Here is a 72,089-nt window from a genome sequence, read left to right on the forward strand (position 1 = left end):
AAATTCTTTCAAGTGTTACACCTCCTATTTGCTATAATTTCAATAACGGTACACAAGTAGAGTACATCAAGACATAAACTATAAATGTATTTTATTTAACATGTACGATATATGGCGGAAATTGATATTTCAGTAAGTAAGCATAGATTTGAATAAGCGAATTTCAGAATATGCAAAATATAAATGAATGTATAAAATACGTTTAGCGATGTACTTGATTTAGCGGAAGTTTCTTTCCGCCAATGGAATACACAGCCATACATGTACGTTTACAGTAATTCATTGCATTGTTTTTTGTTGGGTTTTTTTTTACCTGGTGTGTGTGTATATACAATTTAGTTTTTCTATTCCTCTCTGGTCAGAATAAACTGATAAACACTGTGCGTAGAATCTTTCGTCACAAATGGGGAAAAAAGACTCTAATTATGTTAGCACGCTGTTTTTTCTGCTTTGCAAGAGGTTGAGATTTTTTAAATTTCTCATTAGTAAAGTTTTAGCCCATCAGAGAGCCCTCTGGTAGACTTTTAAGAATTCTTTTATTTAATTTACCTATCAATTACATTATATACAGTGATTAATTATCATAGATGAATAGCAGAGGGGAAAAAAACTTCTCTCAGTAGAGTAAAAATTTCCCTGCAAGATCAAACCATGCCAAGTACAAGAACACTTGACCAAGTGGTCAAGAATTTCACAAATCTGCTAAAGATACCCTTGCTCGTCACTACTTTTTACTCCGTTCGCCTCCTAGATGCCCAGAAGCAGAAAAAAAGTTTTAAAGCATTGATGCATTTTGATTTGAAAAAAATAATGCGTTTTCACTATATAATCAATAGATTCCCACCCATTATCAGGAACTCTAACCCAGGGGCGATTAATTTCACAATTTTGAAAGAGGCACCCTGCTTATCATAACCATGCAATTAGTTTGTCCACTGAATACCCAGTGGCAGAGAAGAAGGTTTTTTTTAAAGAATTTATACATTTTACTATATGATCAATTAAGCCTCACTCTAACAAGAACCCCTGACCCAGGGGCTAAAATTCACAATTTTGGAAAAGGCACCATTACTCATCATATCGATGTACTTAGTTCATCCGCTTAATACCCAGGAGCAGAGGAGAAGATTTTCAAAGAATTTATGCATTTTCACTACATAATCTTAAGAGCCCCGACCTAACACCAGAACCCCTGACCAAGAGGCCATGAAATTCAGTTTTGGAAGAGGCACCATTGCTCATCATAACTATGTACTTAGTTCATCCACTTAAGACCCAGGAGCAGAGGAGAAGATTTTCAAAGAATTAATGCATTTTACTAAATAATTAGAGCCCTGCCCTAACACCAGAACCCCTGACCCTGGGGCCATGAAATTCACAATTTTGGAAGAGGCACTCTTGCTCATCATAACTATGTACTTAGTTCATCGGCTAAATACCCAGGAGCAGAGAAGATTTTTAAAAGAATTAATGCATTTCACTATATGATCATTAGAGCCCCGCGCTAGCGCCAGAATACTTGACCCAGGGGCCATGAAATTCACAATTTTGAGAGAGGGCTTAATGCTTATTACAATCATGCCAACAGTTTGACTGCTTGATGTCCAGGAGTAAAGAAGAAGATTTTTAAAGATTACATTAATTTGGTGGTTTTAGCCCCACCTCTCAGACCCCAGGGAGTCAGGGTTCATGAAGTTCAAAATTTCTCTTTCCCTTCACCCTCAGATGCTATATGCCAAAATTGGTTGAAATTGGTTCAGAGGATTAAGTATGAACTATGGTGCAGGCGTTTATAAGTTTATTTGCAAAATTTATTAATTTATAAGTATAGATATAAAGTAGGTTTAAGTATGTTAAATATTATATTATTAATATGTACATGTACATCATTGTATGTTCATTGAAGAAGAAGCACGGTGCACAAGAAATGGAAACAGGTGACTTGAAAAACCGGTTCTAACTAGTTTACCGGCGTTTAGTGATTGATGAAAGAAGTGGCTATGGAGAAAATCTTCAGTGAATGTAATTATGATGAAATTATATGGTTTTCCTTGAAAGATAAATCATTACTTTAACCGTGTTACACTGTATTCTCAGTGTACACTTTTGAGTGATGGTCATTTAACGCTTTAAACAACCCTCATGGACAACCTCACTGCAAATATCACATGATAAAGCATCAAATTAAATAAGTTTTTACTTAAAATGAATAGAATCACCGTTCAGAATGTTACCTTAAAAACTTGGAATTCTCATAAATTGGAGTTCTGTACTCTTACAGATAAACAATGATGATTGTGTTGTGTGAATATATCAGTTGTATATCTATTTAGGAACATTTACTGTTAAATCCATGTTAATTTGAATTCAAAGGTGGTGCCATATTGGTTATCAAAACCTGATTAAACCACTGATATTCAGATCCTCCACAAATTATCTATATTCATTTCTTAATAACACTCTAGGACTTTTTGATAAGAGCAAAATATTTCTGTTTTTCTTTGCTGCATTTCCGCATTATATCATATTTTATGGCCTTCATGTCTTTCACTTTGTTATAATTAATCCTTGATAGACTTGCCTCGTCCAGCTGTCCTTATTATCTTGTCCTTTACCATCTTAATATCTCTGAAAACTTGATTAACTATTTTGATTTAGCTTATTTAATCGACTGGGCACATAAAAAGAAAAAAAAGCGGTGTGTTTTGCATAATAGCTTTCTGTACATGCCAACAAACTCCCCCATTAGTTCAGAAAGTTCTGCGGTTCCTGTATCGGATTGACGAAACAAAATTCAACAGTTACCAAATGAATGCGGCGAAAAGCCGGATGTATGGAAAGCGAAGTCCCCTTTAGTTTTAAAGTGGAATAAATCAATTGGGAATATATTACTCTTGGATCTTTCCTGAGCGAAGTCATTCAGCATCAAAGCTTTGCAACAGTAAAGTCCAAACAGTTAAATGCCATCACGTGATTAGTATGGCCAACCGTTAAAAATCTTATATAAATGTAGGGGGAAATTCAATTTTTTCAAAAGAAAAACAAAAATGGAGAACATGACTTCATTAAGTGTATCAAAATGTTTGAACAGTTGTCTAGATCTTCCTGGTTGTGTTATGGGTGAAATGTGCAAACATTATATAGAGAATGAGTACATTTTCCCAAATTTCGTGGAGTGGATTTACATTGGCCTTTATATAGTACTCTTTTGCAGTGGATTAGTTGGAAACACATTGGTCTGTTATGTTATTTACACTTGTCACCATATGCAAACGTTCGTTAATATTTTTATTTTTAACCTTGCCGTTGCGGACTTTCTGGTCATCCTCGTGTGTCTTCCGCCGACAATGATGTCAGATGTCACCGAAACTTGGTATCTTGGAGAAACTATGTGCAAGATCGTCCCGTTCTTACAGGTAAGTGTCTACAAAAACGCTCGAATTATGGCTACGTTTACTTTGTATGAGACAAAATGAAAAATAAAGAAAAATGGTCAAAAATTTGAGAAGATCACAGAAAAGAAATTGTTATTATAATAAGTAAATGTGCTCCCCAAAACAAATATCAAAGTCGGATCAAGTACTATTAAGGATTTAACTGGAAATAAAGTCAATACAAGACAAAATAGTGTAAGTCGTTTAAAAAAAATATATATATAGATATCTGATGATTGGTCAAATGAAGGATATTTTGGAGCTTATTACAAGTGAATTTAGCTATTTTATTTTAAATTCAGAAGGTACAAATGTAATTTATGTATAAAAGCACATTTATATGGATACTCTCTTTTACATCTTTGTCTAATATGCATGTTATTTACCACGGGGACTTAATTCAGAATGAGAACAAATAAAAGAACGGCATTATCCAATATTAACAAATAGAAATCTCGATTGCTGTTAATTAAGAGTGCCAATGTTTATCTAACCATGTTGCTGTCACAAGAGCATTACCTTTACATTATAAAAGTATCTTGTTTACTCTTTATATTGCGGGGTAAAATAGGGTAGTTCAGGATTTTCAGTAATCACCAGTGGAGCCACTAAGCAGATGTGCGCGTAAACTATCCTTTATGCTTTAACTTTTTCTATTGAGCATGAAATGGTTAACATGCCGTCAGATTAGTGCGAGAATCGTGCTCAACTAGTATAAACGTCAAAATATGAGAATTACGTAATACAAACATTTTGAAGTACGTTTATGAAAGGGTTGGACTTGAATCTTTTAATTTCCATCACCTGTAAACAGGAAGTGAGAGACAATATTGAGTTCTGGATTTCGATATAAGTATGACCAACGTAGTTTATTTAAGTGTAGAACCCAGATACCAAATATTTTGCCCTTATTTTGATAAACAAGATGGCCAATACATGTATTACATGAGTGATAAAATATACGAGAACAAAAATGCACAAAGTATCAGCAGAAACCTTTGGAATTATATAACTGTAATTTCGATAACTAATTCAGTCTGTAAGCCTGTACGCATATATAAAGTAAACAAAGATGTGTATGATTTATAAAATTGAACTTGTATATTAAAAAGTAATCCTGACCCCTATTTTAAACTTTTAAAACATAACAGCAAATGTACATATTCATGTAGCTTCCAATACTTGAAAATAACTAATAATAAATTTTCCAAGCGTATATAACTTGGATAATACAAATGACCTTCTTTATGAAAATAGGTAACGTATGATGTATTTTTAAGATGCGCAAATTTACGTCGTTAGGAGATATTGACTACGAGTAAAACACCAATAGAAATAAATTATTCCAACTTTTTCTGCTATCTTACATGTACATGTAAGACACAATTCATTTCCAGAGATCCTTCGTTTGTTGGCACAAAATGTTTTCTGATATGCTCTCAATTATTTGATGATCTACTTTGATACTACACCAGTTTCAGTGAGCTTTCTTGTTAATTTCACTTGTATTACTAGTACAATATTTTAACTATATCAGAGTACTTGTCTTCTTATATTATACTATGTAATATTGTATTCATACAAGTTTATCTAGTACCATGTGTCCTATCAAAGGAATTCTGGAAACAATGCATTTTTTCACTCACTGTAAACTTTATCAGGGAATGGTTAATTGACGAAGGGAATGAGCTGGAAAATCGTATTTCAACTTACAAACTTCTATGCAAGACACTAGTATAATTTCTTTCCTATAACTACAATGCACTAACACATGTAGTTCACCTCAGAGGTGTAGAATTGCTAAATAAATATATTTTGGGATTTCAGGGAAGCTTTTAACCATAGATATTTTATATGATAACTCTTTTTTTTAGCTAGATACCTGTTACTTTGTATTCTTTGTACAGGTGCAACCTGGACCTAGAAAAAAAAAACGCTTCTATAATAGATATTCTTAAATCTTATATCAAAGGTTGAGATTATAAATTTGACGTTAACACGTATGACGTGATATTTTAAACTACTTCTCAGTCTACATATCTTGTCACTCTTCATAGGTCTGGGATGTAAATATTCAGGTCTAGATCAAATGGTAAGATTTTTAAAATAAATAGGTAGTAAAAGCTTTGAATGATCAATATTAAAAAAAATTCTAAAGTGATATACATACCAGTCGTCACCTTAACTACTTACAATACAACCAGATTGTACATATACTTCATTATAATAATTTAGTTATTACGAGTGTTTTATTAATAACTGTATATACATGTAGCATGCAGATACCACGTAGGAATCGCGAACCAGTAAATTCCAGCTTTAGTTATCTATTTCTTGTTACGTATCAAACGGGAAGTCCGGAAGTATTATAAGTAATTGTGACCAGTCGTCACCTTAACTACTTAAAATACAACTAGATTGTACATATACTTCAATAAAATACATTTGTAACATAATTCATATTAATTACTATAGTATTACGTGTGTGTTATTAATAACTGTATATAGCATGCAATTGATTTGCAGGTACCACGTAAGAATCGTGAACCAGCTTTAGTTATCTATAATTTCTTGATACGCATCAAACGGGTGGTCCGAAAGTATTATATATAAGTAATTGTGTTAACAAACATTTGTTTATTGTTGGTAAATTTGTAAAGCATAAATTAATCTCAAACGAAAGAAGTCATATTCTTTGTAATTGAAATTCATTTAGTAAAACACAGGTGTATTCTTAACTATCAGAACAGTTGATAAGGCAATTATCTACAAAAGAACTGTTTTGATGATGTAAAGTAACACGTCTTTTCTTAAATTAAACTAGATTTTGATTTCAAAGGGAAAAAATAACAATGAAAAGAAACACTACATCTTGCGATTCTGGAAACTAAATCTTAATTCACGCCCTGAACTTTTAGTTCATCATTCTTATTACTGTTTGTATATAACGTTTAAATGCATCACGAAATTTAACCAGAAGTCTCTGATGAGACTGTAGCTCTACTGGTCTGTACGTATAACAAAGGAAAAGTAGCACATGGATTTGAAATTTTGCAACATGCAACAATAAATGGAATTAATATGTGTCTTAATGTAGTCTACTTCTTTGCCAGTTATATTGAAATCAAACGAAAACTGAAGGAAGAGTAGCATTTTGCAAGTATTTCACAGAAATTTCTATTTTTAGTAACCATGACAACACCATTCATCAAAATCAAAAACTGAAATACATATTATGTATCATAGTGTATTCTAATTGTGTGCGAAATTAGATTGAAATCAGACCAAAACTGTAGGAGGAATAACATTTTAAAGGAATTTCACAGAGATTTCTATTTTTAATAACCATGGCAACACTGTTCATTGAAATAAAAAACCGATGTACTAAATTATGTATCTTAGTATAGTCTTTTTATGTGCAAAGTTATATTGAAATCAGACCAAAACTGTAGGAGGAGTAGCGTTTTAAAGAATTTCACAGAAATTTCTATTTTTAGTAACCATGGCAACAACATTCATCAAAATCAAAAACCGATGCATTAAATTATGTATCTTAGTGTAGTCTACTTGTATGTCAAGTTATATTAAAATCAGACAAAACTGTAGGAGGAGTAGTGTTTTTAAGGAATTTCAAAGAGATATCTATTTTTAGTAACCATGGCAACACCGTTCATCGAAATCAAAAAACGATGCACTTAATTATGTATCTAAGTGAAGTCCACTTGTGTGCCAAGTTATATTGAAATCTAACCAAAACTGTAGGAGTAGTAGCGTTTTAAAGGAATTTCTTAGAAATTTCTATTTTTAGTAACCATGGCAACACCGTTCATCGAAATCAAAAACCGATGCACTAAATTATGTATCTTAGTGTAGTCTACTTGTGTGCCAAGTTATATTGAAATCAGACCAAAACTGCAAGAGGATTAGCGTTTTAAAGGAATTTCACAGAAATTTCTATTTCTAGTAACCATGGCAACAGCATTCATCGAAATCAAAAACCGATGCACTAAATTATGTATCTTAGTGTAGTCTACTTGTGTGCCAAGTTATATTGAAATAAGACCAAAACTGTAGGAGGAGTAGCGTTTTGAAAAATTGTTTACAGACAAACGGACGACGGACACCTTACTATCGCATAAGCTCTTCTGGTCTCTGACCAGTAGAGCTTAAAATGAGCAGAAATCATGCAGTAATTTTGGGTAAAAATACCAATACGAAATCATTTGTAAATGATGGAGAGGAAATACCTTGGTTTCTGGCGGCCGGACTTTCACAAAATGAAATTCTTATAATCTTTGGGGATTTCTGCAGTGTACACCAGCTTTGTCGTCAGTTGTTATCTTACACGACATACTTTTAATCATTAAACAATTCTCCTCACACACAACAGCCATTATAGAAAGAGGGCTTTGAAGACCAATTTTCGAAAATCTACCAGTAAATCTCAAAGTAAAAATATTTTAAAACCTATGTAATTTATTGATTAATATTACAATTTGCCGATATTAACCATACCAGTAAAATCTCGACTCATACCTTCATAATCGCATGTTTTTGTGTCCTTTGTTGTCAGAAGGCTTGAACAATAAGTTGGTTAGAAAGAGGAGCCAAATTTAAGATGGCGATAAGAGAGGGTGTTTGTTTCACTGTAGTGTCGTTTACAATTAAATTATTAAAAATTCATATGATTACACAACAATACTAATTAGTCATGTACTCATTGGCAATCGAAAATTGTTAATTAGTGAAAGATAATAGTATACATACCTACCTAGTTTGATCCAAAAGCATGGGCTTATCATTGTTTCATTTAAAATTGTCTTGAGTCTTCACAATCGGTGACTCCTTGTTCTATACAGATATTAGGTCTTGAGAGAGATTTTACTGTTAAGGAATGATTTAGAGAAATATTCGTATAATTATAAAATTTATGATTAATTTTGCAGCTTGGAGGAAGGATATATTGTGGAATATAGTCGATACTTCTCTTTGATATGGGTAAAAATGTGTCTTCACAGACCAGTGTCTTCAAAGCGACTTATTCTGTTTCTCCCACGCAGTATTTGAGGCTAAATTTTATCTGATTGTCCACAGAATAATTATACGGAATTTTCATTTTTTTTTTTGTATTTGCCACTTCAAAAACAAGTTTCTGCATTCTTTAATGTATGCGGCAGATTTATAAATTGATCCGATTTTTTTAAGATGAAAGGCAAGACCTGATGTTAACATTTTTGTTTTGATTTTACTGGGTGGAAGTAAATACGAAATTTAATTCAAGTTTTTTTTGTTTTTGTTTTGTTTTTTAAATCAAGGGCGTGATTTTTTGGTCAGTAGGACAACACAATATAGCATTTCGCTGTCAAAATATTGATTGATATTTTTTTTTGGGCGTATCAAATGACATAATCTTTTTCTAAAGTGTACCAAGCAAATTGACGAAATATTTCAGAAGCGTGCAATTCAGTATGACAGCTTAATTCTGGAAGTCAAAAAATCCTATTCACTCATTTGGCATGCAAAACATCACTCTAGCTAAAACCGTATCTGTAGCAGGGTTTTTTTTCCCTTCTTTTTGTTTCATTTTTTGTCGAAGTCAAGGGTTCATGATATGAAACATTTGTTCTAAATTATAAATGATATTATTTAAAAAAAAAAAAAAGATATATGTATATTGCCTCCCATAAGAGACGTTACAGACTGAGGTAGGGAAACGATGACTAGTATCAGTTACAACTCGCATAAAAGCATTCAAAGCCTGCCCATTGATACAAAAACATATTTTTAAGGTTTCTAAAAGCAACTTCTTTGGCTATCTCAAATTTGTTGTACTATTTCGCCGTGAATCATTAATTAAGACTGATAGCTGTAATACAGATCCGGCTTTGTGAATTGACAACTAAACCGATGTAAAGCGGTATATATGTTGTACTTAACCAATTATTTTTTTTTACATTAATGATGGTGCATTAAATATTACTGGGAGATACTAATTACGCACATGCTGTCTTTAAAATTCGTTTTGTGGTCTGACAGACCAATAATTGCCCATCTATTTTGGGTTCGTGTAGAATGAATGTGTGTTTTCTTTTTTACATCTATACTATGATTAGTATAACTAAATCAAGCGTATGTTGAACCAAAAGCATGTGAATCTTATGCAAATGGTAATAATCACCCAAGGAATTTTGACAATTTTCTTTTCATTTTGAAAATATTCCTCGTATTTTAAAACAATTAACGAGGGATTGTTCAAAAAATGCAGTTAAGCATAAAGACAACTGGTAAATAAAGTAATGCATTTAGTCAGATAAGTCAACCAAAATACATCAACGTTAACATATTTATTATACGTAACGAGTGCGTAAATTCGTAGGGAAAGGCATTTATGTCACAAACTGACGATAATTCATCGTCCTTCTGGTGCACTTTTATACCCATTTCTTGACTCAGGTTTGGCAAACCTTACGGTATGTGAATTTCTGTCTCTTTAATGATCGGTACCAAACTTAATTGGTCTATCTCCGGCATAAGGTCCGTCGGATAACTGGTATCACTTTTAATTTATTTACATTATATCTGTTTTTCCCTCCCTTGATCGACTCTTTCGGGGAATCAATGAATGAAAAATAGCTGTAAATCCAATAAAAACAAAAATAAAGGAATATTTGCGTACAAAATAACTGATTTATGAAGCTTTAGCTTGGAATCTGTATAAAAATCGAAGGAATCAATGTGACATCTCGACGTCAGCAATGTTTACTTGTATTTTCCCCTGTCAATAACAGATTCACAAAAATGATATATTAAACATAATAAGAACATTGATTGAGATACTCTTTAAAATTGTTGCCTATATATATATACATGTATATATATATATATATATATATATATATATATATATATATATATATATATATATATATATATATATATATATATATATAATTTATATATACATACGATGGCTGTTTGGAAAAGATGCACGGCTGGCGTGACGTTAAAATGACGTAGCGATGCTGCTCCACTAGAGTACACCAGGCAGCTCGGATTATTTCATAGAGGTCCGGCATCGATTTAAATCAATTGGTTTTTGTTTTTCTATTTCCTTTGTTTTGATGACTTTCTTATCTTTTTTCTGTCCTGAACAAGGGACAGGGCGTCCCTAAAACTCGACAGTTTCTTTTGTTCATGTATTTTGGTTTGGTCATATTTAGTTTAATCATAGTAGATCCCACACAATCAGATGTACAGTGTTGTTGTTTTTCGAGTGCTTTATATTTTGAGTGCATATTTATTTCTCCTTGAAATATATGTAATTGAAGACACTCTTCCCTTTCCAAATGAGAAATTAATTTATAACATATAACAAGTTAAAACGAGTAATATTTCAATGACACAAAACACAGAATATATTTGTAAAAACAAGAAGTCTGTGAGCGAATGCTCACCGGTAATACCCCCGCTCTGATTTGAATTTACCTTCTCATGTTGACATCGAATGCATACATAAATGAATATCACCATATGGCATGCCTAAACAAAGATTGAGCTTAAATTTCAAGCATCCGCGCTAAGAAGTTGCAGAGCAAACTGTGACGGAAATTTGGTACGGACAGACACACGGATTAGTAGGAAATTGACTTCAGATTCGAACAAAAATGAACCCCAAAATATGTCATGCCTAAACAAAGATTGTGCTAAAATTTCAATTATTTGTGATGTGTAGCTGCTGAAAAAACTATGACGGAAATTTCGTACAGACAGACGCACAAATAAATAGGAAGTTTCTGAGCAAACTGTGACGGAAATTTGGTACGGAAAGACGCATGGATAAGCAGGAAGATGACATCTGATTCAAACAAAAATGAATATCACTATATGACATGCCTAGCTTAACAAAGAGTGTGCTAAAATTTCAATCATTTGTGATGAGTAGTTGCTGAAAAAACTGTGTCTGAAATTTCGTACAGACAGACGCACAGATAAACAGGAAGCTGGCATCGGATTCATACAAAAATAAATCCCACCATATGGCATACATAAAAAGATTGTTCTAAAATTTCAATGATTTGTGATGACTAGTTGCTGAGAAAACTGCGACGAAAATTTGTTACGGACAGACACACGGACACACAAGGGTAAAACAGTATACCCCCCCCCCTTCCATCGGAGCAGGGGTATAATTAAATTCGAACCACTAGATTTTGGTTGTCAGTCAGACACATTAGACCAGTCACCACTGAACCATGACTGATAATAGTACTGAGGGGAACAATCGAGAATCAATAGCCATACAATGGCATGTATATTTCTCATCATGTGATCAAGCAGCCACGGGTAGGAGAGAGCTATATGCGGACTCCGGACCGTGGCTTGAGACGATGGTATTGCGGTCTAAGTACATGCAACTATGCATCAGGAGACGATAAAGTACATTTCGTCGTGAAAGCACGGCGACAATGCCTCCTCTGGCCTTATTTTTCTCATCTAATGATTTGAATAATTGCTTTGACCAATAAAACAAGTCTACGAACAGGAAGTATTTGGAGTTTGTATCGTTTGGGAGTTGGTACGGATTTCACAAATATACATGTACGCAAATAAACAGTCTGGCTCGAATAGGTTTCAGACCAAGCGTAATATTAGAATACGATGACAAGAAAATTGTACAGAAAGGAATTTACTCTTAGAGAAAAAAAATATCGTTGTCAAAGTTTTCGAATTTTAAGCAGGAGATAAGCAACGTGACATTTAATGATGAAATTAAACTGATTTTTAAATTGAAATATATGTTCAATTATCTGTTTCATGATAAAGTTTTATACCGTGCGCATAAAACAACACTGTTTTGGCATGTGAAATATAGACCTATTAAATGCGATGATTCAGAGATAATGCCAAGCAAAACTGCACTCTCATCTATAGAGTAATTCGGTTTGTTTAGAAGGGAAATATCACAATAAATAAACTTTAGAAGCACCAAGATAAGTTAAGTTATTATAGGCATCTCTTCACTGCTCCACAGCTGTTCACGGTAGTTCAGTCGGTAGAGCGCTCGCTCCTTGATCGGAAGGTCGTGAGTTCGAATCTCGGCCGCGACTGACCTAAGTCGATAAAAATAGGTAGCAACTGTTCCTTCGCCATGCGCTCAGCATTTGAAGTGAAAGTTGCGGGTCCTTTGGGTGAGACCTTAAAAACCGAGGCCCCGTTTCACGGCAGGCGTTGGCACGATAAAGCTCCCTCACTGCTCAATGACCCTGAGAGACAGTTTTGGTCTGATTTCATTATAACTTGACACACAAGTAGACTACACTAAGATACATAATTCTGTTTATCCGTTTTTGATTTCGGTGAACGGTGTTGCCATGGTTTCTAAAAATAGAAATTTCTGTGAAATACATTCAAAATGCTACTCCTCCTACAGTTTTGGTCTGATTTCAATATAACTTGACATACAAGTAGACAACACTAAGATACATGATTCTTTATATCGGTTTTTGTGAACGGTGTTGCCATGGGTTTCTAAATATAGAAATTTCTGTGAAATACATTTAAAATGTTACTCCTCCTACAGTTTTGGTCTGATTTCAATATAACTTGGCACACAAGTAGATTACACTGAGATACATAATTCTGTATGTCCATTTTTTGATTTTGGTGAAGTGTTGCTATGGTTACAAAAAATTGAAATTCTCTTTGATATACTTTCAAAACATTACTTCGGCTACAGTTTGGTCTGATTTTAGTATAACATAGCATGCAAGTAGACAACATTGAGATACATAATTGCCTTAATTGTTTTTGATTATGATGAATGATGTTGCCATGGTAACTAATATATTTAAATTTCTGCAAAATTCTTTTAAAAGGCTACTCCTTTTACAGTTTTTAGTCTGATTGCAATTCATCTTGCCACAAAAAGAGATTAAATAAGGATTATTTATTTACCGTGTTGCAGAGTTTCAAGTCCAAGTGCTAATTTTCTCTTCCTTTGTTATAAGTACAAACCAGTAGAGCTACAGTCTCGACAGAGACTTCTGGTTTAGAGGCCAGGTTCTCTAATAAGATGTTGGAATTTCCATGGGTACTTATTATGCCCCGTTATTAGCAGGCATGTTTTTATTCATATGAAGCAGAATTTAAAAACTTTTACATGAAAAGAAATACCTTCATTTCGACATTTACTTATATTGATAAAGTTTTATCAATCAATAATATTCATTTTTATTCTTACGTTGATTCGATATATCCCATTGAACTAGAAATAAAAGACATCACATTGTATGAAACTTTTGTTTCATATTTGGATATTTTACCAAGAAAAAGACATTGATGGCAAACCAACAACTTTGTTATAAACGTGATAACTTAAACTTTTCTATTGTCAACTTCCCTTATTTATGAAGCAATTTACCATTTTATTGCATTTTCAACAGTAAAATACTGTGATTTATTCATTGAATAAAAGTAATATTCTCTCACAGTGTTAAGGGATACCAAAGTGATATTCTCTCACAGTGTGAAAGGATATCAAAGTAAGTAAAAAAATAAATTCTGGCCCGTCATAAGATAGAGATAGTAACTAGACCGTCTTGATAGAGACTAAAACCCCCAAAGATGTTGCTAAAAATCCATGTTACAATGTTCTCAACCTCACAACTTCTATGCTATGACGACTCAACCGGTCAACTATGACGTCGCAGCCTATGACACTGTATTAAGAAAAGACAGAGGCAAAGGGAAAGTTATAGAAAATGTAATAAACAGAAAATTCAATGTTTTTAAGTTGGATATGCAATTTATTTCACTCTTCAGACCGGATTTATATATATATATATATATATATATATATATATATATATATATATATATATATATATATATATATATATATTTCCTTTTTTTTTTTTTTTTTTTTCACGAGTGCAAATATCAAAAAATCTGCTCCATTCTTGAAATAAATTCCATATCGAACTATGTACAATTCGTTGTATTTTCTGTCCCTTTGCCAAAGGATCTGGTATATAATAAATAAAAACTAATGGAGAGTAATGATATTTATCTAGAATTCTGGACGTGTAATTCTCTCTTTATATTGGAAATCAACAAACGTGAAAGGATCCAACAACACATATGGAGAAATTGTGTGCAATTTATTCATGAGATTGCTTCCACGTGATTTATTTCTCATTAATATTCATAAGATACTGAATAAACTCGAAATTCCATCTCTTTAATTTTTTATGTTAAAACCTTCAAGCCTGTTTCGTTTTGTTTTTTCTTCAAGGTTCTGTCATAGTTATATGGGTAGAAATTTTTGCGAATAACAGCTGACGACTCAGGACACCGTTTTCCCGATATAAAGTAAGTCACACTGATGCCAAAAATTGCCGTTTTCAAATTAAAAGGGCGGTCGTAACTCCTCATGGAATGGTAAAACATATGCATTTTATAAAAATAGGCTCTCTCCTGCACCTCTAAATCGGCGGGAGAACTCTGCCAACTTGTAATAAACACTTACATTTCCTCATAAAAAATGATAAAAACATCAATTCTGTGCTCTTTCCTTCATTAAAACAATATACTCTCGCTTCGAATTTTCAAATCAAAAAGGCGGTCGCAACTTTCACTTTGGTGTCAAGAATCTTGTCATTTCCGGTAGAAGATATTAAGAAGAATCAAACTATCGGCGGAAGAACTTTATCCGAAATAGTTAGGATATAAAAATTCGCGATTTTTTGTATTTTCTCTATATAAACCTTTATAAATTCGGCCGCCATTATAGTTCCAAAATGGCTGATATGCAAATCAGCAGAATTAACACCATTTCTCCATCTGAAGAACGGTTACTTAATAATTTCAACTCGTAAAATTCATTGAATATATCATAACAGAATGGTTTCCAATTTTCAAATACAGTACTTGAATGTCACATGTAACAAGAGCTGTCAAACAAGAAAACAACTCTCTCTCTCTCTCTATATATATATATAACAAGAGTGTGTTGTAATAAAGTGCTCATTTTGACTATGGCATTCAATATAAGCAGGCTGATAAGAAAAAAAAGTAATTAACACAATGAAAGATTGCTCACCAGCGAAAACTGGGTAAAAACAAACTATACCAGTTCAAGCTTTGATAACATGGAAAAGCTGTATAAAGAAGCTTTACAGAGGCATTTAATCTACACTGTTCAAACAAAATATGAATGTCCTGAACATCAGACTATCTGACTGCACAGAAACATTATTTTAATAGTCGAGATTAAATAGAATGATTAGAGCAACTAATATTTTATGACTATGTTACAAGCTTGATATGAAGGACGTTCGGAAGACATCATTAGCCGAACATCTCTCTTTGAGAGCAGCTTTGATCGGTTGCAGGATTGTGAAACAGTTTATAAAGTTACGACAAAGTAGGTACTGAACGAGCTTCATCGACTTTTAATGATTTCATAACAATAATTAATCCAGCATCATTAACTGGTGCTAAAATAAATTATTAGAAGTGTAGGTATATAGCCTGTGACGTCATCGACTGCATTAAAAAGGAAATTTCCTGTGGCTTGCAAGCTGCACAATTACTTGTTTGCCGTAAAAGTGCTCTTTGTAAACTTAGCACGCCCGTGACATCAAAGACATGCTGTGTGTTATATTGTATAAACATTACTTATGGAAAGGCAGTGTGTGGCCGTAAACGAAATGGGCATTGTTTGCATATTGAATACTGTGCGCAGACAACGCGTCCGATATTTTAAACATTCGTGATGAAGTGTCAGATCAAAGATTTATAAATGCCATACTAAGACAAATGTCATAAAAATGGTTTTTAATTTTTTTTTTTTTATTAAAAAAAAGAAGCAGCAGTAATTTGATCGCTTTCAAATGTGACCAAAAATAAAACCATCGAGAAAATGGTCTAAAGAATTTGTTTGATCAGTTCGAGTATAAATTTACAGTACTAGCTAACATTTTCTCTTTTGTTTAAGAAATGGTTCCCTGTATGTTTTGACAAACGATTACCTGTGTTTTCTTTTAACTCATCGTTGTTTATTTTCTTTGGATGCTGAAAATTTGAGACGAATGTGGAAGGAAAAATTGACAGACAGGTCTGCATGCCGATTGCAGACCAAGCTAAGCCCTTAGTATAGGTACGGTAAGAAAAATCCATGTACTGATACAGTACTTAGAGACGGGGTCAAATTAAAACGGTTGATGATTTTATAAACTTCAAAACTGTTGCAGATTTTTATACAGTAATGATACTAATTTAAAAGAATTTAAAATCAACATGAAATTAAATAAACATTATAAACAGAACATTAGTGATTAAAGGGACAGTTGCATTTGCCGTTTTTGTTCACAATTTCTATATTCAAAAAATAACCTGTGAGTCAGTTTAATGAATTGAATTAACATGAAAATTCTTCAAATTCTCAGACAAAACATTCTTCATAACATGTCAAGTAACTGTGTTTTTAAACACGGTACGAGCTTTGCTTTTGTTAATGCTTACATTTTACCGGGTGTGATCAATTCATTTAGCCGTAACAGTAGCTCAGTCGGTAGAGCGCTCGCTCCCTGATCGGAAGGTCGTGTGTTCGAATCAAGGCTGCGACTGACCTAGGTCGATAAAAAATAGGTAGCAACTGTTCCTTCGGCACTTTGAAGTGAAAGTTGCGGGTCCTTCGGATGAGACCTTAAAAACCAAGGCTCTGTGTCACGGTAGGCGTTGACACGATAAAGAACCCTCACTGCTAAATGGCCCCGAGTGCCGAGTAAAGGTCTAAATTTGGAGCCCTTCACTGGTATACGATGACGTCTCTATATGAGTGAAAAATTCTCGAACGGGACGCAAAAGAACATACAATCAATCAATCCATTTACTCTGCACACATCACTGAGCACGGACTGACAATACTGGTGAGTTAGTTTTGCTTTCTCACGTTTCTACTCTGAATTTTCTGGATTAAAGTTTTAATATTTTCAATCAATACACAACAAATTTTCCACTTTTCTTATACATGTATGTTAAACTTGAGATAAAATTTACTTCCTGAAAGTGCAAGGATATGTGTCAATCAAATGCGTCCCAAAATTCGTAGTTTTAATAATTTTCAAATGAAAGAAGTTTCTAAACACGCTTTTATAATATTTTTGTGTGAAATGCTCAAGCAAATTATAAGTCAACATATAAGTCATTAAATTATACTGAAATTTTTAAAAATATTCACTTCAAATCTGTGTCCAAGCCCCTTTAACTTATTCATGCTTTATTAGTCCCCTACCGGTGAAACCGGAGGGGACTATAGGTTTCCTCTGAGTCTGTCCGTCCGTCTGTCTGTCTGTCTGTCTGTCCCTCTGTCTGTCTGTCAGTCTGTCCCACTTGGTTTTCCGCACTTTTTTCCTAAACGCTTGCAGATATTGAGCTGATTTTTGGCATGTGAGTGTATCTTGATGAGTTACAGATCAAGTTTGCATTTCGTTCCGCTTCATTGATTTTTGACGGAATTACGGCCTTTTCAAGTTTTACGGGTTTTCCGCAATTTTCTTCTAAACGCTTGTAGATATTGAGCTGATTTTCGGTATGTGGCTTTACCTTGATTAGTTATAGATCAAGTTTGCATTTCGTCCCGATTCATTAATTTTTGACGGAATTATGGCATTTTCAATTCTTAACGGGAACCAGATTACACTTGCCGGTAGGGGACTAGTATTGCTAATGCAATACTCTCAGAATGCTTGTTAGATTTATAATTGAGGGATCTTCTACAATGTCCAAATTTAACTAAGTCCGAATTATCTGACACTTCCAGAAGTTACATGAAGCAAACATTGACGCAAGTCTGACATTAGGCATAGTCCAGTATAGTTCGTATACATTTAATTATTTTCAAACGATTAAAATTTTCAAAATGCTTCACCCATATTTTTTATCTTAAAATTATTTTTTTATGTCTGATTAAGCGTATGTGTCTTCTTTAGCATTGATTTAATTGGGGTGCTATCCGCGCTGCCCCGAGTTAACTAATAGAGATATTTACGTGACCCTTTGAGATTGTAAGACTTATGCATTCTCCGAATGCCTTCTAAGTTGATTGATTGTGTGTTATTCAACGTCCCATTCGAGAATTTCCATTCATATAGAGACGTCACCTGCTTTGGGTGAAGTGCCACAAATTTTGACCTATGCATGGCGCTAATGGCTGCAGCAGTGCCGAATCTTTATCGTGCCACGGAACCTCGGTTTTTAAGTTCTCATCCAAAAGACCCATGGCTTTGACTTCTAGTACCGGACACTTGGTGAAGGAACAGTCACTACCTTTATGAAACTTGCCTAAGGTTCGAAGCGGCGCCATGAGGCCTCCCGATAACGAAGCAAGGCCCTACCACTAGGCTTCCGTGATCAGTTTGCCTTCTAGTTTGAGAAACAATTGAAAAAAAAGGGCACCGCAAAGCGGAGCATCCCCTCGAAAAAGAGCATATCAATCCTGATATGAATTATTACTTGCTTAACTTTTGTTACGCGTCCACCCAATAAACACACGATCGTCACTTTATCCTCTCTAACTTTTGCGAGAGGATAATTTTATCATTATTATTATTATTGTTGCAAGGGAAACACAATTTTACTTTTTATATTTTCCTTGGAGAATGCTTTAATAATTCTAAGTTAAAAAATGTTGACACTAGGTTTTGAATATTGAGCATGTTGAGTTTTGATATGTTCCATGTCATGTGGTATGTCGACTGCTGCTACTGTTTGATTTATTAATCAGTGTAAATCTATTTTAGCAGTGATCAAAATGAATCATTTCCGAGTTATAACTGAACGTAAGTGCCATACTTTGCAGTTATTATTGTCTAACTACAACTTTTGCCTTACTGCAGTGAGAAAGACGTTAATGTTGATTTCCGAAATTTCGTTACTTATTACAGACAGAAAATCAATTCTTGATCAGAATGTTTATTAATTTTTCTGTGCAATATGGCATACAATACAAACGAATGAATCGGAACTGAGAACCGATGTAGCTAAATATATAGTGATTGGACAAGCGCTGTTAATTGTGAAGTAAATGTTTAAATGCTTAAAATCGTGGATACGACGACTTCATTGTAAAATTGCAAACAATTTGCAGTCATGCAGCACTGGAATTTCTGTTTTCTTTGTTGTAGATTAATTCAGCAATTTCACTTTAATATCGCTCTGTATACCAGCATGTTCGCGACTTCTGCATGTATCCGAAAAATTGCCTCGTACAAGTATCCGAATTACACAGCTAACGTTTGATTGCACATCATGATCTTTTTACAAACATTAATATTTGCACATTTTTATAGTATTTACAAGAAACTGATTGTTATATTAAGATTAAGATATTTTTATTTTAATTAGCATTTATTTGTATTCATCAATTTAACCGTTTTCGTGTATTTTTAAATTTTATGTCCGTCGGATGGGACTTTAAATGGTGCCTCGTGTCAAGGATTGCAAGCCCGTTGGCACGTAAAAGATCGTTTTTCTGGTTTTCGAGTAGGCTCACTGGGAGCCGCCAGAGAAACCCCAAAACTGGCCAGGAATGATAATTAATACTGCCGAAACATGGCTGAAATAATGCTGACTCGGCTTTGCACAACAATAATCAATCTTTCATTTTACGAAATCTTAATTGACGAATCTAATTTTTTTTATCTGTAGATCTTCAATAGGACAGTATTTTCTTCATATCAAAAGTAAATGGACGCCAGTTTTATCTTGACATGTTTTTTTTTTCAAGTTATATCCTCTGTTAAGGTAAATTTATCAGTATAAAAGATTTTTCATGTAGGTTGCTTTTATGTAGGCACATGTTTGTAGAAAATTCACTGTATTTTCTCAACAAATTAAATGCTAATTTACTCTTAATTAAAAAAAAAATAATCAAACGTAAATACACATAAAAATGTTTGTAATACCTTGTTTCTAGAAACTATAGGAAATGTGCAAGTCTCCGACTAGTCTGAAACTCAGCTAATTTCAGAAAGTGGAGAAGACTATAACAAAAGTCCATGTCCACACTATATAAATGAAAGTTAAGAAAAGTTATTTTCCATGTGGCAGTTATACTCTTCACCTTATTCTGATCATATATTTACAAAGTTTCAATGAACGGAATATTAAATCTGACACACCGCTTAATTATATTTCTTCATATTATCAGCTATGCTTATGTACATGTAATTGTGCCTAGTTCATTCCAAACTCCAAACACTGAAGGAAAACAAAAAGAATAGCGATCTTGAAGTAAGTTTACAAACTACCATCAATAAATGACCAGTGCATCGTATATTTTCAACAGATGTACATGTGCATGTACTAAGAATATTTACATAAAAGCTATTGTTTTATGGTACTTTACTTGTTTTTAAGGAATAGGTGCTTCTCACAAGCAACTACTGGTAATCGAGCATATTAACTTATCCATGCAAATATTACATGATTAAAGGATCATATAAAATACTTTTTGATATAACATATCGATTTGAAGTTCAGTACGGAAGGGTTATTCCATAAAATTTCTGTTCGTATGTCTGAGCCCACTTCGGATAATGAAATACCCTAGTATATAATCTAATATTATTCAGGGGGATTGTATCTATCCATGGCATTTTTTTCGCCTTAAAGCTTCGATTCAGAGATTCATTTCATCGTTTGGATCAGAGATATGTGGAGATGACAGAGGCAATTTTAACAGAATAAAATTTGACATGAAAGTCGCAAATTCATGGGCTCGATCCGTAGAAAAAAAGCGAATTATCTTGTTGGTACGAATTCACATAATTATTTATACTTCTTCGTGGAGCGGATATCAACAGCATAAAATCTTTTTAACAAATGATATTATAACTGGTATCTGCTAGATGACGGGAAAGATGGTCGCGTTACCATTGGAAACTTATCCTAGCGCTTAATTACAGATTCCATACTGGAGCAACATGCATTGATATCGAAGTCTTTGTTACATATAACACTTCCTAAAAGTGCAGATAAATATTCCATTGCCATAAACATACATTATGTGTCGGCTCAGGCCATTTCAACGCTTCTGTTGTGGATTATGGGATTTATGTTGCAATAAACATTAAAAGAAGATAATCATTGATCGAAGAAGCTTTATATACGTGCTGCTTGCATTTCATTTCAGATGCATGCAATGAACATTTCCGCGACTATCCCAGAAACATCATAAGTGAAGTTCTCGGTAAATTAGCAATTTCCTCATCTTTTTACAAATACAATTTTTTTTATTATTATATTTATTTAGAAGTAAACATTAAAGGGGTTAACCGGACTCTCTTGTATCATACAAATATTGACAGGTGCTTAAGATATTCTTTTGAAAAGTGTTTAACATAAATATATGCGTTCTGGGCATGTAGAGTCTTAACCTTGACCGATTACAAAGTGAATCCCAAAACTATAATGATTTTTGTTATCAATCTTAAATTAACCCTATTTTGAGAATGCTCTGCAAGTTGACAGTGCTTCGATTCTTGGGTCGGATAATTTCATCATGATCCTAGACTTAAAGACAATTTAATATCTGTAGGTGTCATTTTTAATCTGCTGCAGCTAATCATAGTTGACTCCACCGAAGGCATATGACAAATACAAACATGTGCGCGGGCATTACACGATGAATTACTTGGTTAGCCATGTATTGTCAGTTTCCTATTAAGTTTTCATGACATACATGTATTATATATAAAGGACCCCTTTCCATTATAATGAGTTTGAGATCCTAACATATTTATACGGATACTCTACATGCTGTATAATCAATTGAATCTTGCAACTTTTCTGTGTGCAAAAGAACGTGTTTACTTAAATAAACAGAAGATCCGAACACCCTTTGCTTTTGGGAAAATTAATTCAATCTGTTAATTCTGGTAAAACTACACCGGACTTTTACGTTCAGGCGAAGTCAACTCGGTTCACGAGGATACTGACTGCTCTGAACATTGCTCTGTTAAAAATTTGAGTAGGAGTAACGCATATGAGCATTACAATTCCCAGTCACTTCCTTGAATTACAGAAAATATTTAAAATTGTTTATTCATGTAATGAAAATGAAGTATGTAAATTTACAGGAGTGTCACCTTTTCATAAACAAATTACATGTGTAATGATTTTTTGAGGGATGCAATTTCATTAAACAGGTATTAATCAAGAATCTGAAGATATATTAGAAAAATTGTCCCCTCCCAGCCATGGAGTACGATATGAGGTCTTTAGGTTGAAAGATGCTTAAGTTATTCATAAAAATAATTACCATGGATGAATTGAACAAAGCGGAAAATTGTTATTAATGTACGGCTCCAATAGTTTTATGAGTGACCTCACTGAATAAAGGAAAACAATGTCTAGTGCAAAATTAGACAAATGGTTGATAACATTAATGTCAAATGTCTTTCTTTCAGACAACTTCTGTGACGGTGTCTGTTCTTACACTCTCGGCAATATCAGTAGAGCGATACTTCGCCATCTGCAAACCGTGGACAGGAAGACTATCCAAAAGGTTCATTCTGAGAACCATCATTTGTATCTGGTTGATTGGATTTAGTGTTTCCATACCGGACCTTATCTACTACTCGGTTACCAACACATTCCATGAAAGCGTGACCTTCTATCTCCGGTACTGCAGTCGCCGGTGGTCAGTTAGAGACAATATGATTTTTAACTTGGTTATTTTGATAGTGCTGTATTCCATCCCTATTTGCCTTATGGCCTACACCTACGCTGTTATTTCAAAACAACTTTGGCGGAAAGATCTACCAGGAATTGTTGAAGCAGGTCTGGTTTGCTTTGATAAAGACTATATCATAATAAAAATAGCAGCTCTACTTACCTTCGATTTAAAGGTTAAAACTCGTAATAATATTATAGTTATAGACTATGCTTACATGTGATTTAGTATATTTAAAAATGAATGCAATATCATATTTTTAATTGATTTATCTGCACAAATTCCTAAAGAATGAATCCTCATAACACTGCTTTCTCGCCCCTTTTTAAATGGATAATTTTACCTTTTCAAATTAGAACATTGTTATATTATAGCTAAAGTCTTCAAGCATAGTCTGTATAGATACTCATAAAAGATTTTTTGGGGAAAGAGACTTTCAATATATACATTATATCGATTAAATAAAATCGCATACTTCACTGTAAAATCCCGGTTTCGCCATTACAGTTATGCAGGTCGTTGTATTATTTAAATAAGAAGGCGGAGCGTCTATCAAGCGTGCGATTAGCATGAATGAATACATTAGCGTGTGTTCGAGGTGTACTAAGTTTTATGATTAACTGACACCTAAAAAGCCTTTTTTTTCATGCTAGAGACAGACAAAATATAAGCATACATTTTTTTAATTTGGCTGGCTTAACTTTGATTTCTTTTCTGCTTAACTTACGAGTCGTATTTGAAATGATTTACTAGAAATTCATTAAATTATTTATACATTGAATACACAATGGACTTTGGAAACAGAACGAAGGATACACTATTTTTCAAACTTCAAAGAAACCTTTTTATGAAAAAGAGATAATTAATCCATTTAAGCTTATTACATAATTTGAAATTTTTTCATACATGTGTAGATTTTTGCAAAAATCCGAGTGTTATAACAAATACACGTAGGCGGTTGAGTTATGATATAAAACTACACTCGGTGTATAAAAAATAGATAGTTAAGAAAGTGAAAATTTAAACGTCAATTAAACGTCAGTATCATCGCTGGTGGGTAAAAAACAGTGTCAGTGTACTTTGTACAGTCCAAATTGCATTGTTTTCACACACACACACACACAAAAAATCTTGTTTATTCATGCCAGGCCAGTTAACATGATCTTCCTCATTTAGGAATTCATTAATTGCCGAAATCCACTCCTGTACTTATTGATTATCCCTGTAGTAAGATAAATAATAAATCACTCCGAGGTAATTTTAACACCCTTTTTCATTCGACTGATTTTTTTTTTTACTAATATCGTTGATCGGACATGTGAAAGGGTCATACAAATGCATGTTCTTGCTTTTAAACATTATGCTTTTAAAATACCTGCGAACATGGACATTTTTAAATGATCTGCAACAAAAAAAAAAATTGTAAAATTTTGTGCCGATGTAAAAAGTTATAACACTTGCTTCAGAAGAAACCTGAAGCTTCCTTCTATTCAAATTAGGGGTGCTTTTTTGTGCAAATGTATTCAGTGACTTTTCATCCGATACACAGGTTTTTTGAGCGCTCCGTACTTTAATTTCTTTCCATGAAGGTTTCTTCTATTGGAAGTATGCATTTGTGCACTTGTAACTAACAAATTATTTTTCTAAAGGTATGATGAATTGGTGTTTTTCAAATAACGGACTATAAAATTAATGACAGTTTTAACTGAAAAAAAAAATCTTTCATATCTTCCAAGTCAATGAACGCAGCACTGATGTATATTTAGGAACAAGGGCAAATGTATAATATACATGTATACCCACAGTAATTTGAGTTTTAGAATTCTGTATTTATGAGACACAAGCAGTAAGTGCAAGCTACGGGACTTCAATATAAATTGATAGATACCGAAAAAAAAATCAAACAAAATCGACTGAAAATCTTAACACATCTTAATCATAAAAAAATTCTCCCAAAATTTTAATTACCCATTTGAAAAATGATTTGACCATCGATGGCTCGCAGACACTAAACACAATGTCGCATAGGTGTGCTCAAAGCGCTCAAAGTGAATAGATTTGAGTCACGTGTTCAGTGCTTTGTTATTCATGAGGTCAAAGACGGGTTGAAATTTGTAAACAAGGTGCCTTTACTATGGAGACAAGCACCCGTGATTTTGCACCTTTTTTGAAAATAACAAATGAGCGCAAGACTGTTTCAATTTCTTTCATGAATGTAGATGACTAGTATAACTCTTTACATTGACCGTATTTACGGCAACTTGAAACATCCATGCGCTCATATACAAAATGGGCTTGCAAAATGGGGGTGTGGCCTAAAGTCTATGAGAAATCGATGTAAACAACATACCCCTGCTATATTAATCACATAAATACCTAATTACAGCGCAAGGAGGTAAAAATTGAAATTAATAAACTACAATGTTTGATGGAAAGATTGAGGCCAAAATATGTAGAAAAACTTTGATTTAATTTTTTGTAATTTATCGGGGGGCCAAATTTGGACGTTTAAACGATTCATCCTTTAGACGAAATTAAGTGTAGATGTATTTGTCTTTTTTAAAAAAGAAAAAAATTCCAATTTTTTGTATTTTTTTCAAAATTTCATCGAACACTTTGAACAGATTGTACATGTATCTTATTATGTGATTTAGAGATCTTTCTATCACTTAATTTGTAGGGACTTGACTTGTCTCCTGGAATTTGCAGAGTTATTACAAGTATATAATGAAGCAAATTTAAAAAAAATGACATTGGAACCCCCCCCCCCCCGGAAAACGTGAACCCCACCATCAACACCACGAAAAAGTTTTCATGTTGGGAAATGAATTTTACGGGGGGGGGGGGGGGGGGGGGGTGTTGACTGTGGTGCACTCGGCACACCTCGGCCGATTCGTACCTCAACAAACCTCGGCTGTATCATGTTAGCCTCCATTGAACCGGAGCTACTTTATACGCAATATGGCTGCGCCCTACATTTACGTGTGCTGAATTCGATCCGTTAACAAACATGTGATTATGTAAAGATACTAAGTGCATTTTTCTTGGTAAGTGTTATTCTTAGTGTACCTTACATGCTTTTTAAAAATTTTCATCGTATACCAGATGCATGTTTATTATCGTTTTCAAAGCGTTACGTTTTCCCTATGCGGTAAACAGGCAGCCTTATCACAAATGTCAAGCGGAGACGCATATCAAGTTTCCTCGTACAGCCGAGGTTTGATGAAGGTGACGGAATCAGCCGAGGTTTGCCGAATGGACTGGGGTTGACCCTCCTGCAATATAAAATTACATTTCTAAACAAAGAAATAATACCGCACGAAGAAATTCTTGTTAACAAAATACCAGAAGATGCACTGTACCAAGATGTTTGGAGCAGAAATGTAACTGGGGGGAAAAAGAACAAATAAAATGAATGATCGTTAGTAGCTGTATTTTGCTTCATTAAAATTTTATTTAATGCTATTGGCAGAGCACCGTCCAATGAACAAGATGACGTCATCTGGACCAGAAAGTCAACTCCGATCCCGACAGCGAGCGGCTAAAATGCTGATTGCCATAGTCGTTGTATTTGCAGTGTGTTATCTACCAGTTCATGTTCTAAATTTAACAAGGTATTGCATTTAAGGTATCAAATGCATAATTAGTAGGAAACAAAATCTCTAAAAGGGGTAAAATCAAGGAAAATGTGTGAATATTCCAGAGGTCAAAGTAAAAGAAGAAGCTTTAAATAGAAACTTTAGTTCAAGTTGTTTGTTCCAATAAACCTTTAGAACTCTTTTTGTTTGCATTATTTACGTTGAATTTATACTTAAAAAATATTAGCAAATATTTCTCTATTAGACATTGAATACCTTAACAGACAGTTTGGGGAATAGAGTGAACAGGGATGGTTTGTCGCATACTTGTAGCTATGATATCAAGCCCGTATCTTTGTATATACAATTTCATAAATGATCTTTTTTCTCACCCCATAAAACTACTAGTATTTCTATAGTATTCCGTATCTAAGATGCAACTTATACAGATAAAAGAAAATTAACGAGGCCTCGTTTTAAGGGTATATTATGATTTTTAAAAGAACCCGTTAACTGAATATCCTTTTTATAATTTGTCTGCAAAAAAGATATCGGTCATCGGAATTTAAAATAGACACAAAGATTTGTAATCCTTCATTTTCCAGATGGTATCTATTAATGCTAATAAATCCTCGTCAAACTTACAGATACACAGCAGCGTTTAAAGAAATCCCAGCCAACTGGATATCAATCATTGTACTAACTTCACATATCCTTTGCTATGCTAATAGTGTGGTGAACCCTTTCATCTACAACTTCATGAGCGGTACGTATACAAAAATCACCCTTCCTTTCTATGCCACTTACATCTTATGGTAGCTAAAGTGCAAAGTCTGTCTCATGTTCTTTTTTTTTTATCAACAATTGATGCAATCATCTATGAAAATTTAAAAGCGGCATATAATTGGTTTTCTGGCAATAATTCATGAATTTGGTGTCCTGTATTATAACCCATGTAATTTAAGTGGATCTATTAGTGGATCTCTTCCAAAATCACCAACCATTTCTCTAGAAAACTTCACTGTATGAGATTGGACTTGACGACTGATTGCTGATTGAGAAAGCAATATTTTTGTTGACATTATGCTTGGCAAAGGTTTTAAGCATACCTTTTTGAAACTGAATATTTCCCTCAGTTAAAGGAGGACATATTTTTAGAACCACATGCTGAAATTTCCAAAACTTTTTTGTGTTAAATTAAAATAGAAACATACTTGGCATTCTTCAATTCAGCTTCTGTAAAATTAAATACATAAGGTGTTGTAAACCACAGCTCAATTTTAGAGCTAATTTATAACTACTTAGTGGTAAAATGATAGATAGATAGATAGATAGAGTCAAAAAGTTTAGAAATTTTAAGTACGTTTTATTTAATACTGAAGAGTATAATTCTGAAACGGAAATAAATCTAGGAATCTTTTTGAAAATTAATACTGAAAAACTACAAATGTATTTTACATTGTATTGAGAATAATTTGGACTATATTCACATCTGTGTTTAAAAAATGGCAAAATTTAAGTATATTGTCCAGGGCCCTCATGTGCACTTCTGAGCGATTCTTGATAGTTTCATACGAAAACCAAACTACTTCGGTGTACATGTAAAATGATCAGAAATATGGGTTGGAAGCAGAAATCTGTCGCATATTGTCGCTAAAGGTCAATGAAATGTCACCGTCAGTTTCTTTGGTCCCCATCGCTCATGGACGATCCTAAACTGATATAATATGTGCTTTCTTTTCTGTCTGTTAACCCACTTTGATTCAAATGCAACATATTTTAAAATTTATCCGTACTGAAAAGCAAGTTTATCTAAGAAAATCGTTTTTGCAAATTGTAATCACTACAAGTGCTAAATCGGTCAACTTTTAAAAAGTGCGGGTAAATTTGAGCAAAGATTTATTCTCATGCTAGATATTCAATTAATTGGAATTTACAGGATATTCTATAATTTTTACTATGAAAAAATTTTAGAGTTCGATCCTGAACTTTTTTGCTTAAGTATATTTAAATTACAGTGTGCTAAAAAAGAGTTGAGAATCATTTTCTATAAAGTTTACAGAAAGAACATATGCAGTAACTATCTTTTTTTTACACTCCTCAATCTAATAACTTACTGAATCAAATTTGAAATCAAAATATGATTTTTCAGTTACCAGCAGAAAAGAGAAAAAGATTAAATTGGAGAAGGATACGTCACAGATTTTTTGTATCAGATGACACACTGTAGTATTTATAAAATAAATATTAAAAATTCTAATAAAGTCACTAGATTATACTATAGATCATAATCACAGGTGAGTTATAATTTGTTCAGCTTATATGTAATTATTTTTGAAAGATGTGCAACCTTATTATATTTTAACCAGACATATATTTCTTCTGAAATAGAAGAAGGTAACGTAAATGCTCCTACGGCACGCCCTTTTAATTTTATACAGATAAATACCCCCTTGTCATCCCGCCCCTAGTTAATATCTTCTCAAATGTTTTCATAATTTAAATGAACTGCAGAGCTGTTTGTTTTTTAATAAATAATACAGTGTTTAACTTTTTGCAGTGGGAAAAATGTACTAGTAGGATATTAAATTTTGTTGTGTTTTATGTACCTTTTGAGAAGATGTTTGAAAAATATAAAAACAGTTAATGTCAATATTATTTCATTCATACACTTTGTACTTTACTGGGAGGGCAATATATAAAATACATGTATATCATGTACGAGATTTTTGAAATCTGTACATCTAAGAGTGACTTTTTTGGCATATTTATCATCATTTTAAAAATCTTTTTTGCAGCAAAATTTCGCAAGGAATTTCAGTCAGTGTTACGTTTGTCCAAGTGCAACTGCACAAATAAAAGAATTCGAGTTCCCTCTGTCATGACGTCATCAAAAAATAAAAATTCCCTTCCAAGAACGGAGAGATATGAAATGAACACTGTTTCAAAGCAAAGCTGGAGTAAAGCCTCAACAATAAAGAAAGACCAGGATCCTCAAGACAAATACGGGTGAAATTTAATACATAATCCAGCTTCTCTTGAAGAATAATTGGTTCAGAATTCCAGTGACAATAATGATTGATGATTTAACCCGATTATTCGGTCAGCTTGTCGATGGGACAATTTATGAATGGATTAAATTCGTGACCTTAAAGGAGGTACAAAATACAGGGCTGTTATTAAATGGACTGGATAACTAGTATTTTGAAAAATTTGTTGTTTTGATCAAATTAAAGACTGTGAAGATTATTGTGGAATATCTTTTCAAAGAACAATGCTATGAGGATGTGCGTATTATCATATAAACATTGAGATCAAGTTACATGTAAAATATTTTTAATGATAATTGTGTTAAGAGTTGCATTTCATTTATTATAAGCCGACTAGCTAAGCGACAGACAACCGTTGTTTTGTAATTTTCTTCGGAAAGATGGGGGTGGGGTGGGGGGTCCTCAAGTTTAACATTATACCCACATGTACATGTAATTAAGTGAAATACAGGTCCACAAAAAATAGCCATTATATTTTGTAAGTAACCACAAACACGTTCATGGTATACTAAATTATGTTGTTTCAAACATGTCTTATCTCATTAAATTCCTCGTAGTCTTAATTTTAGCGATTGCTCGCTAAAACCTGTATGAATTTGGAATCATCAGTATTACCTGTATAATGGCGCAGACGCCACTGTGAACTTACATGGTCGTAGGAGCCGGAGGGGACGAACCCCATCCACAAAAATAATATTAATAATATACTATAGAAAAATAGTTTTTTCAAGCTTGTGCTCGTCAATAATAACGTCTGATATCGATGATGATTTTTATTTTGCTTATTTAGGATTAGGAGGGGGCCCCCTAAAAAAAGAAATGAAAATGTTTGGTTGTGTTCCCCAACTGAAATTGCTTCCTGTGGACCTGGTTTCTTGAAAGGGGGGGGGGGGCTCTAGGCACCTTGCATAAAAAGTCAACGTTATTCTTCAACAGGATTTCATAACCAGGACTGATTATCAATTACATTTTATTGCCAATATTATTATTTAATGGAGCTCTGTAGATTATGTTACTAGAAGCGAATACAAAATGAATATTTTACGGTGATGGGGACGTCCAGGGAAAATTTTCAATAATTCAGTTTAAAAATGTTCGAACAAGAGAAAAAAAGGAAAGGGGTTCGTATTAAACGTCTTTATGTGTCTGGAATAGTTTCAAACAAGGGGTGAAGTGTACTTCATGTAATTGTAAAACAGGATTAACTTAGGCTTTTAGGTTAATTCAGGAAACTTACAGTAATTTTGAATATCTTAATAGGTAAACTTTAGATCTTTCTTCTTGCGCTATCTGTATGTACCTTACATTCCCAGAATGCACGTACTTTAAAGATTTTAATTTTTGCAATACTCACAGATCTCTGGACTCCCATTGTCATTATTTGATCACTGCCTCTTCTTGATTCTTGCAATTTTTTCCGTCTTTGCGTTAGCCAAGTGATTTATTAGACCTCTTAGCAGATGTCACCTACGTCATTCAATAACAAGGATTGCAATACCTTGTTAAACAGTTTGTGATTTCAAAGATCATCGTACCTTTACAGCTTACACTAATTTTGTTTTACAGTTATCTTAAGGAAACCATTTCTCGTTAGACTTCTGCAGTAAACCGTGTTTTAATCAATAAAGAGAGCAACTATCAAAGGACATCAGTAAGACTGAAAAAAATATTTAAAAATTCAAAATATATGTACGCATACATGTATTTCCTAAATTAAGTTGTTTTGAGATTAAAATGGCCTTCACCTGCATTGAATTCTCATACAGTATTTTTCGAGTTTGCAAATAATGTGTTTTGGTCATTATCAATTGTCGTTGAGCAACAGAAAAATCCCGAATTTTTTTTTAAAAGGAACATTTTTTGAATGACAAAAAATATTTAAGGACTTAAAATGATCATATTTCGTATTTCATATCTCAAAATTTTCAAAAGTAGTCATGTAGACTATTGTTCTCCTCTTTCACTGAAATATTAGTTTTGGTCTGTTCGTCCGTCTGTCTCTCTGTCTGTGTGTTGCACTTTCGTTTCTGCCTTTAATATTTAACAGATACTTTATATTGCATCTCCTTATGCATGAAGTAGACCTCTATTCATTTTGAAGTCAAAGGTCAAGGTCATAATTCATACATTACAAATAACTGACGATAACTTTAGTTTTCTTTGAGCTTTTCTCAATGAAATTTAATATCACAACTCTCTATGGGCTTAAGGTATTCAATGTAAAATGAAGGGATTTTGAACAATTTTGAATCATTTTAAACTAGTTAAAAATGCATTGCTAGATAACGATGAAAGTGAAATGAACCAAATTCACATAACTGATAACAGATAAGAAGCTGATTATTTTGCACCTTGAAAAGTTTGAAGAGTTACCTGCCCTTGACGAAAAGAAGAAAATTTTAATTTTGTCAAAATATATGTGGTAATTGATTCATTTTATTTCATATTTTAATAAAGAGAGAGTTTATGCATATTTTTACCAAGAGATTTGTATAAAATTCAAATTACTTTTAACAATATCTTAATAAAACATGCGCTGTCCATAGACTTCAATGTAAAATTCAAGGTGCAATTTGCATAATTGGACTAATTAAAATTTTGTAAATTCATTTGGTGAGCATTATTTTTTATTTTATAACATCTTCAAAATGTTGACATGATTATTCATTTCGGACCATTAATTATTAGGTACAAAATATGGTCGTTATACATTGAATACCTTATAAAAAGAAACGTAGTGATTTTTTGAGTCAAAGTTCGAAGTTAGAAATTCTTATATTGCAAAAAACAGTTTCCAGATGATAACTTTAGTTCTCTTTAAGCTTTTTCAAAGAAGTTATATATCCTGTACTTTAGTGATTTAAAGAAGACTCCTTTTGATTTTTAGGTCAATAGGTCAGGGTTCATACAATGCAAAAAAAAAGTGTCCAGATGACAACCTTTGGTAAAGAAAACCCCTTTTGACGTCATATATCAAAAAGTCAAGGCCAAGGTCAAAAATACATATTTTGCATAAAACGGTTTCTTGGTGATAACTCTAGTTTTTTTTTTTTTTTGTTTTTTTAAGTTTTACTATGAAATTTATATGGTTAAATAAAGGACTCAGTGATTTTGAGATCAAAAAGGTCAAAGATCAAAATCAGATTTTTTTTCCCTTAAAGGTGCTTAGACACAGATTTGAAGTCAATATTTACTCAAGTTTTCTGTATAATTTCATGACTTATTTGTAACTATAGCATTTATTTCATACGAAAACTTGATAAAAATCTTACTTTATCTGGAAGTTATTGAAACTTCGAATTTCTGAACGCGTTTGATAGACACATCCTTGCACTTTCACAAATTTTAACTTTATCCTTATTACTTTAGAAAAGTAGCAATTTTGTTGTTTATTAATGAAAAATATTAAAACTATAATGCAGAAATTTCAGAGTAGAAATGTAGAAAGCAAAATCCTCTCACCAGTGTTGTCAGTCCGTGCTCAGTGGTGTGTGGAGAGTTTAACAATTGAACACACCCGGTGAAACGTAAATGTTAACAACAACAGAGGTCGTGCCCTGTTTACGAAAACAGTTTTACGTTTCACGGGCGTATTCAATTTGTTAAACTCTGTACACAACTACACAACACTGAGCACGGGCTGACAATACTTAAGTTAGTGGGTTTTGCTTTCTGGATTATAGATGTAATGTTATTCATTAATACACAACCAAATTGCTACTTTTCTTAAGTGTAAAGTTAAGCATTGTGAAAGTGCAAGGATGTGGCTATCAAACGCCTCCCGAAATTCGTGGTTTCAATAATTTCCAGATTAAATAAGTTTTTAATTTTATTTTCGTGTGAAATGCTATAGCAACATACAAGTATAAGTTGTGATATTATACAGAAAATTTGAGAAAATATAAACTTTAAATCTGTGTCTATGCACCTTTAAGCGTGGGACACAAATTCTCTGAATTAGCTTAATATACACATATGACTATTACCTTTCAGTCAAAGACTAATGAAAAGCTAAAAGTTTAAGATTGACAATTTTTTCCTCTTTCTCCATATTTTTTTTTTCAATTCTTCCACCCTTCTTTTTTTCTTAAGCGGGGAACACAGATTCTCTGAATTAGCTTGATGTACATGTATATCATATGACTGTTATCTTTCGATCAAAGGGTCATGTGATATTCAGGAGCACTGTAATTCTGTGCGATTAGGTCTAAATAACAGAATAGTTATTGAATTCTTATTGGATATTAAAGTAAATTTGTGTTCTATCAATAGTTATATGTTACGGATAAAAATTGTCATTCATTGGTCATAACAGTCATGTCTTATCAAATATTTTAATAGCCTTAGGGTACAGTTCACTATCATAAAGCATATATACCAGAATATCTTAATCTACATCTTAAATTCAACTCCAGGGGTTCGGAGTTTTGCCATCCCTTTCAGCATTTTATTGATGCTGAACTTGAATTACCGAAGCGGAGTACCAGTACTTCATAGACATCGTCGATTTTCATTCCTTTATATAGGATGACGGTAACTATTGATATTCAATTTACAATATTTCCGGAATCATAATGCAATATGATAACATTCAATTTTGCTTAAAAGTAATAAAGGGATACGATCATTTAATTGGTGTGATTTTGGTTAGCAAATCGTCGTGATTTCCCGACAGACCCTAGAAATGATTGTTTGGTTACTCCCTGGGGTTGGTAATCCTTATTAAACAAATAACAGGGAAGTAATTTCGCTGTTGCACTGGGCCATTTCCTTATTCATAATCATTTTAGAGGGTCAAAAATCTATAGGCTCGCATTATCGTATACGAAATACAAGACATTGACCAGGCATCTTAGAATAAAGTAATAATGATGAGAAAAGGTTCCATAAACTAGAAACATGATGGTAACCATTTCAAACAGTCCCACTTTTAGTCAAAGACATTAGGATGAAAAAGACATCATCTGAAGAGGACCATTATATATAGTACTCAGAAAAGATTTTGTGTTTGTCTCCGTGTTAACGATAAAATAACTGCAACATGCATTTTTCATTTATTTAAAGCATGTTAAAGGAAAAAGAAAACTTAAAAAAAAAATGTTGACATAAGACCGCTTTTCATTAGGTTACTGTCTACCAGATTTACGTGTAACATATTAATCACTTCGCAAATATATAAATCATACCAGAAACGATATACATTGTACATTATAAGAATTTTTCAGATTAACTCAAGGATTATCAATACGAGTTGATTAAGTTCTTTTTTCTCTCGTGATGATTCCTGAACATTGACATAGCACAGATTGATTACGAAAAATGGGCCGGTCGTATAAACCGAGGTCCCGTGTCGCAGTAGGTGCTGGCACGAAAAAGATCCCTCACTACTCAATGGCCCTAAGTGCCGGGTACAGGTCAAAATTTGCAGCTCTCTACCGGCAAGTGGTGGTGTCTTCATACGGGTGAAAAATTCTCTCGAGGGACATTAAACAACAAACAAACGAAAATGGAATAGAACAAGATGTGTGTGTATGGCAGCTTATGGCGAAGGTTAAAGTTTCTCAAATTCAAGTCAAAATCCAGGCCAAAAGATAAAAAATGTTGGTACCCAAAGAAAGGTCTTGTATCGAGGAATATACCTGTGAAATTTGAAAGACCTAGCTGCAACTGTTCAAAAGATAGGGCGAAGGTTAAAGTTTTTTAAAAGTAAGTAAAACGTCAAAGTGGTTGGTATCCAAAGGAAGGTCTTGTCACGAGGATTACATATGTGAAGTATGAAAGCCCTAGCTCCAACCATTCAAAAGTTATGGCCAAGGTTAAAGTTTTTCAAAGGTAGGTCAAACTCCTATGTCAAGGGCAAAGTGGTTGGTATCCAAAGGAAGTTATGTCACAAGGAATATATATGTGAAGTATGAAAGCCCTAGCTCCAACCATTCAAAAGTTATGGCCAAGGTAAAAGTTTTTCAAAAGTAGGTCAAACTCCTATGTCAATGTGAAAGGGTCAAAGTGGTTGGTATCCAAAGGAAAGTCTTTTCACAAGGATTACATATGTGAAGTATGAAAGCCCTAGCACCAACCATTCAAAAGTTATGGCCAAGGTTAAAGTTTTTCAAAAGTAGGTCAAGGTCAAAAGGTCACAGTGGTTGGTGTCCAAAGGAAGGTCTTGTCACAAGGATTACATATATGAAGTATGAAAGCCCCAACTCCAACCGTTCAAAAGTTATGGCCAAGGTTAAAGTTTTTCAAAAGTAGGTCAAACGTCAAGGTCAAAGTTGTTGGTATCCAAAGGAAGGCCTTGTCACAAAGAATATACATGTGAAGTTTGAAACCTCAAGCACCAACTGTTCAGAAGTTATGGCCAAGGTTAAAGTCTCATAAAATTTTGCAAAAGTGGGTCAAACTTCAAGATCAAATATGATGGTACCCAAAGAAAGGTCTTGTCACAAGGAATATACATGTGAAATATGAAAGTCATAGCTCCAACCAATCAAAAGTTATGGGCAAGGTTAAAGTTGACAACAGACAGACAGACAAACGGACAAACAGACAGACAGGACAAAAACGATATACCCCCGGGATCTTTCGATCCCGGGGCATAAAAATATACCTACATACAAAACTATAAATGTGGTAAATTATATACGAATGGAATAACTTTATTAGAGACCACTCTTATCAATGTGACCTTTATTAGTTATATTCAAATAAACCACGATACAAAGTTTCAGACAACAGATAAATAATGGTACACAAAGTAACCAAGACTGCTCTGTAGGATCTTGCTACATGCAGTTAATGGACCAGATAATTTAAATTCACATCTTTTGTATTGCATCGCCAATCCTGTACGTGTAACGAACTTGCAATTGTATATTCTTTCCCTGATTGATCGTTGTCTCGAACACAAAAGTGCACTGTATACTCTCTCTATCTATTCTCTGCCTGTTTTGATCACTCCATCGCTCTCTCTCCTCGCCTGCTTCAAAACTTTGCCCATTTCATACACGATCCATAATGAGTTGTGCCTTTCATGGATATGCTATATTTTAAGTTCTGTTCCGCGTTTTATTACCACCTTTAAATTGGACCGCCAATGTTATCCCTGTATAGGAATAACAGATAAGGTTATCTTTCTTTTCACATGAAAATGTTGCAGATGAAAATTCTGGTAGGATTTCTCTGTAAAATACCTTCAAATACGTAAATACACTCAGTGCCCTTATGACCTAAATACATTCAGTGTTTTTATGACTTGTTATGCATTTCTTAAAAATATAGCCTATAGTTGAATACACCCTTTTCAAAATTTATGTTCCCTAGGCCGGCATCTTCGGAAAACTTGTAGAAACTCACAGTAGCCTTTGTAGTTTTCTGGTTTCTAACTTTATCATGTATATTGATTTCCCAAAGATGGGGTACCTACATTTTTGAAAGAAAACCACAGTGTTCCAAGAAACGCTCGTGTCGCCTACTTTGTAGCTTCCTTAAAGATTCAAGTAAATCGTTTAGTGATCAGCTATTTATTTCGGGTGTTGCTAAAACGCGGAACGGAAAACGGAAAATTTATGTCAAACAAATAACCTAGATTCGATATAAATCAGATATAAAAGCAATATTCTTGATATAAAAGTCATATTTAATAAAAATTTATCGTAAACTATGATATATTCATGAATCATGCACACCCTCAGAACTGGCACGTGTACATGCGATCGTCTATAAAATACATACTAACTAGACTCAAATCCTGAGTATTCATCTGAACGTTTCATACAAATTCTTTCTTAAAAAAAAAAAAAGAAAGCTCATTCATAAAAAAAATATTGTCTTGAAATAGGCAGAAGGAAAAAAAGACTACTAGTATGTACATACATATATCTGTAAAGACAAAAATAATTAGTTTTGACATTCAGATTATGCAAGCAGTGGCGAATCCAGGAATCTTCAAAGGGGGGGGGCAGTTTGGGGTCGGGATAGGGGCCCACAGCCACACAAAAATATGATTTATTAAATCTTATGTATATTTTGGACACAAAAGGGGAGGGGCGGACCTTTTGCAACTTGTCATTCATATACCCCCTCCCCCCCCCCCCCCCACACACACACACATGTACCACATGTATACGAACAAACTTTAACTTCATTGAATGTAAAGATGCTACATTAAATTTACCACAGAAAATTTTTCCAACTTTATCTATGCAGAATTTTAATTAATAGGAAGCGACTCTATTTTGTATAAAATTTTAACAACCAGTGTTACATTAGAGGTGTTTATACGAGCTTGCCGGAAAGGTTTGCTCTAATCGTAATCTTAAGAATTTTTTACATTTTATTTCTCTTACCATGGTTCATCTAGATATCAAATATTTGCCCCCCCTTTTTTTTCCAGACATAACCTTTCTACTATAGAAATGTTCATTGAAACTCCCACACTTTTTGTTAATGTAATTAATGTAGTAAGTTAGTGTAAAAAAATATTACTGAAAGATGTTGGAGTACGTTGGAACTTATCCCTCCTCCCAAATCAAACAATTGTCTTCTTTTTTTCGCTTGTCAAATTCTTTTCAGGTAAGTTTAATCCCCCCCCACTTTCAAATTCGATTCTGCGTCACTGCTATGTCACCGATTTTTGTGAATAAGAGACTGAACATAACTAAATCAACTTGTATTTAATAATGTGGGATTGAATATGTATAAGATATATCGTTTATGATAAAATTTGTGTATTTTTATTGATTTAATCTAAAATAATATATTCCGTTTTCCGTTCCGTTCCGCTTTCCGTTCCGTTTTCCGTTCCGCGTTTTAGCAACACCCATTTATTTCTTACGTGCATTATAGTTCATGGAATGGCGACCAGGATTTGCACACAAAAAACAAAAACAAAACAAAAAAAAAAAAAACACGGATAGTAAGACAATGAATACAATCAGAAATAGGATTCCCCTACCCTCAAAGCTAAAATGAATAATGAAATTGAATTCATTAAAAATAACTATTTATCATTTTATTATGAATTTAATCCAACTATCCTCCGAAAGGGAATTCAGTCTATTATCAGTCTACAACCATCCATTTGGAGCACTAATCCCTATTTATTTTCATAATATTTCGGTTTGTGGTAACTGTACATCATACAATTTTAAAGTGTCATAAGCTCATAATCTTGTGACATAAATGCTAATCATCAAAATACTTCCCCTTAATATTCAAAACACTAAGTTAAATTAACCACCCAGAGTACTTTTGCAAATAGGTCAAAGGTCAGTTGATCTGTTACACTGGTACTTTTCATAATGTTTTATGACAAACTGTGCACATGTTAAATAGCAGAAACGTACCTCTCTAAATTGTCAAAAATTTGCTATATATTGGCACTATCGTCTTTTTTTTTGAAAAGTAGGTCAAAGGTCAAGAGGCCAGTAACCATGGTAATTTACAAAAGCCATAGTGCCAAGCAATATAAATCCATACATCTTTCAGTTCTTTAGATATAAGGTGTAACAGACAGACAGGGGCCGGGTAAAGTGATCCCTAAGCACAAAAAATGGATTTATCGCAGCACGCCCAAATGTTTGGTAGCTTAAATAGGATAAATCTCGTTTCTTCACCTTTTGGTTGACCGCGCTAAGAGACGCATAGTGTGGATTGGACTTTTCCTGAAATATCCACTCGTGAACTTTTTTCATTTCAGAGGACCACATACAATTTCAACCTTTACGTTATTGTTTGTTGTTTAACGTCCCTCTCGAGAATTTTTTTTACTCATATAGAGACGCCACCACTTGCCGATGGAGAGCTGCAAATTTTGACCTATGCTCGACACTTAGGGCCATTGAGCAGTGAGGGATCTTTTTCGTGCCAGCACCTACTACGTCACGGGACCTCAGCGCCTCCTGCGGTTTATAAGGTCTCATCCGAAGGACCGGTCTCCACGTCCCACAGTGGGATTCGAACCCGCGTCCTAAGGATCAACTCCTTACTCCGCGACTCTAGAGCAGACATCTTAACGTTATAAATCATAATATGTACACTTGCTTTTTCATTCCAATATACACCAGAAGTCTCACGAGACTGGCTCTACTGTTTTTTAAACTTATTTTCGCCCTCGTTTACTCCGCCAAAAAGAAATATTTTCTTGATTAGTTAGAATAACAACGACAAATATGTTAGTTAAGTGTGTTCGTTACAAGATCGCATTTATATAATCTTTTCAATGCGGTATCAAATCACACAATAGTAAAATACTACAACAAGCAACAAAAACGTACATATAATAATATAATTTTATATGTTCATAGACTTCATAAAAATGCGTTAAATAGTTCTTAGGGCGGGGATGGGGAGGGGTAAATTTATGCCCTGATAATCTTGTAAGGAATTCGAACATCGCAATCACCAAACACACGCCTTTAACACTATTCATACGAATCGCTTATCCGTCGTGTGTGAAATAATTACTAAGAATAGATGGTACATTTCCGTTATACAGAATCTTCAAAAAAGTAAAGAAAGTAATTTTCACTCTTGTTTACTCCTTTTCTTGACTAATTTGAACAACAGCAACAAATATGTTAGATCAGGTGCGTTCATTACAAGATCGCAAACAAAGGTGTCAAGAAAATATTTACTACAAATTCATTGACGCGTTAAACCTTTTCTAAATACTGTCTTTAATATACCCATCCCTTGCTTTATCAGTAGACCAACGACTATGACCTTTAAGATGCTTATTAGGAACATTACTGTCAGAAGCATCCCCGCTCTGCAAAGAATACTTAGAACTGTCAAAGCCAATACTGCTTAATATTAATGCAGATAACAAAATTTCTCTTGCTCTACTGTATGACAAAGGTTTTGACGTATTACAAGATTTGTAAACCCCTAAAGATTTCATGAAGTTTATAGCTGTAAACAAATAAACACTTTAAGCAATATTCAATTGTTATAATGAAATATATTTGTTAAGCCAAGAAATCGGACACAATTAATTCCCCGTGTTTGCAATGACGATTACATTATCTCTTCTATTCATATCGGTTTTACTTTTTGGAATTTTTATTTCTATGTACCCATCTCTCCATTTGATATCACACAAACGAGTATTTGATAATTCACTATAACGTAGGAGAAAATCTCAAAAGGCACATGAGGAATGTTCTTAATATCAAGGCGTTGTTCGGCTCCTTGAAGTAATCCTCCAGGACTTTATCAGGATTTCAGTAGTTACTGTTTCTTTTTTGTTTATTTGTTTCGCAAGAATTCGTTTTCCACCGTCGAGAATCGTATGTAAAAATTGTCGCCCGCGTGACGCAGTTGTTAGAGCGTTTGCTGTGGAGTCGCAGAGTAAGGAGTTGATCCTTTCGTCGCGGGTCCGAATCCCACTGTGGGACATGGAGACCAGTCCTTCGGATGAGACCGTATAAACCGAGGTCCCGTGTCGCAGTAGGTGCTGGCACAAAAAAGATCCCTCAATGCTCAATGGCCCTGAGAGCCGAGTATAGGTCAAAATTTGCAGCTCTTTACCGGCGAGTATGAGTTAAAAATTCTCGAAAGGGACATTAAACAACAAACAAACATAGGTAAAAATTGGATTTTTTAATACATGATGCTTGAGAATGAATCCACTTAATGCTGTAGTAATACGTTTTTAACACTAAGGACGACACTCTTGCTGGATCACACTGCCGATAAAGAGGGAAATAGTGGACACGGATGCGGGAAGATGTTGAAAATGATGCTGTGAACACCAATCCTCAAATCTCTTAAGAATCATATTTTTGTTTGTAGAGTCCGATTTTGCACACTTAACAATACGAGCTAGGTAATAAGTCAACCAGAGCACCAAGTCGAGAGTCTTCTCTCTTGTGTAAACTTCCAAACATCGCACCAATGGCCTTGACAGCTCTGCAGTATCTTTGAATTATATATCCGACACAACCAAACATGATAAAATACAATCGAAAGAGAAAAAAATATAAACACAAACATCTATTTATAATATCATATTGAAGCACGGCCCTCCACAACTGATAATTAAGAATCTATAGCACAAGAGAAAACAATCTTCTCTTAGGGAGTACAGTCCTCAACCCATAAGAATTCAAAACTATCACAAAAAGTCATTCCTTAAGGATTGCAGTCCTTTTTTTTAAATTGTTCATATGCACATGTAAATACCTTTAAATATTGCGCAATTGTATATATTTTTAACACTAGTACATTACTATTAAAATTGTCTGCTACAAATATACTATTTTGATCAGAGCCTGTATACTGAAAAAAAAAATCTCAGGTTTTTAATATATACTCAAAGTATTCTTTCATAAACCATCTAGTCACCCGCATGGCGCAGTGGTTAGATCGTTTGCTCTAGAGTCGTGGTGTAAGGAGTCTATGCTTACGTCTCGGGTTCGAATCCCACTGCGGGACGTGGAGACCGATCCTTCGGATAAGACCGTATAAACCGCACTAGGTGCTAATACGAAAAAGATCCCCCACTGCTCAGTGGCCTTGAGTGCCGAGTATAGGTCTAAAGAATGAGTGGATTTGAGAGTCTTGGAAAAAAAACCCGTAAATTGAAGTGTTGTAAAATGCTTAGGGTGAATTCAACATGCATCGGACACCCTCGTACTTCAACAAATTCTAGCGATATCGTTATGGACCGAATATTAACAAAATGGATCTTAATATGTAGTATGTCATTAAAACATAATTTGCGACACAATTGTTATTTATTGAAAAAATATACATAAAAACCGATTTTTTTGTAATGAGTAAGAATTCACCATGGATCGGACAATATTCACCATGCATCGGACAAAGGTATTTGAACTGGAAAAATGTCAAACCTTTATCTCATTGCTTTAAAATTAGTGATATAGAAATGTTTTGATCTTTTATTAAAACATTAACCTTCTCATTAACATTGATTGACTATATCAATCCACAAATGTGGAGAGATTTTAGGTGCATCACATAGCATTAGAAAGGCTTTACAATGCAAATTATATGGCAACTCGGGCCTTTGTCTCGTGAGTTATCATCTTCTAGTTTGTAGAAATAAATTGAGTCCATTTCTAGTCGTAATATATCGATAGCTTGTATTTTCCCTGGAAATATAGAGTTTTTATTTTTTATTTTCACAAAAAACAGCTGTCAGTTGGGGGTCTTTATGAAAATGCGAAGCGATTACCCACGCATCGGAAAGTGTCCGATGCATGGTTAATTTGTGTCTGATGTACGGTGAAATAAACATACTAGTAAAGAACAACTCTAAACATATTTATACGAATATTAAAGTGAAATTTTTGAAAAATTTCTGTAAAATTATCAATCATTGACAAATTCAACCGAAGGCCGACTGGTTTTGTGAAATCTAATAAAAAGAACGACAACTCTAAAAATTTGCATAATCATAAAATTCTGGTTACTTCCCTTTGATGATGTAAAACATGACGTAACTTCAAGGCCATTCTTGTAGTATTTTGATCACATCTTCATAATAAAAATCGGCATCATTAAAAACTTTAAATCTTCAGCTTAAAGACAGAAACAAGTAAAAACATGGAGAGACTCAGGTTTATTGACAGTTTATAGCTTGAAGTTGTCCGAAGCAAGGTATGTGTCCGATGCATGGTTAACTCACTCTATTTCTGTCCATAATATAAATCATTGATACTGATTCTTGTTACAGACACGAATTTAAGGTAGGTCGCGGGTTTGCTTTTGTCATCAATTTTGGTACACAATTTCGACGATTCGAGTGGTTGTTTTGTGCACATTTGATTATGACCTCAGTTACGTCACAAAGGCGGCGTTACGTTGTTTCCCGTATAATTCTCTGAAAATAATTTCATAATTAGTCTACAGGTACGAATCAAGTATATTAATTCAAAGTGCATGCTAATGTAAACCTTGTACATGTATGAACCAAGATCGTGTATTATTAAATGACAGCTTGAATTCTGATGTGATTATGTGTAGTGTCTTAGAAAAAAAACTAAATACAATACCAATTGAAAGGGATAATTTAAACTGTAAGTGTTACTAAACTGCTAAAAATCAATCAAAACGAGTCAGCGTAAAAGTAAAAGAAAAAAAACTATCGTAAATTTCTTAATCAAAAACTTGAAGGGTTGCTTGTGCGCACGTAATTTGCACCTCAAAGGGAAGTGCGTATTACACCATGTTTGCCGGGGCGAACTTTTTTTCAGGATGGAATCAATCTTCAACACTAAAATTTAATTACAGTACATGTATTTCCTGCTATTTATTATTATTATTTCAATCATCATAATTATTATTTGTTTATTTTGTATTTGAATCTCGTGTAGTCGCTATGTATTAGCAGGCTAAAAAATGGTGAAATGCATTTAAAAAATAAATTTAAACAAACACCCGGACTATCAGACCTACATGACACTGTAAACAATTTACAAGTATCGTACATTTTTTCAATATAGGAAAAGCTCCCTCTGTGTAAGCTAAATGCAAGTGTTTTACATTTTGCGCATGGAAATTTCATTGAGAGAATTCGAAATTAAGAAATAGTTAGGGCTATATACCAGCTTGCGACTAATATAGAAAGAACATTGCCGGTACCCCCCCCCCTTTTTTTCCCTCAATATTGGGACGTTTTTTCTTCACCGTTTTCGAATGAAGTGATCAAATTCATGTGTTATGCCTGAAATCTTACTGAACATGAACATCCTAAAAATACATGAATTAATATTTTATCACTCGCCATGTTGTAGCTGCATGTTAATTCTAATACACGAGAAATGTTCAATATATATACCGTTCATTCTGACTTTGTGGGCAGAATATGAATTTCACAATACTAGTGTAAATGAATTGATGGCCATCCTAACATGTTTCCACAATAAGTGAAATGATGAATAAAATTACATTTTGCAACTATGTCACCTTTTAGATCTTGCATATTCCAAATGTAAAGATATTTATATTCGTATGTAAACGTGATTACGTTCAACACGTGACGTTGTAGTCATAAATAACGCCATAAACGAAACATTTTGGCAGTTTAAAAGCAAACTTTGAAATTATTTAGCAAAAAAAAAACTAGCAAGAAGACATATTAATTTTTTTTATCTTAATAGTTTTAATTTTACCTCATCTGGATATTTTGAAATTCCTGACTAAAGAGAGTGGATAAATATTTGCATCACGAGCCCGATCATCAGTCACATAGCTAACACCTATGTTGGCGCAACTTCTCTTTTTCTCTCAAACAATAAGGCATGATTATGCAATTAAACGAGCGAATAACATTTACGAAAAAAAATAATAACCCAACAGAAACTGATGAACAACCTCTGACAACACAATGAAATAGGTCTAAGACAAAATAACTACATGTTTATAGCTAAATTGACTAAACGAATCCTAGAAAGTTATCAAACACATAATACAATGTAGACATCATAAGACAGACTATCTTCGACTACTTGCCCCTGAACACAAATTAATACATATAATTATACTATAACTGATGTGGACAGAACACTGAGATAGAACACCAGTTAAATTTCAAAATCCTGGAACCGGCTCGGTAGATGTACGGTGAGGGCGAGAAGTAGGAAGGTTTCTTGTTGATGAAGGACATGGTAGGCTCTCTGATGGATCTGAAGTACCCTCCGGTCTCTTTGGGTCTGTGGTTTTGTCCTCAAGTGTGCTATTATCAGGTAGAGGAGACATAATCTCTAAGGAAGTTGAAGGAATGCTCTAAGCATAAGAAGTAATGTCCTCATGTTTGTCTCTGTGGTGGTGTAGGATCTCAATGAACTCTTCCTCTTCAGATTTGGAATCACAGACAAATGACTGGTCATGACATGAGGACGGAACGCGATAGCACTCTTGACTTTTTCAATTTGTATGATGACTGTCTTAACCGATTGCCCACAAACTTTCTTATTTGACGCCACTCCCATCAAGATAGCGGTTCTTGGCTTTGGACTCGTTTCTATCACAAAACAGGTACACTAGGTCTCCAACTTCAACAGTGGTACTGGGAGGGTTTTTCTGAAGAGGGGCCCAAGACTTTACACTGATTTGATGATTGGCGTTGTGAGATAGATGTTTCTACAATATACATTCCCGATCTGATATAGGCAACTCACGGTTGGTAAACTGATCTCTTTGAGTAAGCATCTCATGTCTTTGACGAATAGCACTGTTGACAGATGCGACGGCAAGTGAAAACAACAGCGGAGAAACCGCTCGTGCTGTGGGATCAATTTTCGGTATGTGCTCACGTATTTCTTGAACTGCACGCTCTGCAATGGGGTTCTTATTGGTATTTTTAAAATGTCCAAGTTCAATTAAAATACGATGACACTGTAGCATTTTGTCGTTAACAAGAGCTTGGAATCCTGGGGTTTGGTCAGTGCGAACAACAGCAAAAGGTCCATCCATTGGTCTAAGCTCTATGGAGGACTGGATGACTGCAGTGCGAAGCGTTTTAGCTCTCTCATCCTCGATGATTCCCGCGGTGGTGTAGGAAGAAATGCACTCATGCATAATAAAGGTTAGTAGTTTTTCACGTTTCATAAAATCAGCAGCAAATGCGCTGCCTATAGTCTCAGGAGGATCTGATATTGTTTGTTCAGTAACAAAATGTGGAACCTTCTGAAGGGCAGAACACTGTGAGCATGCTGAAGTGATACTGTCAATGGCTTTGTCTATGTCCAATGCGTAGAAAACCCGTTTCCTGATAGTTTTCATCTTGGCACTGGGGTGGGATAGCTGTATATGGATCGATGTAGTAATGATCTCTTTCGATGGTACGAATGGGTCATTGAGCTTGACTACTAGCAGTCCGTCAGATGCTTTAGTGGCAACATTGAGATAACGTTTAATATCTTTAATGTTTGTTGCTTTTCGGGAGGCACGGGTACCCTGGCGAAGGTGGGCGCAAGTTCTCAAGTCGGAATACTCTGGTTGTATTGCTAATCATGCAGATCTTGTTGAGAATGGCAACTTTGAGTAACGTTCTAGAATATCTGACACGGACGTGTTACGAACAACAGAGTCCATAGACTGTGTGACGAATGAGCAGATTTGGCAGTTAGCTTCAATGCACTCTGGGGCATTGCGACTTGAGTGGGTCGAGGGTAGGATGGCTGCCCCGGCAAAGTGACGAATAGAAACCTGGTATCTGCTTACTGTTGACAAGAATGTGTACACACGGGGACAGGTAGAAAGTTCTCCACGGCACAAAGGATTCTCGAGATATCGCGCGGAAACAAAAGTGTTGAAAACAGAATTTATAATCTTGACCTTTGGACCTCAAAATCAATAGGGTTCTTCTTTAGGCCATAGGGAGTTGCTGTGCAAAATTTCATTGCAAAAGCTCAAAGGGTTCTCAAGATATCGCGCGGAAACGAAAGCGTTACAGACAGACAGAAATACAGACGGACGGACAGAAAGATCCAAATTAATATCTCCCACTTTCAGTGAAAGCGGGGGACAAAAAAATGACTGAACATAGTAAAATGAAAAAACCGACAGAACATAGCAAAAACGGTATCATAAACTAACTTCGGAAAATTAATTTTAAAAATGCTTGCAATGAAATATTGTGATAACAAACAGTAATCAACAGTCCATTGAAACAATGCAATTAATCAGAGCATTTTATCGACCATAGAACGTGTGAAATAATGACTTCAAACGAAACTGTTGATATTTTTGTTTCATCAACTTGTTTTTCAGTAGCATGCCTCATTTTAGAAATTGTTCGTAGGTGCAGTATGCTCTTGCGTATCGAATCAACTGGGATTTATAAACCCCATATACGGGTGATTAGGGTATATTGCTACATAACGAAGGGAAGTTGTCGATAAAAAAAACTGGGAGTTATAAACCCCATAAACAGGTGATTAGGGTATACTGCTGCATAACGAAGGACAAAAAAGTTGAAGTCATCACGTTTATAATAACGTTTTGTTGTTGGGTTGCCATTAACGTCCTTTTCTAGTAAAATACCCAACAGATGTGTCAGACTCTGTAGTATCTTTCATTTCAAGTTCACTGGGATATATCGAGTCGACATATAAATAGTAGAAGCTATTGTTAATTGATAATACGTCGTCGATACATCTTAAATGTCGAGTAAATACCGTATACATGTATAATATTAACGATGCCTAATATTCTTAACATTTTTATTGAATTATTAATGTTTATACACGATTTACGATTCATGGCAAAAGGCAGGTAACTCCAAAACTATATGAATTTTATCTTTTCAATAAATTTATCAGTTTTTAAATTTGAAAGATAATCCCTGGATAAAATTTGCCATGTTACATTACTTTAGCAAACACACACATATACACGTCGCCGCGTTAGAGCGTTTGCTCTAGAGTCGCGTCGAGCGGAGATGATCGTGGGCTCGAATCCACTGTGCGACATGAAGACTTATCCTTCGGATGAGACCGTATAAACCGATGTCCGTGTCGCAGTAGATGCTGGCACGAAAAACATACTTCACTGCTAAAGACCATAAGTGCCGAGTACAGAACTAAATTTGCATCCCCCCTTCGGCAAGTGGTGGCGTCTCAATGAATGAAAAATTCTCTAAGGAACGTTAAGAAAGCAAACAAACAAGCAAACCATTGATAATGCTTAAAATGGTGTTGTTTGACCTAAGTCAATTTGTTTTCTTCCAACATTATTAACAATATTATTTTGTTGTCAAGGTAATATCTGCTTCCTTATCTTAAAAGTTTAGTAACATCTTAAACACAGTTTCATATAAGGCATCTTGTTTAAATCCAGACAACACCTTCCTCAATAGTATATAATTTTCCCCAAGAATATGTCAATGAAGTATCGTTACTTTAACAAGTTTTACATGTACCTTATCTGGTATTTGTGAAGATACCAGAGGATGGCGTTTCTTATATAATTCTATTGGAAATCACTAGCATTGCCAATATCGCAATTCTTTCTTGATTTATTTTTTGAATGAGCCTGGACTTAGTTGCATTGTTTACATTTCAAACTTTTATGTTTATTCAAAAATAAATTCAGTTTATTGAATTAAAAATAACATGAATATTTGTAGAATTCAATGACAACGACATTCTTTTTTTACATCAAGACCTTCACCGGTATATGGTGACGTCTCTATATGAGTGAAAAATTCTCGAATGGGACGTAAAACAAAATACAATCAATCAATCTGCACACATCACTGAGCATGGACTGACAATACTGGCGAGTTGGTTTTGCTTTCTCACATTTCTTCTCTCTAATTTTCGGGAATATAGTTTTATGATTTTTCGTTAATACACAACAAAATTTCTACCTTCCTTAAGTTTTTGGATAAAGGTTACTTCGTAAAAGTGCGAGGAAACATGTATGTTTCAATCAGACGCGTCCCGAAATTCTTAGTTGTAATAATTTACAGATAAAGGAAGTTTCTACACATTTTTTTTCATTTTATTAGTCGTAAAATGATCTAGCAACATTTAAGTCATGCTATAAAGGAAATTTTAGTAAATATAAATCTATGTCCAAGCCCCTTTAATACATTTTAAAGTTTAGAAATAACAAGATGAAAAATAGATACAAAACAGACTTTCGAGAAACGTGTCGTCAGACCTTAATAAAGCATCAAGCATTTCACATCTTGCATCAAAATCATATTTCATGTAAATGTATATCATAATGGAAAACTTGCAATTGCTTTCTTGAAGATACTCAAAATACCTGTACTTAGTTTTTCCTTCTCATAAAAAATATAAATATAGATGTATAATCATATCATTTGTTACTGCAATGGACAGTTTTTATTTATTAAACAAGCAGACATTTACTAGTGAATAAAATTCCAAATATATAGCAGGAGATAAACAAAATGTCAGACACATTTATTGAGTGCTCTGAGGTGACACCCAAAATCACATTTTTCAATTTTGACCTTCCATCTCAACCACTTTAAAGTCTACAATCCAAAGATATCTTTTCCGATGGCATGCTTAAGTGGGAAAAGTATAAGCAATATGTTGTCCCATCAAATACTCTGACTCAGAGAACACATACTTTTCATCCTCTTTCTTTTCCTGCATAGTCTTTGCTGTATCAAATGGATCAACCGTCTTACCTGTCTTTTTACCAATATCATACAATGAAACTATGAAAAGGAGCACACTGCGGGTGTGACCGGTCGGCAGGGTTGCTCTCTGATGTTTTAGAGGTCCGCGTTTGCTCTGCTCCTGATTTGTATTGTTTAAACGGACTTTTGAGCTTGAATACTGTTCTTTATCTCCTTATATTTCATCCTCCTGTTTTTCCGAAAAGATTGTTCTTGCTTTTGAGAGACCAGCCCTCTGTAAAGAAAGTTTGTTGAGATTCTGGTTGGTTTTGGCATTCCATGTGAATTGGATAGTTAGAAGGAAAAAAAATTGATTTTTTAGCCATATAGAGATTTGGCCTTATCTTTTTAAGATATTTTTTTCTAGCCTGTAATCAAAATTGACATGCAAGGGCTGTCAATGATGGAGGACGCCTTTCCGAGGCGGTCCCCACGAGCTGTGAAGTATTGAGTAAATTCTATAGATTATACGTTTACTTGAAGTACTTTGAATTATACAATCATCGAGTGATTGCTATTATTTAAGAAATAAACAACGTTATTCAGTGAACATGGCGTTATGAATAGCAACTGCTCTGCTGGCAGAGCTATTGCTATTCATAATGCCATTTTCACTGAATAATCGTTGTTTATTATATTTGCATTCTGTGCTGTCAAGAATATCAGAGGAAATCCTGGCCTGCATAAGGGCATGGATACTTGTTTCCAGTGAAGAAAAACATGATAATAAATCAGTAGACCTGATTAATAACTAACTCACTTTATCTTCAATAAATCACATACAATATATATGGTATTTGTTTATTAACCACAGTTATCTGGATACAAACCGCGCCCTCTTCAATTTCTCGTAATTTTTTGTTTTGATGCTGATGTGACGCGCCATGCCGTCATTGTCATCGAAACTCGGAGAAAAATTCTTAATATTATGAAAAAGAGAATGTTTCCTATTGATTTAAAGTTAAGAATGTTTTTCTTGTGTTTCTCAGTTCTTAACATTCTATTTAAGAGTTAAAATCGTTCTTCAAATAGATACACTATTACACTATTTCGCTTTGTCTGCACGTAAAACACCCTAGCGTGAAGTGTTATCGTTCAGTGGCTTTATCCAGTTATGACACCTCTCTTGGAATTGCACCAATAGGAAGCACACTTCCTTAACAGTGGAGGGAGAAATGGATAAACAAAGCTGCAGAGTACAAGGAGCGTAACAGTATTCCTTACCCACCATTTACATTTTTGTGATATTTATACAAGACTTATGTCGTATGAGAAATGATCCCTTGATTTTAATTCAGTGAACCAACAAAGAAGACAAAACCCATAAACAGTGGTCCGATTCATTCAAGAAAAACTGATGTTAAACCTTGCAAGTCAACGGAACAAAAAAGATAAGTTCTGTAGAACACAAGTTGAATCAAATCATAATATCATTGCCTGTCTTAATTTCATACTCTTCCTATCGGTTCGAGGAAAAGCTCCTCAAGGAAAAAGGAAACTGCTTTAGATGATGTGATTTCGAGGAATACTTAGCAAGATACTGTAATATAAAATTTAAGTGTGATACGTATCAAAGTGACAGAGATTGTGGTGCTTTACATATATAAACTTCTCGGGGCGTAGAGGATAAGAATTCGCATGGCGGGAAGAACACCAACATCTTTTACAACAATGTTCACCCTTCTTTGCAAAGATTATCTTGGTGAACATTTTTTTTCCAGTTGGCCTAGAAAATCTTATAAAAAAAAAAGAGCATATGTGATACTTGACGACAAAAGCAGTAGGGTACTTGAACTTAAATATGTATTTTACACAACTATGTGCAACCTATACCACAAGATGTAACTTAAAAACAGATAAGAAACAAAGGGCCAGCTTATCCAAATGTACAAAAGCATATAAATCTTTTAACTATCAAACATTTTATGTTCAATGTTTATGTTTGTTTATTGTTTAACGTCCCTCTCGAGAATTTTTCACTCATATGAAGACGCCATCACTTGCCAGTGGAAAGCTATAAATTTTGACCTGTACTCGGCACTCAGGGCCATTGAGCAGTGAGGGATCTTTTTCGTGCCAGCACCTACTGAGACACGGGACATCGGTTTATACAGTCTCATCCAAAGGACCGGTCTCCACGTCCCACAGTGGGATTCGAACCCGCGACGTAAGGATCAACTCCTTACTCCGCGACTCTAGAGCGAACGCTTTAACCACTGCGCCACGCGGGCGACTTCAATGTTTATGATGTCTGATGCAACAATTAAATCAAAAGTTATAAAGCAAGTTAGGGGATTTTTATCATGTCTCAAAATTTTTTGATAAGACAAGGTTTACATGCTATTAAAATCACATATTTAAAAATCTTTGCTAGAAAATTAATATTGTTGATGTGTTTCAGCAGTTCAAAGTTTTTACTTGCTCTGACGTCATAGGTGTCAATCGTGGTCAAGCAGGGTACTTATTGTGTATACAAAACGGCTCATTTGTTGAGTCTATTAAACCTGTTAATAAATAAATAAGTGATAATTGGAGAATTTATAGCTAGTAAGGTATAATTTGTGGTTTTAGGATGCAAAAATGTGCACAAGAAAGCTTTTAGGAACATTTCACATTTCCTGGACTTGGTCTAGAGGTGGAAGGGGCCCTTTTTTCTGCAAACGCGAGGGCTTTGTCTCCATTCAGAACAATCGTTTATGCCCGAATGCCCGATCGCGATTTTTTTTTTCTGTACTTTAAGATATTTTAAGGATATTCCAGGTACCTTTTTAAAACGGGAAAAATACCCAATACGTATTTTTAAAGTGGCACAGAATCTAGTAGGATTGTTGTGAACTTCGTAATGACGTAAGCTTTAAGGCTTGAAAACTGTTGAAGAGTACATGATATTCACTGGAACAGATAGAAGATATCCCGAGTTGTCAACAGCTTCGTACTCGGTGTCCTCTCCTATAGTCGGCATATTTCTTGGTTATTTATCTCTGCTAGACGTTCATACACAAAAGATTGACCGTCCATAACCAAAAAAAATATCGTCGGTGTCAAAATTTTCACCGACCTTATTGTGTTGTCTATTTATTCAACGTCAAAATCTATTTGATATATTTCTCTTACGATGCATAAGCTTTACGAGTTCTAATTAACCATTGACACCTATGACGTTTCAGTACCATGTGACCCCTATCTAATTAGTGTAGATTTTTACTTCGAGAACTCAATGTTACAAGCGTTTTATCCTCTATTATAACTGTTTTCAAAATTATTTCATAAATCAAACGATAATTATATGTTTCAAGAAATAATATTGTTTCATTTTTAAGAAATTTAGATACGTGATAAAAACCCTTTAAAAATATATTGGGGGGGGGGGGGGGCAGCAAATCCCATTCTCTCTGAGAGGGTAAAAGACATTTCATTAAGTTTGTAATACTTTCTGATCCCTGGTATTCCCTTAAGGTGGTTCACACCATGCTAATAACTTTATATTTTTTCTTAACATTTGAGGGCCTTTGGTCAAACAAGTGATCCCTTATACATATTTCCAAGATATATCTGTACAGTTAGACATGTACGATTTGTGTCTGTAAACTAGGAAACAGGCGTGTCTTACTGGAAAATCAATTAAAGGATCATTCAATATTGCTGACACTTCCATTGTTATGGCCTTGAGAACTTGGAGCTATTGCGCACTTGGTACTCCCCCAAAAGGCTTTAGAATTGCCTCCTCTAATCCATGCAAAGTTTCATTATCGTGAGTGCTTACTGAGCGGACAATATAGCTATTAAATGGCGTTAAAAGAATGCAGCTGTAGAAAGGCATCAGAGAGTGAAACAATTGTCTCAAATAACTGAAAAATCATTCCACTGACATAGGTGGGAAAGAATGCATATCAGAAATTCCTAGTAATAAATTTCTTGAAGCAAATCTCATTTGGTGACATCTAATTGCTGATATACCTTGTTCATCATTGGCAAGCATGATATCCCCCACCAACTGAAAACAGGTTCTTTCCATTGAAAACTCCATATTTGACAAATAATTTTCAACATCTTCATTACACTGCACGAGCAGTTTTCACTTTGAGGATCTGCTCCATTGACAACAGGGATAGGCAAGGGTGATCTTGGAACTTTAGAGACTTTTTTCCAAGTACGGGAGTTAACTAAAGTCAATTTATCCGTTAATCGATTCTGAGTTTGATGTTCAAATGATCACAGGCACTTGGGGGTATGGACCCTCCCCTCCCCCTTTTTCATTCTTCTTTTTTTAAATAGTGGGTCGAGTCACCTTTTTCCTATTTTTGTATTCTAATGTGCACTATATGTTATCAATAATGTAACTCTTTTGTCTCTATAAGCTGTATTTAAACATATCGTTTTCGACTTGTACATAAAAAGATAGAAGGCTTGCAACTCTTTTCTCGTCGTCTGCCTCACATCGCTTAAACTTCGCCTGATTATTTATCTAAAGCATAAGAAAACATGGAATATGCATACATCAGTAAATTTGTTACACATTCTTCTTCCTTTTCATATTTCCATTTAATTTTTATGTGCCCCCAATTTGAAAATATTTCGATTAAATCACCCGCATCTGGGGTAAATTTTGTTGATATGCACCAGCTGGGACGGAAGTGCAATAACGGTAACTCTAACTTTACAAATGTTCTGCATTTTAAAAAAATCCAAGCTTTGTAATAAAAATATTGTGAAATTTAGTTGTCTAAGTCGTATGTTAAATGTTAATCTTCATCCATCAGAATCTGCTAGTAACAGTTCATGTAACATGAAGAGAAAATTCGGGATTTTTTCTCTCACATTTTATGTTCCGAATGACTTAACACTTAATGATGGCGCCCGAAAATACCGGGCACATCCGTCCCAGCTGGTGCATATCAACAAAATTTACCCCAGATGCGGGTGATTTAATCGAAATATTAACATGACACAAATTGGGGGCACATAAAAATTAAATGGAAATATGAAAAGGAAGAAGAATGTGTAATAAATTTACTGTTTATGCATATTCCATGTTTTCTAACTAAGCAGTATATCATACAGTTCCTCATCTTTCAAATAATGCAGTTTGGACTTCCGGTTTAAAAACGCTCTCAATGAAGAAACATGATGAATTGAAAAAAACTTGTACTGACATTTGAAATATTTGTCAAATTATCAGATATGCTGCTTGCATCAAGTTGTTGATTCAATATAAAAGTTCCCAAAGTTATTTTCACATTCTCCACTCTCCGACCCAATCAATACCCCTGTTTCATCTGTTAAAGGAGTATCATATAACAAAGATTCAACATAAATAGGTAAATTTGACATGTTCCATGATGTCATGGAAAAATTTGCATTTTTTAAACATTAGAAGTTGTTACTTTATCTGCAAAATGCAAATAAACTCTTACCACAATTTGTGACATGTAGTTCAGATTGCAATTGGGGAACATACCTCAGAGGAACAAACAAAATGGACATTTTATGTCTGTGCACATTTCATTTTCATTTGTATTTAATTAAACAGAAAGATAGACTTCCTTGGAATGGAAACGCCATGTAGTAAAATTAATGAGAAACTCTTGATTAAGACACAATGACACATTTTCCTTCAACATGAGAATGAACTCATGTGTAAGAAGGATTTCTAAATACCCTACAACTTTCATAAAAGCCAGCTTAGGATGAAACACTGGAAGGATTTTAGTGCATATTGTTGCAATGGCATTTAGCTTATTGTCTGTTCCATGAGTGATTGCTTTTTGCACATCTGCTAATGGTGTTGGCATAGCCTTCCCTATATACTATTATACAGTGCCCTGCGACTGAACAAACCATTAAAACCTGCAGCATCAGATAGAGTGCTACCAGTGACCAAGAACTGTGACCTTGGAATATGGGAACTTGAAGATCTCTTAAATTGGAAAAATGCACATCAACACTGTTTGTAAAATCAGTAGTCTGTTCATAATTTTCTATTAAATGTGACGATTTTTGATTGATGAAAGTGGCACTGATGAACTAGTAGTCCAGAAGCTGTCTGAGTTTTGTAGTTTACAAATAAATGAACTCGGATGATTTCTTATTTCAAGTGAGTTCTGAAGATTTCAGAAGTCTTTTTTGAAAGAGCTGCCAAGTAAGAAATGATCTTCTTAGATTTTATCCAGTCTTTTTTTTTTTTGCAAGATTTTGGTACCTGACAAGTCTTTTATCCATATTTTCTTTATGTTGTCATGATGCAAGTGCCACTTTTTTTTTTTAACAAATCAAGGGTCAGAAATAAATCTGGCAAGATAAATTACGAACAATTACTACCCGTTATGTTGTTGCTCTCTGATCTGATTTTCTAAAGAATACATTTAACTATTTTTTTTTCTCAATAAAATACATACTGTAAGAAAGTTCAGATGATGACTCAAAGCCTCCCAATTCAGCATCACCAATATCATCTCCTTCGAATCCAGGTCTTATTCTACGACCATCAAGACAAAGAGATGAAGTTGATGGCATTAATTTGTGGCTGATTTTAATGAAGTTGAAATTAACACCAGGTCTAATTCGTTTTGGAAGTCCAAAATTCAAACGATAGAATTTGTCTAAGAACTGAATATGGATGGAACAGCAAGAATGACATTTGCATCTCCGGGATCAAAATGATGTGGGGCACCCATTCCCTTTATAATTTTGAGTTTCCATTTTAAAGCCAGATAAAAATCTTAAAGCTGCTCCACCAAATAAACCTTCTGCCACTTTAAAAATACATTTTGCAGAAAAAGAATACCTCATGCTTGATGTATTTTCTAAGCAGATAAAAGATAAAACTTAAATGCTCTAAAAGTAAGTTGTACAAAGGGGAATTGATAACAAGCCGTTTGTTTCAGCAATTGTGTCATCAAGACTATCTAAATGTTGGTACGAATAATTATTTTCAATACAAGACTTGGGAGTACGTGTCGAAACATAACATGAACACTCACTGCTTGTTTAAACAAACTTAATTGACAATATGCATTTCTTTTGTTTGGACATCAAGTGTTTCTTGAATAATAGCAAGGTTTGTGATCCAGTTTCCAATACATTTTTTTTTAATTTTCTGTTTTACAGGAGACATTTTCCCCACAAATGTTTACTTGATTCCCTCTGGAAAACTTTTCATATCTTTATTTTAGGTCACCTGAGTTTACTAAGGTGACCTATCGCTATCTGTTTTAGTCTGTCGTCGTGCGTTGTGCGTTAACATTTAAACATTTTCAGCTTCTTCTCTGAAACCGCTCCACCAATTTCAACCAATTTTGGCATATAGCATTATGAAGAGGAACAAAAACGTGAATTTCGTGGTCCCTACCTCCCTGGGGCCTGAGTGGTGGGGCCAGAACCACTAAAATTAATGCAATCTTTAAAAATCTTCTATGCTCCTGAACATCAAGCAGTCTAACTGTTGGCATGATTGTAATAAGCATTGAGCCCTCTACCGAAATGTATGGCCCCCGGGTCAGGGGTTCTGGTGTTAGGGCGGGGCTCTAATGATTATATAGTGAAAATGCATTAATTCTTCAAAAATCTCCTCCTCTCTTTCTGGGTATTAAGCTGATGAACTAAGTACATAGTTATGATGAAGTGCCCCTTCTTAAATTGTCAATTTCATTGCCCCCGAGTCAGGGGTTCTGGTGTTGGGGCGGGGTTCTAATGATTATATAGTGAAATTGCATCAATTCTTCAAAAATCTCCTCTGCTCCTGGGTGTAAAGCTGATGAACTAAGTACATAGTTATGATGAAGAAGAGTGCCCCTTCTAAAATTGTCAATTTTATTGCCCCTAAGTCAGGGGTTCTGGTGTTAGGGCGGGGCTCTAATGATTCTATAGTGAAAATACATTATTTCTTTAAAAATCTCCTCTGCTTCTGGGCATTAAGTAAACAAACAATATGCAAAGTTATGATGAGGGAGAGTCCTTTTCCAGAATTGTGATTTTCATTGGTCAGGGGTTCTGGTGTTAGGGCGAGGCTCAAATAACTATATAGTGAAAATGCATCAATTCTTTAAAATCCTTTGCTCCAGGTATTAAGCAAACAAACAATATGCATAGTTATGATGAGGAAAGGTGCCTCTTCTAAAATTGTGAATTTTATGGCCCCTGGGTCAGGGGTTCTGGTGTTAGGGCGGGGCTCTAGTGATTATATAGGGAAAATGCATTAATTCTTTAAAAATCTGCTCCTGGGTATTAAGCCGATGTTATGATGAGTAACAGTGCCTCTTCCAAAATTGTGAATTTCATGGCCCCTGGGTAAGGGGTTCTGATGTAAGGGCGGGGCTCTTATGATTATATAGTTAAAATGCATGAATCCTTAAAAAATCTGCTCCTGGGTATTAAGTTGATGAACTAAGTACTGCAGTACATAGTTACGGCGAGGAAGAGTGCCTCTTCTAAAATTGTGAATTCCATGGCCCCAGGGTCAGGGGTTCTGGTGTTAGAGCGGGGCTCTACTGGTTATATAGTTAAAATGCATTAATTCTGCCCAACTGATCTAGTAATCAATGTCGATGAGCTAGACTTTACCAACACAACTTCCCCCTTGCACGTGTTAAAATGTTTACAAAATCGAGAGGGGGCGATTTTACCATTTCAAGTACAACATCGCAAGACAGAATAAGATACTTCACCAAAATCTCTGTTCTGATAAAAATATACGAGTTGTGCTAATAAGGTAAGGAGATGTGACTTTGTTGCCAAATCTGTTTTAACGTATATGCATTGTGCGTTGCTGTTGCCAGTCGGTTCAGTGACAATTAGTCGATAAAAATATGGAGAAGTACCTGACAATAGAAAATTCAAACGTTTGCTGCTCGACGACAATAATAATAGGGACTGCTGAAGGTAGTGAAAAAAATCGCTTGACGCTCAAGTTAACTTAAACAATAAAATTGTTTGGTTGTTAGTACGGGAATTAATATTGCAGCTGTTGCAGAAAAAAATACATATATTACGCGGGCTATGTTAATTTTTTTCTGCAATAGCTGCGACGTTAATTCCCGTACTAACAAACAAAGAAAGACATTTTATTGTTTATATTGATATCTGTATAAAAAAAACATTTCAAGTAATATTAAATATGCTAAATATTGTATTATAGTTGTTCATGTCATTGTATGCATAATTGATGGAAGAACCGTTGCTCAAGAAATCTATGCAGGTGGCTTGCTTAATGGCGTTTACTGACTGATAAATGAAAATGGTTTTCATAAGAAATAAAGGAAATAATATTCAGTGGATAATTATATAAAAACATGAAATACAATAAGACTAAATGAACTTGAATTTATTTACCACAGTGGGAGACTACATGGCCATGGTTTTACTGCCTCATGCATTACAAGTACTGTATTTGCAGAACCCAAAGGTCCTGGGAAAAATAATAACCTTCTGGAAGGTTGTTCTCATTTTCGTGTTGAAAGTATGAAGAGTCATAAAAAAAAGAGAACAATATCTTTTTCATTCATTCATCTTTTATTTCCTCTATAAAGAGATACAGAATTAAGCTAATTAACACATTAGTTTATTTACAATTCAAATAGTATTTTCAAGTAAGATATAAACAGAAAGTAAAAGATTGTTTACAATAATGTCACATTTGTTCAGCAAGAGTTATATGTGTGAGAGCGCTGCACATAGCTGTTGGTACAGTGCACATGAACGAACTAACAGTTTCGAGTTCAGAATCTTGAAGTCTCTTTCCTGAGATAAGGGTAAAAGGGTTTGAGGTTCGCGCCCCAGGACAACCAGAAAAAGTCCCGTCTCATAGAGACCACAGAGTTCAGCTCCAAGGCCGATGTCAAAGAAATTAGCAGTTGTGTTCCACCATTCATTGTGAGAGTCAGTGAGAGCACCGCAGGACAAAGTTGCATGTACGTGACAGAAAAAGTCGTCGTATGTGGAACTAGCAAGTGGTGGCGTCTCCATATGAGTGAAAAATTCTTGAGAGAGACCTTAAACAACAAACAAACAATCTTTCCATGCTGAAACCGTGTTTCAAAAGATATGTCTCAGACATCCATAAGTAAAATTTTGGTGTAGCATTCCAGCTTAACTCTGTAAACTGGAATGTCGGAGTTGAGCTGATCTACTACAATATAAGTATCTCTGGCCCACTTATCTGCCAGTTTGTTCTGCCCTTTTAACCCAATATTCCAAATTAAAATACGGTCACCGACATGAATTTTTGATTGTCTTACCCTAGTGTCATAGTTGTATATGTATTATTTGTACTCTTTTGTACTATATGCACTCTTTTTCAGCTTCTTGAGAAGCAACTTTTTTCGCATATTCTAAACGTTTTTTGGAAGCTTTTTTGGAGTAATTGTCTCGATTATTTAGCTTTTCAGTAGAATAGTATCTAAGCCTAAAAATTCGTCAATACACAATCGCAAAAGTAGCCAAACATGACGATAAATAATGAAAAACCTGTTACTGTTATGTTTGGTTACATTGTAGAGTGGGAGACGCTCGTAAAATGAAAAGTGATTACTAAGATGTTTTCATACCCACCTTTGCTTTTCTCAAGCGATAATAATCAATGCATAAAGGATCTAAGGTTGATATAACTTGATATTAATAAGTTCTGCAAAGACTTTTTCCGGAGTTTTGAATTTTATACATCTGTCGCAAGTTTTAATTCTTGCTGTGATGTGATGCTGGAGATCAGGCCCTTAAAATTCATCTCATCAGCTGCAGGCCTCTAAAATTTAGACGCCAGCTGGCGCCGTATCAAAAATATTCAGTCGCCAATGCAAATTTTTAGTGGTCCAGGCAATTATTTTTAAGGCGCCAACTTAAAAAAAATAATAGTAATCAATATAGGGACCTATGACGTAACTAAGAAAAAGTGACATTTCCGTTGCTTAAAATATTTCCTCTTCTTTTGAGTTTCTTTTTGCTTTTTCAGGAAAATTGTTAAAAAAGTTAAAATTTCCAGAATACGATGATCGCCAAGCCAATTCAAAATGGTCGCCAATTTGGCGACTTATGGAAAAATTTTAGGCGCCAATCAAACATTTTTTGGCGCCATGGCGACTAAATTAGTCGCCAATTAGAGCCCTGGTGAGCTGCATGGTTTTGCCATGGCCATGGTGTAATTGCTGTTTAACAAATAAAATGCTGTTTCCCTGAAAGAAGCTGGTGATACCAAGTGTCTGACATTTTCATTTTCGGTATAGTACACAATTAACAAGAGACATTTTTCTTGATTCTCTCAAAAATTAAAAAAAATTCTAGAGACTCTGCTTTTAAAGCAGTACTTCAAGGAATAAAGTCCCCTTGTAATAATTCTGTTACTCTTTTAAGGACTTTTTCAGATGACTGTTCCTTTACCCAATCAACACTACTAAACACACACATGAGTCATCTATCTAAATGGAGTCATCTATCTAAATGGAGTCGGTGATAGGGGTTTGGGGTTCTGATTTTTCTGTATAGTTACATACTTCCCCAATGTTTCGAGAACTCATGCGTGTTGGAAAGTTGATGGGTAGAAACACTTTTTCCATCAATGGACAATTTTCTCTCTGGGTTGTATAAGAGTTGCAAATTGTCTTAACAATTTCAGGAACTACTTCTTCTGTGCCCTGGGGTCTTCCCGATAAGCCATCTGCATCACTATTATTGGTTCCTTTATAATACAGATATATATTTAATTGGTAAAATTTAGAAATTTCTTTCAAAATTAAGGATTATCTCCCTCATGCATAGCTCTGATCCTGCAACGTATTTAGCTTTCGTCTTTGGTATTCCCTTTTTCAGCTTCACAGGTATCAATGTTCTGGCATGAGCATCACTGAAGAGACATAATTTGTCGAAATGTGCATCTGGTGCATCACAATTGGTACCGTATAAATTTTACATTATGATAGGGCAAAGTAAAGTTATAGTTCTTCAGTGCAGCTAGCAATCTGTGACCTGTTGCATGTAGCTTTGCAGAGGAAAGTATGAAGGTAAGGGAATTATTATCTGTTACGATCTGGAGGTACTCCCAAAATGATAATCATGAACATTCTCCGTGACTGTTCCCTTCAGAGAGAGAAATATCAACTTGTGGGCTGGATAATGTTTCTCGCTATTCTTCAGTTCCCTGCTGGCGTATGGAATTACGTACTCTCCTCTGTCCATTCTGCTCTTGCTAGAGGACAGCTCCAAGTCCTTATGTTTGGGCGTCTGTATTCAGAATGAAATGTGTCTCAAAATCTGCAAATGCAAGGATGGGCGAATTTAACTTCTCTTTAATGATTTGAAAAGGCCTTGTCTTCCTCGCTTTCCAATTTCAATGGAGGTAGTTTATCTTTGTCTTACCTTTATTTTGTTCCTTTCAGTACACCAGTTTGAAAAAAAAGTTCTGGACGTTTCTCCAGTAGTCTGCGAAGCCGAGGGATGTCCTGAGAGTGTTGGGTTGTTAGGCGCCATTGTCAAGAGGTCTTTCGAGGGAATAAATTCCAACACTGGATTTGGCACACAATTTATTTATCATGTGCTTCACAGAACAAAAAAAAAATTAATTAAACACATTCTCACAACACAATACACACATTAGAAGATTACTTTACATTTAACGACATTAACAACACATAAATTATATGATTGTTTGTTGTCAAATTACATTATTAACTAATAAAAGTAAAATACTAAATACATTTATTTAAATATTACAAAGGTAAACAGAAAACCTACCAGAAATCCAGGAATTTCACGTAATACTTTAAATAATACTTCCAACATATGATAAATACAGACTTCTGTCGTAAAGGCAAAAAAAGCGTGGGGGTCGAGAATTGGCGGGTTTTGTGCTTATATACTAGGTGCAGATATTAAAACATGCATATTAATGGAATAGAAACAATGAGAAACACGTGGATATACAAAAATAACTAATGTCATATGATCTCGTAAAACACACTAGACACACAACACAAACAAAGGCAGCGAACGTCTTTGATTGGCAATGTCAATTGTATTTTCAAATTTAATAATTAATATTTACATTTTCAAATATTTTTCCTTATTGCCTGACGCCACGTGCGTCAGGCAGTATAAGGGTTAATTTTTCCATGGTCCGAAACTAAGCGATCATTCTTAATGAATTAGATTTTGTGCAAGCTGATTTACATCTTAATTTGTTACCTGCATTTAAACAAATACAGTTTGCAGAAGAAAGAATCATATTACTGATGCAAAATAATGATGTGTTTAATTCCTTCACGTTTTTTGCATGCACATGTTTATTCTTTGCGATTCTTTGTACGGACAAGTCCGTGTAACATTTTTTCTGCGTTTCTAAACTACTGGATCAGTCCATTTGCCTTCTACGAAAGGGGTGACACAATCATTTCGCGCCAAATGTCATGTAAATTATCTTCGCGCCTTTTTATTGGATTGTTCTATTGAATGGGTGTGATAACTTCTAAGGAAATAAATAAAGTTTATTTTTTTAACCTGATTCGTAAGCTTTAGATTTGTTTTAACAGTAAATTTTATCTCATTTTTTAAAAGAACACATTGTATATGGGCAGGCAACACTAAAGCAATGGATTTGCTGATTATTCTTACTATTTATCCCATAAGTGGACTAGTCCAATCATAAACAAACTCCCAACAGTTTGACTGCTTAATGTCCAGTAGTAAAGAAGAAGAGTTTTAAAGATTGCATTAATTTTAGTGGTTTTGATCCCACCCCTCAGGCCCCAGGGGGTAGGGACCATGAAATTCACACTTTTTGTTTCCCTTTACCCATAGATGTTATATGCCAAAGTCGGTTGAGCGGTTTCAGAGAAGAAGCTGAAAATGTTCAAATGTTAATTAAAGCTGAACACGACTCGTAAATAGGCACACGCCATTTTCGATATTACTATCTAAGATATCAGCACCAGGGTATACTCTTCGCATTCGTTACACCTGACTGCTTTATTGTCACTGGTATCGGCATGGAATGGCGACCCGTGTTCGTGCTAGTTATCTTGCATTATCTTTGTTTACATTTTATTGCAGTTACTGACGTGTATTTGTGTTTGTTTGTATACTGCACTGACCTGTGCAACTCTTTGGTATCTTACTCTCCTGCATTAGAAGAAGCACACAGTTATTTTTGTCGCTACCAAGTGCTGTATAGCATACGTTCGTCTACACCGGTGACAATTGATTACACTGAACAGTGACCAAGTGAGCGGCTCTATATATAGGGGCCCTCAGACATAGCAAGAGTCCAACCGAATATGGCGGACAGATTCTTGTTACGAAGCGTGTTCAGCTTTAACGCACAACGCAAGACGACGGACGAAAACAGATAGCAGTATGTCACCTGAGTAATTTCATTACTCATTGTGTAATTTCCATTGTGTAATTTCATTACATAACTCCGTATGGTACACCTCGTTTGCATCTTCCTCATGCAGAGGGCGGTGTTCACATTTATTTCGGATCTGTATAATAGTAAAACAAAGTGCAAATCAGTGACACGTACGCATATATATATATAGAGAGAGAAGGGGGTGGGGCGGGGGTACATGAAATATATCATGTCACACTCATAATTATTTTTTAAAATGATAAAAATATATTACCATTTCTCTAAATTAAAAAAAAAACTATTTTGGGTCAGGGTTTGGGGTAGGAAAAAAACACTTTCCTAAGTATATTCTCCTCAGAAATATGACTCTGTTTACCATTTAAAGGGGGTTCTTTGTTTCAAGCGGAGTGTGAAATCGCAATAACTTAAGATCGAGTGACTTAGTAAGTGCATGACAATTATTAAATTACTTGCACTTTTTTAAGGCAGAAGAGTTGCACACAACAACTAAGGCTGGCGTACTTGTTTTACTGCGCACCGAGTCAGGGCGTCTGTTTCATATGAGTACATGCTTATTAAAAGCAATCAATTAAAAATGTTCATAATAAAGCATTGTGTCATCATGCAAGAACCATTATTGTTTTTAAAGACTGCATGAATAATATAATTGTCATGGAATAAAACATCATAGACATTTTATTGTAGACATTTCAGCAAATTCAGACATACCTCACTAAGCCTGCACACACCTTCCACACAACCTCGCCCTTCTGGTTCCTTCCAATCCTCCACCTCATTCAACCCTCTTCCGACTACTTCCTTAAACAAGCCTTCCACTTCCTCACAGCCATGTTCTAATATTGAGTCTGAAATTGCCCCAGGAGTGGCGCTATTTCCATCCCCTCAGGCAAGACGTAAATCTACCCACTCCCTTGGAAGGAAAAGGATAGAAGGCATTGAGGATGTTTGTCAATTAAGAAATTTAAAAATTCCTTAAGACAGACGGAGGCAATGAAAACAGATTTGCAGCATCGGTGTAATGTTTGCTTAAGTGATTCTGAAAAAGGATATTGGATTGGGTGCAACCATTCTAGATGTGATTACTGAGTCCATGACATTTGTCTTGGATACCATTTTGTAAATAAAGCACTCATCAAGAAGAGTAATCAATATTCTTGTCCATCACATAACTGAATAAATAAATTGAGTATTTCTTATACAATATATTAGTTCTTATAGTTATAACCTTTTCAAAGCGGTCTAAATTTCTACAGCTTTGTATCCAGTGTTTCTCAGTTGGTGCTCCAGGTGGCAACCAGTGTTTTGCCCTCTTTTTCCTGGATTCTAACACAAAATCATATATATATATATATATATATATATATATATATATATATATATATATATATATATAGTTTTATATATATATATATATATATATATATATATATATATATATATATAAATGAATTCAATCAAAAAAAAAAAAAAAAACCTTACGACTGATTGATTCATTCTCTTCGATGAACTGTTTGATTTCACTGGGCGCAGTTACTCTCATGAACAGATCATACGTCTTAATCTGCATATTCAAATATTTTAAATAATTTATCAACTGAATCAGATATGTTTTCAGAATAAAGCCAGTGTCTAGGAGATACATCGTAATTGATTTGCAAGTTAGAGAGTACAAGAAGTGCACTACTGTTGTAACAGCACTTATAATAGCCTTGGCGTCGAAACGAACTTTCCAGTTCCTCGCCAATACCTGATTATTGTCAAAGTACATTATCCCATCTTTTGAGGACGTCAGCTGCATGAAATGAACTGAATAGGACTGTACCCAGTTCTGTATACTACTGTATGAACCACACGGACTGGAATTGCAAAATTCATATTACAAAGGGATTTGCTTCCACAGACGTAATGAGAAAGAAGGTTTTTTTTGCAAATGAGAATGGTAATATAACATTACTCTGAAATAATGAATATATAATTTCATCTGCAAAAATCCAACAGTTTCCTTTAAACTGATGCTACATTGTTCTTTCCCACAAAGTGATAATAAGAAAACACACAATGTTATTTTGATTTTCCAGAAACGACCTTGGTTGAACGTTCTGTAAAAAGACATCATCTTTGAAAGAAGAAGACAAGGTCTTAAGATCGTTATAAACCTCAACTCTCTGACTTTCGGCTATGGCTTTAGTAATCTTTGTAAGATTTCCATTTGAAATTTGCTTGTCTTTTATCAATGAAACTACATTATCTACAACAGAGTCTTGTGATTCTATGGATGGAGAAAAAAAAGTTAAAATCACAATAATCCGCGCACCCGGTGCACAAATATATTGAAGATTTATGCAGGAGGGCTTTCTCTAGAAGCGTACATGTATCAATTATACATTTCTTAAAATTCCTACTTGCAATTTTGTAAACACGAATTTCTGTTTTCCTTTCGCAGAAATCTATGTGTTTTTTGCAACTGCGAGATGCCATTTCGAAGAATCTGAAATTTAAAGAATATTCACTAACTATGCTTCATGCAACCTCCTATCTTGAAAATTTAAGGCATGAAAGGCTATACAAAATATTTATTTACTTAACACCCCCTCCCCCCAAAAAGTACGAATGTATCTATGTCTTCACTGAAGTCCCCTTACTTCATGCACTTTGTAGTATTAACCGTATATGTTATTACATTGTATATCATAGTTTTGATACACCAAAACTTTTAAACACGTTAAAAAAGTTTTTTTTATAGCACCCTTTATGACACTCCCGTGTTATCGTACTTAATGCACAGAATGCAATCTCATCCGCATTCTAACTTATCAATTAGGCACCAATGACTAGTGACTACATCCAGTTCTAATTAGTCCCCTACAGGTGAAACCGGAGGGGACTATAGGTTTCCTCTGAGTCTGTCCGTCCGTCTGTCCCTCTGTCTGTCTGTCTGTCCCACTTGGTTTTCCGCACTTTTTTCTTAAACGCTTGCAGATATTGAGCTGATTTTTGGTATGCGAGTGTATCTTGATGAGTTACAGATCAAGTTTGCATTTCGTTTCGCTTCATTGATTTTTGACGGAATTACGGCCTTTTCAATTTTTAAGGGTTTTCCGCAATTTTCTTCTAAACGCTTGTAGATATTGAGCTGATTTTTGGTATATGGCTTTACCTTGATCAGTTATAGATCAAGTTTGCATTTCGTCCCGCTTCATTAATTTTTGACGGAATTATGGCATTTTCAATTCTTAAGGGGAACCAGATTACACTTGCCGGTAGGGGACTAGTATTGCTAATGCAATACTCTCATAGTGCTTGTTTCTAATAGCTAAGGATGAAAGGTAAGTGGTAAGAAGCCAAATATATCTTACAAATCTATTGTTTTTAAAACTTACCTTCATGCAGCCCTACTTATATGCTTTAGGGACGATTCTTCATGCATTTTCTGTTTACCCTCTTAAAGTTCACGAATCTGTCCCCCAAATTTTACCGCGCAAGTGCACAAGATAAACAACTAGTCTGACCGGTTTTAAAGATGCGCCTTTGTTATCATTATTTCTATTTTTACAGACAGGTAAAAAGTAGGTAGAAGTACTACTTTTAGTAGCTTTAAATACCTAGGTAGCTATTAATAGCTACGTAGGTAGAAATAGTCTTTGGACCGGACCTTTACAATTCGAACAGTCTCGTGTATATAAATAGAGTAAGCTCAATTGATATAATTCAATACAGTACTTTTCAATTATTGTAATTAAATCACACTTACCCTGACTGGAGATTCAATCACCACGAATAAACCTATTTTACCTTCCATGGCCTCACTAGTCAAGGAAAAACGTGCGCTACCCAAGATAAACCTGACATCACCTTATATAACGACTGGCCAAATATTTAAGAGGGCTGGGTGGTTGTGACCATTTTCAGACTATATTGATCCCCTTTAGAAGAAGAGCTCCATATAAAGATATACAAAAATGATCAAATTTTAAAACTAAAATGTATGAAATTTTTATTTGCCAAATGATAGTTGACAGCTTAAGATATCATATCTAAAAAATTGAGTTATGTCTGATGGTTAATTTATTGACCCCCCAGCCTCCTTATATTCAACTGAGCGTCACAATGGGCTCCTTAGAGGATAAAACACTATAATACAAACAAGGGTCACCACAGGATAATACTAATAAAATAGAAACACATTTACGTGTAACAAAATCGACATTGATTGTGACACTTGTGAATAATCTGTATACCAAATTTCATTTCAGTATGCGCAACCTCTGCCAAAAAGGAGACATGTGTCGCTCTCCAGGGGTAGAGCTTATTATAATAATTTACTAAAATAGGATGTCAGTGTATGTTCTTTATTTACTCTTGTCAGGATTTGTTTCAAGTCCAGAATAACCAGACTGACTTTCCAGCTTAAATAAACAGACTTTTTAGTTTACAGATTTATTGTTCATATATAACCATCTCAATGACATAAATACACACCATATGTCAATACAACACACAAAGATTCACTTTGTTATACGTACACTACAATATCAATACAACCTTGGCTCTATTTTATAATTCCAAATTATAGAAATAAGGGAATCACTTTATCCGAAGTATATATCCTGGGAATAACCCTTGATATATATATATATATATATATATATATATATATATATATATATATATATATATATATATATATATATATATAGCTCTTGTGCCTGAAGAATTATATTAAGTCTCTCAAAATAATCAAGAGATCTCAGTAATGATCAACGAAGTCCAGAATTCAGAGAAATAATCCCTAAATAATCTTAGAAAATAATATTAGTTGACTTTTTATGAACATAAAGTTGTTTCTAGTTCTATTCCTATCAAAATTCAGATGGTAATTAATTAAAGGATTAACCCATTAATTAAATACGCTAATTCCTAATCCTTTTTCTATAAAAACTGCGAAATTCGTTAATTTGCACTAATTAGGTAATTAATTAAGGGATTAACCCGTTAATTAGATTACCGTTTATCCAAAGACAGAAGGAATAACCTTCAATTTCCTTACACTTACTTCTGCTATTTTGGTAACGTGTATATGCCAAAAGTAAAGCTGGAAAAAGTGCCGGAGAAAGTCTACCGGCTGTTTATATAGCCTTCTAAATCCTACGGGGTATTTCACGCGCAAGGCTGGAAACCACCGGAGACACTATCGGTGCTTCCAAATAAAATAATTAATACAACTTTAATTATACATAAAATAACATAACTGTAAACATTTTACTACAAAGAATCTTCGTCACTCAAATAAATGTCACAACCCGGAAGAAAAGAACAATATACATTAAAAAAGACCGCCAGACGAAAATAGACAGTGACCTAAGGTCAAATGCATAAATTACAACTCTAGCGCGCCATACAATCAGTTCCGGTAAAATGGCAGTTCACATGTGACGAAGGTACATGTAAATAGAACATTAAAACTTTGTTATTTACATGACATATCAGTAGTGTTTAACAATATCCCTGTTACACTGTGATAAAAGTAGTTTATGCAATGTAAATAAGTTATAAACAACAATGCATCAAGTCATGAACATTCATATATACCAGGTTATTTACAAACATCGAGCACATGTTAATTTAGGGGTCGTATAACAACACAAAATATTACTAAATCAGCTGATCACAGTAAACGATCAACCGTTTGCATAAATGATTACTACAAGTAATATATTTATATTAACATGACAATGCCATAATGTAACATATACATATCAGAGACACATGGCTCCACATTTTACTCCCCTTTTTTATGTTTCAATGTCCTGATGAAACTACACAAAATAATTTATGCCACATTAAAAACATCAATAACATATCAACATCAAATAACATATTTTTCTTAAATTGGGACAATATGCTAATTCAAATAACAGTAAGGTTCAATGAACTGAAGTGTTATAAACTTTTAGATAAGCACTAAGTCTTGCCAAATAAAAATATTTGTAATGTACAATAATTTCAACCATCTTACTAACAAAAATAAAACGACCCCTGAAATATACAAAGACAAGAGTGTACACTTAAAATAAGACTATAATCATTACTAACTCATTTTTACACCCTTATATACACCTTATGATATTTAAGTTTTCTTTACTACTAGGGACTTAACTCTTGGGTTCCTCGGCGATGCTCTGCTAGGTCTTTCAATCCACCTTCTTCTCTACCCCGACACCGCTATTCTTCTATCCCTTTCTCTCCTCTCCATGCTTCTGAAACATCCAACAAGTTCGTCCGATATCATGGTGTTTTTTCTTATGCCAGTATTAAGTGAGGTGAGGAGCTGATTCTGTTGTGATAGTAATTTCTGTAGGTCTCTCATGGCTGTGAGAATGTTTTGTAGAATTGGAGTATCAGAAGTTTCCTTGTGGATAATGCTTTCTTCAGGTTCAGGGACATCAAATTCCGTGGAATCTTCTGCTAATATATCCTTTAACAGGTCATATTCTTCCTGATCATTAAATAAGGGTAAGTCATCTGTCCAAATGGTGTCTCTTTAGCAGGTTCAGGCTTTGTTTGGTTGTTCTGGCATGTTTCCACAGTTCTTCATTAGTAAAAGTAGGAGGCTTGTCTTTGTTTATAGCGTTGGATGTAATGGAAGTCACCTGGACCCTTTAACTCCACACCTTCTTGCTTTCTGTTTCTGACAACCTTTGCATCAGGGTTCCGTCTGTTGGGCGGGGGTTAGGGTTCTTAACCAACATCTCCCCAGGCGCTGGAGTGGCTTTTCCATTCTTCGTCAATTCTAGGATAGCAGTTTTATTGGGTTTGTACCCCTTCAGGTGTCTGGCCAGGTCCCTCTCTGTCCTTGACATGTATAGGCACAAAGTGCAATAAAATGACACTTCCTCTGGTTTAAGATGCGTTTTATAAATGTGCACCTCCACGTATCTCTTCTCCCCTCTGTATGTTAAGCACTTTAGACATTCATATGCAAATCCCCTTTTGTCTATTTTCTCCATCTCCATAGTTGCAAGCTAACAAGATGAAGCTCATGAATATAATGAAGATTCATGTACTATTCAAATACTATATAAACTTTCCTAACATATTTATTTTATGTTTTAAAAGGGCATCCCAGGATATTAACAGATCATACACCAGGTAATAAAGGGAAGTAATCAGCCAAGGTTATATTTTACAAAACATGGCATACATTCAGATACACGATAGTAGAAGACAATCTACTTTATACGTCCTATAGTAAACAAATTTTTAAGTGAGTAAGCTTGCAGTTTTGTTTTGTTTTTGTTTATATATATATATATATATATATATATATATATATATATATATATATATATATATATATATATATCTTCCTTCCATGGTGGGTGATTATCTCCCTCATATTTCTTCAGTTTGTCTACATTCAGACAATTCTGGTTTCCCTTTTGATCCATCTGTATCCTGTATAACAAATCGTTGATCTTTTCTATAACTGGACCCAAGTATAAGGGTTGGAGCTTCTTGCTTTCTCCTGGTTTTCTAGTTTCATTCAGAATCATGACAGAATCCCCAGGTTTGAAATGTTGGTCCTTACTCTGTTGATTATATTGGTTCTTTTGCCTGTTGTGAGCTTTATCTAGATGTTTTCTTGCAATTTGGTGCTTTTGTAAGTAAGTGTGGCTCTTAACTTTTCAGTGTATTCCCCTACATTCAACAGCTCTTGTACATCGTTTGTTCTGCCATATATTAAATCGACTGGTAATCTTACTTCCCTCCCTAACATGATCAAATTCGGAGTCATCTTTGTGCTCTCTTGT

General features: G+C 34.4%; 1 protein-coding gene across 1 annotated transcript; it reads left to right on the plus strand.

The window, feature by feature from the left end:
- The first annotated feature begins 3,031 nt into the window (after positions 1-3,031).
- On the plus strand, positions 3,032-30,186 carry LOC133190947 (orexin receptor type 2-like). Its single transcript, XM_061326627.1, has 5 exons — positions 3,032-3,416; positions 22,907-23,279; positions 26,645-26,786; positions 27,398-27,516; positions 29,549-30,186. The coding sequence occupies exons 1-5, from the start codon at positions 3,048-3,050 to the stop codon at positions 29,761-29,763; spliced, it is 1,218 nt and encodes a 405-aa protein (XP_061182611.1). The 5' UTR covers positions 3,032-3,047; the 3' UTR covers positions 29,764-30,186.
- Positions 30,187-72,089: the final 41,903 nt, after the last annotated feature.

This window comes from Saccostrea echinata, unplaced genomic scaffold (assembly GCF_033153115.1).
Source record: "Saccostrea echinata isolate AGI-Se365-2 ecotype Australia unplaced genomic scaffold, CSIRO_AGI_Sech_v1 ptg000022l, whole genome shotgun sequence".
Classification (NCBI taxonomy): domain Eukaryota; kingdom Metazoa; phylum Mollusca; class Bivalvia; order Ostreida; family Ostreidae; genus Saccostrea; species Saccostrea echinata.

Bases quoted from the DNA above. Each gene is read 5' to 3' on its own strand.
- LOC133190947 (XM_061326627.1), top strand. From the start codon at position 3,048: ATGGAGAACATGACTTCATTAAGTGTATCAAAATGTTTGAACAGTTGT. The intron at 23,280-26,644 runs GTCTGGTTTGCT...TGCTATTGGCAG, and splicing joins ACCAGGAATTGTTGAAGCAG to AGCACCGTCCAATGAACAAG. The intron at 27,517-29,548 runs GTACGTATACAA...TCTTTTTTGCAG, and splicing joins CATCTACAACTTCATGAGCG to CAAAATTTCGCAAGGAATTT.